Source organism: Athene noctua, chromosome 2 (genome assembly GCF_965140245.1).
Source record: "Athene noctua chromosome 2, bAthNoc1.hap1.1, whole genome shotgun sequence".
In the NCBI taxonomy this organism is placed as follows: domain Eukaryota; kingdom Metazoa; phylum Chordata; class Aves; order Strigiformes; family Strigidae; genus Athene; species Athene noctua.
In genome coordinates this window covers 107,263,853-107,335,941 of record NC_134038.1, presented here as the reverse complement: position 1 = coordinate 107,335,941, position 72,089 = coordinate 107,263,853, and the positions used below count along the sequence as shown (strand labels likewise).

Genomic DNA, 72,089 nt, shown 5'->3' with positions numbered 1-72,089 from the left:
TTTCCAGCACAGTCCCTAATTGTTTTTTGGTCTTGGATGAGCAGCTCCTTCCCAGAACGGGGCTGGATATGCTTTGGGTGAGTAACACAGACCACAGGTTCACAATGGGTGTTATGGATAAAGGCACCTGGGGAGCAGAAGGATAATGAGACTTTTAGTTGGGTGGCTTAAGAGTTTGACCACATCTTGTCCTGAGAATTGTGTCTAACCTCACTGTTATTCACTAGTGAGGATGTGGTTAATGAAGACTTGCAGGATACTGTGATCCAGTTAAATTCGTGGACTGAGTCCCTATTTGCAGATTAGAGAGAGGCATTCTGAAAAAGGTTTAAAATAATGTGAATGATTCAAATAAGTTCCCAACTCGGTTTTTTTTAAAACATCTTTAAGTGATATGGTACCCCAAAGCCCTGCATAGCCTACAGATTTGATAAACAATGGACTCTTATGAATCTCTTATTAATATTCATAATTTCTCCAGCTTGCTTCTAGTAAGTCACCACTGCCTCATGGCTACAGTAATAATCAGGTCTGGGAAGACCTAATTTCAGATTCTTGCTCTGCCAAATTATTTCCATCTGACTATTCATCTTTAGTTCTCTTCATTCCTTGTCAGTGCAAATGTTTTGGACATTTTCTTTTCCCTAGCTGTCTCAGCTTTATCAAGATTGAATGCCACAGTTATTTTCCTGTCTCTTTTCTTGTCCCTGTTTGGAGTAGGTCCTTCCTGAATTTACTATTTTTGTTTGTAGCCTTTCTCAGATTAGTCTTCTCCATATATACAACTGCATGTAAAGGTTCCTATCTGCTTTTGTCTCTGAGTTTATGTACTGAAGCTTTTTCTCAGCAAATACTGATAGTTCTGGCCAACAAGTGCTCCTCTAGAGGGGAGCAAAACTTTCTTGTCTTTATTTGTAACATGCTTTTGGTACAGGAAATATCCTACTCCCTTACTCCTGATCTGATTCATCCAGTGGTTTCAAAGAAAATAACAACAGATTAATTTAAAGGAATTATGTCAATTTCTGCCGACGTACTTGAGAAATTTTGCAGTACCTTTCCATTGCTTCTGATGAAAACGCTGAAGGTTTCTGTGTGGGGAGAGATTGGCAGGTTATTTTTGTTAAAATGAGATAGCAATGTGTGGGTGGAATAAGGTTTTATTTGATTCAGTGATGGGAGGTGGGGGAGACTTAATCTTGACTCCAGTATCCTTCTCAGCTCAGTGGAAAACACTTCCTCCAAGTGAACAGCTAAAAGTCTCTGAGAGCAGCAACATGCTTGACAGTCTTAGTCATCATCCAAGGACAATGCCCAGAGCATATCTAAAAATTATATTCTACATCTGAAAACCAAGGAGAAAAAAGGTCTGAAAGCTGTAGCTACAGAAGTAAGATTTGCATATCCATTATTAAACTATCTAAACTACAAGTAAATGGGGATATTTTAACCAGGGGAACATTAATGGATAATCACCTTCCACTTTACCCTGCCCAGTATGCCTAGACTGTGCAGGTCCCAAATTCAGCAGCTGGCTCAAACCAGCCAGGGGGAATCTGCTCCTAAATCCCCCTGTATCATTCATATTAGACACAGGGAAGTATATAAAATTATTAATCTCAAAAAGCAGTACAAGGTTAGGCCTGATACAAGCCACCTAATTTTCTTAGTTTAGGGTCAGAAAAGACATTAGTGATAATTTAGTTCAGCTGCCTAAACCCAAGAGAAATATGTCTTTAATCTGCTAGCAAAGGGGGGTTTGGCTGGACACCCTTGCCCCCTAATATAACCAGGAGTATGGTCAGCAGAAGGAAAAAAAGAAGAAAATGCTTCCTGGTAAGCCTGTTAGCCAAGGAAATGTATTTTTTTTCCCCCAAGCATAATTTTATTTCATATGAAATGTATCCAAACTGCATAAACACATCATCAGGCTCTTTACATGACTCCAAAGGATGCTCTGTATGGAAGCAATCTATATTAGCCTGAGAAACCAGGTGGCTGCTTAAATTGAGAGCTGTAGTACTAGATAACCAAGGACTTCTAGAAATTCTGGACAATTCGAATGGATATGTGAGCAGACAGGATGAATTTTAATAGAAATACAATTTAATCTGAGTCAAAACTGACCTTTATAAAATTTTAAAATCTTGCGAATTTAGAAGAATCCTCTCTAGAATGTTTCTAGTGACTGATTTAAATTGGTCAACTTGGCTTCAGAGCAGAGAGTCTAAGAACCTGGCTAAAAGCAATGTCTGAGAAAGGTTTTTGATGTTCTTTGCAATTACTTTGAGGGAAGATGAAGAAGAGAAAAGAAGAATTGTTTAAGGTAAAGCAAGGCACAGGAATGGTAGGGATAATCTGAAAACTAATATGTATATATTTTGAAATTAGACATTCCTAGCCATGCTTCCAATGAAGACTGTGAACAGCATTGTAAAGGGAGAAACAAAGGAAGGAGAGAAAGAGGTAACTGCTTGTAAGATGGAGCTTTATGTATTTACTGAAGCAAGAATATGGTATGGATTCTTTTTAACAGAAGTAGATTTAATATGAGGATGGAAGAGGTCATGCAGCTCACTTCACTTTCAAGAAACAGATGTTGACAAAACCATGTCTTCTTTCCACATGGGCTAGCTAAGATATTGTGAACGCCATTCACATCCAAGCAGAGGAAGCACATGGAATGAAATATATCTCCCTGTTTTCCTCTAATATTTGCGCTCCAGGGTTGAGATGTTTTAGGAGATTAGGGACAGGATATGGAAGATTTCAACAGAGGACAGTTTTTGAAATCAGGCTGCAGTTCTCAGCAAATGAAGAGGCTGTTTTATGCTCAATAAAATGATGTAGTTATCTCAGTCTAATTTATTGGGATGCATACCTAAGACTATGCTTTCATGGCCCAATTTATTGCATTCAACAATATCAGAGCCTTTTCAATCAGATTATGAATTTGAAATAGAGGAGTCAAAACTGGAAGCAGGTTATAATTTATCCCATTGGAAAATCACAGTACTCATCTCTGTACTAGAGACTACTACCCAGTGCCAAGGATGGTGGCTTTTAAGTCCAATTTAACACAGCTTTTCCTCTTAGGGTCTTTGTTCTGTGTGCCTGAGGGATTTAAAGATGCATTAGACTTCATTGGCTTTCAGGGTCAGAAAAGACTCTAAGATCATTTATTCCTATCCTCTCCTGTTCTGTACAGACCCTTTGCTGTCATCATGGGAATTATTCTAGTGCTTTCTGATTATGTTTCTACTCCTTACTAGTAGGCCACTAGGAGTATACTACTACTGCTATATTAATCCAGTATTTAAGAAAAGTCAAAAACTTTGTCTGCATTTTTCAGTGTGGAGAGACTCTGATGTTTGTTGCTTTTGAACACTGGACAGAGTAGGAAGATAAAGAATCTGAAATAATATCTCATGCCCATCCCACCCCCTCTCTATCTATCTCCCTCTAATGTTCCACACTGACTATCTTTGTTAATAAACCTAGAGTGATGAATCAACCAGGCATCAAGACTCTTGATCTTAATGCCTGATATTCTTGTTACATAAAAGTAAACAAAAAAATGCAGACGCCCTGTGGCCAAGCCAACTAACGGAAATGGAAAAACACAACAGTCTACTAGGAAAGATGAGAGATTATTACAGTGTGGTACAGCATAGCTTCTTCCCTAGAGTAGTTAGGAGGAAGTCTTTTGGGCAAGAACCATATAATCTACCCTCAACTGCACAAGTAACAAGAATCCTCCGAATCAAATGTCTGCCCTGAAGATGTTCATCCACCATTTCTTTTGCTGATGATGCCATCTTGGTCTTCTTACTGTGGCACAAATAGTTCATGTTATCCTAATGCCTGCCAAGTGAACTAAAGCAAAACATCCTCAGAGGAGTTTCAGCTACAGATCACACCACCTCATCTCCTGTAACAGTACCTTGTGGATCCAAGTGACTGAAGTTGCCTGTGTTTGTACTGGAAAATTGAAGGGGTCCAGGATCTAGGATATGTCTCCAGCAGACAACCATTTATACCATTAAGTTGCACCCATCATCTCTAGCACGATGTGGCTTGTTCCCCAGAATTTCTGCTGGGAGAAGTAGGCTAACAACTCTTCAGAAACACCAGAGAAGGATTTCAACCCACCAGACTTGGCTGAAACACTGAAGCTGAGAACCTAATTGTTGCAGACTCTATCCACAGTTGTGAGAATGGGATGCTGTAGTTTACTGGTTTCTTATGTGTATTGATGGAAGTCATCTAGCTAAATTTCTAGTGATATCTTGGTCTTGATTTTCCCAAGGACTTGGTATAGAGAAGTTGAGCCTAAGTGTTTGTGGTTAACATATTATTCTCTTGAAAAGCACATGTTATTTAAATGCTTAGACCCTTGTATAGGCACTTGATTTTAGTGTGGCCCTATAGTCTCAAAGTTCCTTTTGAATATGGAGGAGAATGCAGAAATATATGGAGCAGAAATTTAAAAATATATTTCTGTCATCACATGGGGTCATGCTCAGTTGAACACTCACTACTACTGATGTATAGTTCAGCCCCAATAATAGATGTTTCCTAGCAGCATTGTATGAAAAGAATAGAAAATAACAATAGATTATCTATCATGCTTTTCTTTTCATTTTGACAATTAGTGTATTTAAAGCTGATCTGTATAATTATTAGTATGCATCAGTACATGCCATCTGTCCCTTGGCATTGATAACCAGGATTGATATCTGCATCATTTACCTTCATGTCCTCTTTCTTTTCTTTTAAATTGCTGTGATTTTCTTTTTAAGAACAATTTTCAGACTTTAATTCTCTATACTGAATAAATGTATTTATAAATCCTAGAAAACAGGGTTTGAATTCCTGTTCGTTTGAGCATGTTTGTCTTGTGCATTTGTTACTTAACATGCTAAAAATGTAAACAGAATTTCTGAATGCTTGTACAGAAAAAGTGGGTGTGCAGAGCAATGAACACTGAGGCCCTCATTTTTGCATGACCCAGGAAATGCTGAGAGCTCTGTGGTTCCTACCTCCTTTACATACCCAGATATATTTTTACAAGAAATTCTTGACACAAGACAAGGACTGGTGCATTCTAACATCCCATCCAGATGAGAGTTAGGAATGTGCCTCTGCCTGCTCCCACCTTCTTTTCCCTGGCTACACAAATTCCCAGTGGTGTGTCAAGACATTTGTATTTTATTTTAAAGCACAAGTCTCAGTCAGTCAGTGGCCACTGGAAGTCTTCCAAATACCAGTTAAACCCCAGCCTGAAGTATGCTATTTTTCCTTCTTTGAAACCTTCAGAACAATGCAAGAAATCTGTTTTCACTTTGTATCCTCAACAGGGCCATATATCACTGATTAATTTCTGTTTCTCATCTTCCAGGACTCTTTTTTGCCTCTTTTCTCATAGTCTGTTTCCAGGCATTTTTGCCCAGAGAAGCTGTGGCTGCCCCGTCCCTGGCAGTGTTCAGGGCCAGGTTGGACGGGGCTTTGAGCAACCTGGGCTAGTGGAAGGTGTCCCTGCCCATGGCAGGGGGGTTGGGACTAGTGATCTTTAAGGTCCCTTTCCTACCCAAACCAGTCTATGATTCTATGATTTTGATTGTCATCATAGAAATTGCTATTGAGACTATTTTGTTGTAATTTAATGGGTACTTTGTAAGAAGTGCAGCAAAATCACAGGGTGTTTTTCAACCTGTGTCAGCTGTTATAGTAATATTTTTTAAAAATGGTGTGGTCCCTGAAAATCAAAGATCATCTCCCTAAGCCCATTTGGTTGTGACCCTACACAAGAGGAGTTCCGCTATGCTAAGAGGTATAATGCAGAGGGTGGGCTTGCCACATAGCAAGGAAGGCCTTAGTATATTATTTGTATGGTGTGGTGTTGTTCTAAATAAGGCCTATATGTTACTTAATCTGTCTGAATATAGGCTTTGCTGTAGACATGGCCTGCTGTGGTCAGTGGCAGAATAACTAACCATGAATCTGCAATTTGTAGTGTATGGGAGAACTGCACTGGGAAGGAGCATCTTTGAAGAGTACTTTTAGACTTGAATCAAAGGCCCAGGGCCAACATATTTGCACTGCAGGCAGGGTGAAGCTGACAATCACTTGGAAAAGGACCAGACCTTGGAGTAAGTTGCTGTATAATAGCTCATTCATTAATGCTCTGGTTTTTAGAAAATTGATTGCAGCATCACAAATACATTGCAAGAAGGGTAGCCTTATATCTCCAGCTGCTTTCTCCAACAACAATGCTTTTTTTCTATTATTCTTTCACACTACCCCACCATAGATAGATAGCTTCATTGTTTTCTTCTCTTGGATAATTTCCGTTTATTGTACTGGGAAAATCTGTGCTGGAAAAAAATATCACCTAGGGGTCCCAACTTACTATTCTTACATTCTATATGTTCTCAATTTCAACAGAGTTATTTCTTATTTACATTTGGGTAAACAGGTTCAGAACTGGACCCAGGGTATTCAGCTTCACATTTTCAGGTGGTAAAGGAAAAATGCAGCTGGAAACTGTAAGTTTACTGAGTTTATATCTAGCTGATTATTTTATTCTAATTTTAACCTGTGGTAAGAAAAAAAAAAAAAAACCAAACAAACTAGACTGGATATTTTGAGTTCACTGTGTTTTTGTTCATATGAATAACTGGCATATTACTTTGCCAAATGGCACTGTAAATCCATGATGGAAAATGTTATGCAGAACCTCTCATTTTTCTTCAGAATAGATACAGCTCCTTATGGATGAGAACACTTGATTTAAAATTGATGCAACACAGAACTCAGGCACTTAGACTTATCATGTTTGTCAAATAATGAAGGATGCTATGTGTGCAGGAAATAGCAACATCATAATCCTAAAATACAGATGGACAATCCACAAAAAGACTTTTGAAAATATTTAATACTCACATATGACATATTGTGGCTGGGAAGACTGTTGTGAACTACATTATTCTAAATGTAAAACATCTAGATGGAGAGAGACTGAAATTAATTCAGAGAAACAGCAAAGGCTGTGAAAGGGCTAAGATTTATGAAAAAAAAAAAAAAGTTTTTATAAATAACCAAATCCAACAATGGTTGAGGGGCCTAAGAGCAATCTTAAAGTAGTGAGAGATATGTGCAACAGAGAAAAAGGGACTCAGCACTATTAATGCAGTAGAATATAAACAGGAGTATGGAATAAAATGGAAGAAAAAAATAATTTAAATGTAATGCAATAAACAACTTTATAATAGTGAGATGTGTCAGGTCCTGGAACAGTTTTCCAAGGGTAGTAAATAACTCTTTGCAATTAAGAGATCCAAATTCAGGTTGGATAGAGTATAAAAATACCGTCGTAAGCAAGCATACAATTGATATATTAACATTACAATTAAAAGAGACTCATAATGGCCTGAAGTGAATGTACTGACTTTCTCAGTGTTTGCGTCCAGGTATAATTTTTGAGAAATTTCTTGGAACAAGAAATAAACTGATCCTTTCAATATGACTCTTTCAGTTTCATATATAATTGGAATTGTCTGTAACATTTGGCTGTTGAGCAAAATCTAATAAACTTGCACTTTTCCTGGAAGTGCAAATCTTAAAATCCAAACTTTAAGCTTAAAAAAAAAAAAAAAAAAAAAATCCAAATGACCTCCGAAATAATGTGACAAATATTTTGTATTTTTCTTCTACATGTGTTTTTTCCAGCTTTTGATTAAAACTGTGCCTTCTCAAGAAATATAATGGGATGCAGACAGCATACTATGAAGCACAATGTCTAGGAATATGTGCTGGGTTTTACCTCAGAGATTAAGACACTTATATTTAGATGTTTACATCTAGATGTCTACATGGAACCGTGTCCCATCTCCCAGTGCAATCTGTGAATGTCCAATGAATATAATTGGTGGAGTCTAGAGAATAAATCAACTGGTCAAATATATATGCATGTTCTACAACATAAACTTTGAAAGGCCCTAGGCCCTGTTTGTTTTACTAACTGATTCTGTGTCCTAAAGATAGTGTCTAGTGCCATTTGGGGTGAATCTACATGGAAATGGTGGCCATTACAGAAGATCTACAAATTTATGGACTAGCAACTGGTTATCTAATGGGAGAAGGAATCTCTGATGCCCTTGATGCAAAAATATGCCACCTTGATGGCTTTATAAAGGTAACTGAATTAAGTCCCAGATCTCAACTAAATATAAGGGGATCAGAGGCACCTAGTTTACATGTAGAGATGAACACTGGGGTTTCTATTTTTTTGAGCTGAATGCCACCAGAAACTGCCATTAATAAAAAAATAAAGATAAAAATCATGGTGTTCCTACCAAGTGCTTAGATTTTTACATAGGTAATAAGTTTTTCAACATATAGGTTTGTTTCTTTTGGTAGACTTTTGGGGTGTTCATTTTAAGATATAAACATTGCATGATTTCTTAGCTAGTCTTGGAAGAGAGATAGGGTCAGTGATAACAGAACTATGTCCTCCTAGAGGAAGAAAAGACAATTCATGGAGATATATTTCATTCACAATAGTTCACTGTTAGGTCTTTCCCCCAAATCCTAGCTTGTGTGATATCTGACGGGTATATAACATGAAATGAGATTGTGAGAGATCATATTACCTGGGCTTCTGGCAGTTCCTGACTCTTTGAAATGTGTAGCCAAATAAAATACTGAGACGCGTGTTGTTTATGTTACTATCACAGAGATTTAAACCATCCCTCAAAGATTAGAACCATCATAATTCATGGAGCAGGTTATAGCTGTGGAAATAAGATGGCTTCTCTCTTACAGAATTACACTGGATGGCTGTCTCACAGCTCAGCACAAGCTATCCTCATGTGCTTTGCAGGCTTCACATGAAAGCTTGTTTCAAAGAGAGAGGTTGTGGAGCCTCCAGCCTTAGAGATATTCAAAAGCCCTCTGGATATGGTACTGAGCAACCAGCTGTAGATGGCCCTGCTTGAGCAGAGGGTTGGACCAGATGATATCCAGACTTCCCTTCCAACCTCAATCATTCCAATATTTTGTGAAGAGGTGAGTAAGGAACAAAGATATTTTGAACATATATAGAAATAATTTTTTGGTGTGTTAAATATAACCTGGGAAAAAAGTCTAAGATGAGATCACTTGAAAATAAAACAAAGTTTGTCCTCACTGCCTGCTTAGAGGTTTGCATCATCAGAATGAAAAGAAGATAAATATCCTCCATGAAAGTCTCCAAGATTGAAAACAAGCAGTTTGCTTCATATCCTAGAAAAGGAATGAGGCAAGGGATCAGAGGAGGAAGATGACATATGAATAATTCCCAGTTAAGAAATGTGGAGGAATATTCAGGATTTGTAGTACCAAGGTAAGGTTGAGTAGGTTAAGCACTGAGATAAAAGCCAAAATGAGATCTGCCCTTCTGTGGATGGACAGAAAAAGTAATTTCCAGTAATATATTAGTTGGAGTAAGGTGGGATGGCTAGTGACGTCTTTCCCAATAACATGGAATCTTTGAAAACTATGAAAATTTGCATCTTATCTCTAGTTCCTCAAAGGAAGATGAAGAGAAGAAACCCTGAGCAGGGTAAGAATTCGGAGTGTACAGGTCTTGTGCCCCCTGCACAGAGGTGGCAGCTGGAAAATGAGACTATGCAGAGTAAAGATGTAGAAGGGGAAATATAAGGTAAGTGGTGATGTGAGTCATTCTGACACATCATTAATTATGTTTCCAACCCTGGCATGAGATTGTGTCAGTCCTGTATGTTTGTCAAGGTGAAGAGTTCTAACACAAGTCTGCATGTGTGTCAGAGAGGCTTCCAAAGGGAATTAGACTGAAGTGATTCATTATGGCTGAGTTACATTTCATTCTCTCCTAGTAAAAGAAAGAGTATTGGACAAATGTTCACTGAGCGTGTTGTAAAGCTTGGGATCCACCTCACCTTTAGCCATCTGAAAATGAATGGAGCAGGTTCCTCTCTAGGGAGAAGCTGGTACTTCCAGGGAATGGTTTGCATCACCGCTTTTGGAGAGAGTATTGGGACAGGGTACATTGCCATCTGACCATGTTGATCTGTAACTATTGTCAATAAAGGGGGCCCACAGAGCTTTCATACACCTGAGCATTGATTTTCAATTCCCATACATCATTAGTTAGCTATTTAAGCTAGGAAACTCTTTACCATTGGGTAACTGAGATATCTACATAGGGCTAGCAGATATGAAAAAGAGACAGCACAAAGAGACCTCTTTTTCTTGGTGTGGCTGCTGGAGGCCAGGCAAGAGACTATAATTAATAAAATGGTGCCAGATACTTATGTTTATGCAGAAGAATTACACCATGTACTGGCCTGCTGACTGACCTCCCAGAGTCTACTGACTGTGCTATCTTAATTCATTGAGTAATATGAAGTTTCTATGCAGTACATTCCTGATATAAAACTGCTAAACCACCAGCATTTTTCTACCGCCATGTGCACTTAAACTGGGATTACCTCAGAGTGACTGATGCAGAGGGTTTTTTTTGATGTGTTTTATAATAATATTGCAATGAATATTATGTTTAATATTTTACTTCACTCCTAACCTACAGAATTATCTAATTCTCAGAGACCACAAGTGTGGGAAGTGGTCCTAAAGCACCAAAAGTTGCACAGGCTCCACTTACATGACTGTAAAGAAGCATGAGGCAGATCAGAAAGTTTTCAAACGAGAATCAAAGATAGTATTAGAAAGCTTTTGATTTTCTCCTTTTCACCTCTGTAAACTGGATATACAAGTGCTCTTGGGTAAGACTTCTGCATCTGTTCCTGATGGGAAACATGTGCAGAAAATAGACGGGAGAAAGAGTTCAAGAACATGTTATTCTAAGAGAAACATTATTTATGTTATCCTGCCAAAAATATTAAGTCTTTAGGTAACTGGCAGTGTATGTGCTCTCTGGGCAATTCAGTATCCACCACTGTACAAAGAAAAGTTTCTATAAGTATAAAAGATCTTTATCATTTAGGACTCTGCATTATGTGTTAGTCTCCACTTCTTTCATCAATTTTATGGTTAGAGTGAGCCACTCTGAGCATTTATCCTGGAAAAATCAATGTAAATGAACGTTGAGAAGATTTCAGCTGAACAATTTCAGCTGGGCCTCAACTACATGATGAGACCCTGAACCCCCACCTCTCAGGTTCCTGTCTTTAGCATGAGTAAACCCCGTAACACTGGAATTGCTGGAGAGTTTTGGAATATTGCTGAGCACATGGCAGGACAGGAATGTGAGCCTTGAACTGCAGCCATTCCTGACCCACTCTTCAGACCAAGTGGACACAGTGCAGTGAGCCAGATAAGTAATTTAATCAGTTGCTTGTTCTGCGAATCTGATTTGTAACTACAGCTTTTGATGTAAAGATAATTTAAAAAATTTTGGAAACTTCTGTGTGAGTCAAAGTGTTTCTTTTCATGTTGATAATCCTGAAGGAACCAAAAAGACCAGGTGTCCATGAACTGCTGGCCACCTTGCAAAGAGTATGAATGGATGATGTGAAGTTTTTTTGATTTTTCCAATAGTGCTGCAGGTTGCACATGAATGCAAAAGAGTCAAGATATAAGGAGAGACTATAGAGCATAAAAACATTAGGAACCTGAGAGCTGGAAAACCCAGTATATCTTCAAAACTCAAAGCAATAAATAAAACATTAGAAGAGAACAGTCTGCAAGAACCTTCAGGAAAAGTTACAGACATGGATACAAAGGAGACAGCTGTGAAACTGTTTAGCTTAAACACAATAAACATCAAACAGAACTAAGAAGGCCTTCTGAATGGAAAGACTAGACAGAATGTTGCTCAATGAGCTAACAGCAGGACAGTTATCTGTTCCCTTTATAAGAAAATTAAGGACTCTGCATAACAATAAACAAGATCATGTGGTCAGCAGAAAAGACCTTTTGAGAAGTGATTTATTATGTCAGTTTTACAGAGATCTTTCAGGTTCTTAGGGCTTCAGGAAAGCACCTAAGAGAGAAAAAGATAAGGATAATCTTTGTCCAATGCTATCCAATGTTTAGGAACTACTCCACAAGAATATGGTATCTTTGTGTGTTCAGTTCTCTGGTATCACAACAAAGGTATAGATTAGTAAGTAATTAATAAGGCAGGAATGACTAAATATTCATAGTTCAATCAAATTTGTTTTAATAATGTCCAGCTGAAACTAAAATGTGTGGGAGACAAGACTGCAGGCTGTATGTGTGGAAGGGGAGAAATTTAACTGTCAAGGGGGGGAAAATGAAGCATCAATAACTGCCTCGACATGAATTTTTATGAAAAAAAAAAGAAAGGTCAGTGCAACTTTTGGATGTATGTGAAGAACATTCAGTAGAAGACAGGAAGTGGCCTTGCCTCTATGAACTACTCCGTTTAAAACATTTCTTAAATGATGTATCCAGCTCTGGAGTACACATTTCAGAAGAGACATCTAAACAATAGAAAGATTTCAAAGGAGAACTGCAAATACAATCCAGGGCAGGAAAACAGATCTTTCACTATGAACCCAAAGTTTTTTTTTTTTCAGTTTGTAGCAAGGAAGGCTAAGGCACAATGTCATCTGATGAAAACAACTCCTGGTTCACAACCTTAAGCAGTCCCAATGACTCTATCTGGAATTATTGTCTACATCTCTTTGAGAAGTCTGGAGAAATCTTGAAGCAGGCTTTATATGTGTCTCTCCAGTAGATGAAAACAGAAAATGAAAATAAACACTAGCACGTTAACACCTTGAAGTATTTGAGTTCCACTCTGTTTTGGGATAGGATCAGGCACCAGAAATTTCTATCAAAATTCACTCAAAAGCAGCTCATTTAATCCACTATCCCTATTAACAGTTATTTAGATTTTAAATTTATACACTGTTGACTTAATTTTACTGTGGTTTTGCCTTACAAGCCTTGTTTCTTGGAATTTCTTCATTCCTTTAAAGCAATCTTGTGGCATATGGCAATGTTTTGTTTTTCTTTTTAATTCACTTTCTGGGAATTTAACAGATCAATGCAATACTTATGTGGTTATATGCTGTAATTGGCTAAACAGTAATGAGCATACTGAACATACCAAGATAGTGTTTGAAACACTCACGGGTATTCTGATAGTCCCCCAAGAGGAAACAGCTTGGAAAACTGCGATGTAAACATACAGACACACTTTCATAGCAGAATATAAATACTTAGTCTGGAATTACTGAGAGCTCTGCAAACCCTGGTGGGGGTATAATTATCCCAGCCTTCATTCAATGAAGGGAATGAATGCACAAATTAAGGGTGTGGCCCAGCTCTCTTTATGTCACGTTAGCCATAGTGGGTTCCATTCGGTCCATCTTTTACCATCCATTAAAGGAAAGTTTCTACCCAGCCAGCTGACACACACCACCACATGATGTGCATATCTGTAATCTATTTCTGTCTAAGCCAAAGGGTTTATTTTAAGTCACTGCTTTGTGAGCATGTTTGAGTCTCCTCTAAACACAGACCCTGACCCCAGTTTACCTGTGGGATGGGGACTGTCCAATGCAAGGACGACACTCAATACAGGCATGTCTTAAACCATTACAGCAAGCTCCTAGAAAAGCTCATTTTGTGCCCGGATCACTGTTTTATATCCTGATTCAACATCAGTGAATCACTGTGAACTCAGTGTCAGACAGTGAGGTGCTAGCATGCCCTTACAGAGTACAAATCTGTGTGCACTTAACTCTGGAGTATTATTTCCTTATAACATCAGGATAAGATGGAAAAATAGGAGGGAATATGATAGGGACCACTTGTTACTGGTGAGATGAGAACAATATCACACAACCTCAAAACTGAGAGATTAGTTTGGGAAAAACCAAAACTTTTAATGCTTCCTAGATCTCAACTTTGTTTCTCTGAAGGAAAACTGGGACATAATAAAATTTATAGACCCTTTATTTTTTTTTCAGCTGTTCATCTCTGACTACTGCAGCAACTTAACTCATCTGCTTTTTGGCAAATTTTCTAGATAGACTTTATGGTTCTGCACATTTATGTTTTTCTGAAAGAAAGAAAATAGTCATCCCTATAAATATTCATATCATGAATGTGACCTTATTTAGAATTATTACTGCAAGGAATGATTAATCTCTCCTAATCTGCTTTTATCTAATTTTAATTTTTTATATTCGGATGGGATCCCAAATTATAATGATGGTAAGGTGTTTGCAAAGATCATTATCATGTAGGGAGATAATTGGAGATTATTCACAATATTTATTTCAATTAATTGGCTCCAGTGCCGATGTCTTTGCTGGTGTCCTCATGTTCTCATTTAGAGATAAAAAAGTCACAATGAAGGGCAACCCTTGTGTGTGTAGTGCTGGCTTCTAATGAACAGGATTTTCTAACCTGGAAAGAAAGAGACGATCTGTCTGATAAAAATGAGGAAGAAAGAAGAAAAGGACAAAAGGTGAAACAGAAAGGGATATGTGTTCAAACAGTGAAATAACCATATACAGACTCATGTTGCAAGGTGTGGTGATCCCAAGGAAGACAAAGTGCTCAGTGAAAGGCTGAACTATGTTTACAGCAAGTTACAGTGCCCATAGAGGCCCAAGGATGAAACCATGCCTTCAAAGGTGCATAAATGCCCATGGTTATTATTCCTGAGTATTCAGAATACAGGTAGTAGGTACCTTCAATAGAGAGAGAGAAAACAGTTGATAGGAGAGCAGGAGAGCTTTATCACCAAAGATGCTTTAGGAGACTGTTTCAGTGAACACAGAGGAGTAGCATATGTAGTGCTGTCTTTCGGCTATGCTAGAGAGAACCCCAGCTCCACTCACTTGAGTATAAAGAATATAGACATAAAGAATGGAGTTTAAGAATATGGACAGCTCAAGGCTTGGATTAAGTTTCTCTGTCTGAGATTTTCACTGAGAGCAAGGTAATTTCAACTATTTTAAGACATCCAGAAATTAACCACTGAGATTAAACTGATCATCTGAGGTCCCTTTACAGCTATTGGAGGAAGACAGACACCTGAAAGTGATTTGTGTTGTCTTGATGTATGGCAGAGGAAAGGTAGAACTTCGGGGTGAAGGTCATTGCATTTCCTTTAAATCTACCCTCCTGATGAAAAGTAACATTTAGAGTCTTCAATCCTTTCATATGCAGATCACAATGGGATTTTCAGGATGCCAGATATGCGTAAATGCCTGAGCCCTATTTTGCAATGGCTGTGTAAGCCCATACTGAATGCAATCAGTATGAGACCTGGTGTGAGAAATGACAAATCTTAGCTAAAGGCCTTGCAGATATTTTGCCTACCTGTGCCTGTATAGCTGGGCTGCATAAGTCTTCAATCTGTAAAGTAACTGCAGAACAATGTTCCCGAGGTTCAGTAGATTTATTTGTGTGTGTGCTGGTTAATCATGTGGCTAAATATAGTGTTTCCTGATGAAAGACAACCACCAGGAAACTGATTCAGTCAGTAATAGTTCGTGCCCACAAGACCGTAATCCATTCCCAGTTGCAAATTATGTTTTTGTTACAACCAAAGTAGACAACGTTGACAGAACTTCTTTCTGTTTTCTGAGTGCCAACATGCTCTATGCTTATTCCTGGAGAAATATGGTAGGTCTTGCTGATAATTTGTGTCACAAACAAGCACAGTAGTTTTACATATTAAAGTTTACTTTGAAATAAAGATCTGGTCAACATGGTCAATGGTGTCTCTAGCGCCATGCATCCAAAGTGGATGTATAAACAGATTCCATGAGTCAAATGCCAAAACTACCTCTTTCTTTCCACTGACTGTAAGGGAAACAAGTGTAACTAACATAATGGTAGATCTCTGAAGTCAGATAAGATGAATGTCACTATTGCTAAGGATTTTCTTTTGTTTTAAGGGTTATGTGTGGGTGAGTTGCAATAGGCATGTTATCTCCTGACCTTAGAGAAACTTTGAGTTTTCTGTTCCTGAAAGCAAGGGAGGACAACAGCAGCCAGAATTATGAAGCTACAGTAAGTGCATGACTGTTGGAAAACTACACCTGAGAGATAATTAGCAATGGTTGATTATCAAAATTGAGGATGTTACTGAGATAGCGGCTCTTCTAGGATCTTCTTCTGGTGTGTTATTTTAAATTGTTTTATGACATCTGAGTGATGCTGTAGTGAACAGGTGTTAAAACTGCAAATAGTACTGAGTTAGAAGAAGCAGCAGTACTCTGGAGGTGCAAGATTAGAATTTAAAGGGAAACTTGTGAATTGTAAAACTGGTCTGAAGTACAAAGCAGGCTATCCTATGGAGAAAATTCACAGCGATATGATCATACAAACACCAGATAAAGAACTACATTAATAGAGGTCAAGAAGACTAAAAGGAAATTTTATAAGAAGATGAGTTGAATAGTCTAGAAAGAATAGGAGTAGTAATCTTTAAAATTCTCACACATTTCTGAGAGGAAAGGAATAAATTGTTTTCCAAGATGCATATTGTTAGGCTTTAATTGCAACAAAGGAGTTTTCGGGTTTGGATGTTAAGAAACCTTTCTAACAGTAAGCACTGACATTGATCATACAAAGGGGTACAAGAATTACAATCCTTGAGGAAGGTCTTTAAGACGGCCTAGATAAACTGCTGTCAGGAGGATTGTAAATGTAATTGGAGATGCAGGAAAGACTGAGTAACCTGCCAAAATGATCCGTTTACTGTGAAGTTCTGGCACAACATTCTGCAAGGCATACAAGCGCTCTGCCTATGGTTACTTTGTTTTATTGCTTTATTTCTGCAGCCTGTATTAAGATGTTGAGTTCTTTTCTGCTGCAATGTGATCTCATAGATTTGACAAGTCCTGCTGACGCTTCACAGACTGTGGCTGTGTGATAAACCTGACAAAATTCACCTCAAGGCTTTTGCTGCTTGGGAAATAGGTCACAAGTTTCACCTCAAGGTCTCCCTTTTATTTTTCATATCAGCTCAACATCCAATGCCCTATAACACTTGGCAATTAAAAGAAATTCATTATTATAAAGAAGTCTTTGTTGTTGAATCAGCACCTCGGACTGTGCCAAAGACAAACTGTGAGCCTGAGCAGTCAAGCCATGGTGAAACAGAGCATAGAGCATACGGCAGTGATGAAATCTGGGTAGCAAAACTCATGAAAATTACATAAAAAAGCCTCTCTCAAAGCAAACAAATAATCAGCATTGCTCCAGTGGAGCTTTTCAGCTTACGGCAGTAGAAGATTGGACATGATTTCTCCTGCACATTAAAAAAAACAAGCAAACTGTGATCCATACTGAAAGCTTTCCTATAGCAATAACAATGGTTTATTCACCTCCTGTGTTTGTAATGAACTACCAAGGCTTTCATTAGCACAGTCACTGATGTGTCATGCCCAGTATTCCTGGCAGACTTGTTATTTTATGTAACACAATGTGAAGGGCAGAAAAAAAGAGGAAAAAAATAATTGGTCAACCTCCTAGTGATGCACTGGGCACAGGAAACTCAAAAGGACAATTGTTGCTAAACATGTTCACTTTGAAAAAAAAAAAAAAAATTGGAATTTAACCCTCAGTGTGGTGCCATTTTCTAGTATTGCCAGGATGATTTCACAAGCCAACTATGTTTAAATAACACATATATGAGAAGTTTCATTTGGAGAAAGCTGTAAGATTTTCTCCTTTTTTTTTGGTAAGGGATTCATACCCCTTTTCTCACAAAAATGGCTTGCTCCTAAAGTGTGTTGACTTTTGCTTAGTTAACATGCATTTCTACTATAAAAGGGACATTACTTGGTACATTAATGCTGCTGTAAATTGCCTGCTGCTAAGAAGAGCATGTGGTTTCCCTCTCCAGAATAAGCTTGGGGAGAAAAATTGCCTATTTGCAGGACACCTTCAGACAAAAGATGATCCTGAGGGGAGCCAACTTTTCTGTATCCTTTCTCTAGCGCTACATGCTTTGCATCAGGACAGCGGGCAGTGCTAAAGATTTCATTGCCCATAATGTTACCTCCTTTGGAGAGATGATGCTGTCAGCTTAGTGGTACAAGAGAATCAGGGTAAAAGAAAATCTGGTACCTGATGCAATTTAGCAGTTGTCTGGGAAATTCCCTTTTTGTGCCCCAGTTGGGAGACAGTCATCTTTATTATTTCATGTCCCAAAAGCATCAAAAAAGGGGTAATTTATTTCACTGACATGGTTGGCAGCTTTACAGCTCTCATGGGCCATAAAATTGGGATTTCCAGAGAAAGGTTAAGTGCTGACTGGCAGATTTTTGTCCTGTTGTATATTCACTGATAAACTTTTCTCTCCTATTGTCTTATTATGGCCTGAAGGAAAGAGTTAAAGAAAAAGGAAAACGAAGGCAGAAACAGGGAAGTGCTATAGTAAGGAGGCCCACATCTCCATATGTAGTGATTTTTTTTTTTAAAAAAAAGAGAAAATCCCTCAAAAGAGAATTGTGATAACTAGATGAACATGGAGGAATGTACAGGTAATTTTTATTCCTAAGAAAAGAAAAATCTTGATCAGTCTTTAGAACTTGCTTTGATTTCACTGAATCATGACATACCCAAATGAAAAGTAATTATGTGGACTTTATGTCTTTGAATCTTACTCATTAGAGAGTGACACCCCATCTTGGTTCCCGGCAGACCAGGTGATTGATGTTGTTGATAAATAACTTCTGATCCTTCCAGGCAAGTTTCTGAGAATTCAAGTCCAGTTTCACAAAACGATTTAAGTGTCCAGGTATGTAAGAGGTTATTACAGACTTTAAGTTTACCATACAGGGAACAAAGTCACATGAGTAGCAGTAGGCATAAGGAGCAAGTGGGTTCTTAGACTGGCTGACAGCAAATACTAAGGAGGGGGATGTGTCTGAAATCTTCAATTTTTCCCATATTTAGGAGTGTTAAGTCAGGGATTCAGCCTCCCAGTTCTTGGACACCTTAAGCATGATGTCAGGTGTCAGGTGTCAGCTGTGCTCAGGCATCTCTCTTGCAGAGAAATTCCCAAGTGTCTTTACATCGACTCAATTGCTACATCATACTTTTTACTTTAGCAAAATGGGACGGGTTCTCCTTCTAGCAAGAGAGTGAATTGAACCCAGGAAGCAGCTACTGAATATTGGTGTAAATCTGTTTAATACAGTGGCATTACTCTTTTAGGAAACCCCACCTCTGAACTCCAACTTTCTGTATGGACAGCCCTGTACTGAACACATGGGAAAATATATTCATTCCAGCAGTCAATGCTGGGCAAGAATACATGGATCCTCTAGCTCTTCCCTGCTTCATGGCATTGCTTTTATACATGGTAGTGAGAGTCAGTGAAGCCTTGGAGGGGAGGAAGTCTATGGGCAGACAGTAGGATTTGCTGTAGTCTCTGAAACTGTGAGTAATATAGTTTCCTTAGCAATTGCCACTTGCCTGCTAAAAGTCTTGGCTAGCAGCGTCACAGAATAAATAATTCTTCTCAAGAGAAAAATAATTGTAGTTTGCTGAAGTTCTTCTGGTTCTTCCAATCATCTGGCTGCTGGACTGACATATATTCCCTCTGCCCTTCAACTTTGACTGTTCCTTCACCTAAGTTGAAGATTCCAGAGAAGTCGTATTAGTCAGGACCAAGTTTGCAGTCACTGACATTTGTTTCTTGCTCAAATGATAGAGAGATCAGAGCAATTTGAAATATAGAGACACAGAATAAAGCCTACCACTTAAACAGGCACTTTAGTTTTCTGACTAAAATTTTTAAGCGTAGATTGTTCTACAGCCTTTCAAAACCTGGTTTGTTTCAAACAAAAAATGAATTGGTCCTGGGATCTTGGCAATTAAATATCCAGTTCTATGAGCTTGATTTTTCAATCAACTGTTTCTAGTATAACTAAATTAGAGAGTTATGCAGAGTACACTGGTTTAAATAATCTGTGAAGAATCACTCCTCAGCTAAAAAGCGACTTATCCCTCTTGCTCCCATCAAGTATATTCTTCATCGCCTGTCTCAAGCACACATCTATGTCTGGATATTTAATTACAGAAAAAAACAAACCCTACCTTAAAGTGTGATTTGGCAGATAAGTTAAAACCATGTCTAGAAAAGCTGTCTGTACAAAACCCACCTCATCTGATATGCAGGACACTGGATTTTGCCCTTTTTTGGTTCCTGGTGGTTTATGGGGATGGGGTATACAGGCCTCTGATTACCTGGCCAAGTGCTGGGGTCTTTGTTGTCAGCCTGAGTAAGATGGGATTTTGTGGAAAAGTGATGAGTTGGACACCAGTTTGATCTGCATTGTGGTGGGCATTTCTCAAGAGGTCCAACTGATGTCTTGCTGCTCTACTCATGTCTTCTCTCTCCTCTTTCATCATTATGCTTATACTGTTGATATAATTTGTCCACTCCACCAATTCCCTCTACTTCTTGTGTAGCATATTTGTTATTTTGTTGACATCTCCTTCTGTTCCCCTACTTGGTGGTTCTTCTACAAGCAGGACAAGGCTGCCTCGGCTGTCTCTGTTTGCACAGCACTGAAGGCATAAGGGCCCCAGGTATCACCACCATGCAAGCAATTAGTAACAATACAGCAGTGATGATCATGATTTTGTTCACATCAGAGCATAGATGGGTGAGACTGGCTAATAGTTCCACACTTGTCTTTCAGATGTGTATTTTCCCTGTTTATATGTAATGGTTTCTGTCTGTAATTTATTTCACATGATTTTCTTTTTTGTCTGAATGACAATTTTATCGAATTATTGTGGCATCAAGTTACAAATATGAAATGAGATGTGGGTAAAGGTTATGAAGAGACCAACGGAGAGTCCCAGTATGAAAATATACACGTATTAGCTAAGTCTCAATGGAGGTGACCAACCTGCTATTCTCAAGGCACATTTCATTTGTGTGTTGTTCTTATATGCTGCTAGTCAGACTAAAGGTCTTCCTTTCCTGGTACCCTGTCTTTGGCACAGGCCAGTCAGGGATACCTAGAGGAGACTCTATAAATCAGGGAAACATTCTACAATACTTCCCCAACCTATTTCTTTTGAGGGAGTCCTTCTCACCTTATCAATATTGGTAGAGAGGTTGGCCATCCCCATCATAATTGCAGGAAGAAGTGAGTAAAGAGGAAATCTCCTGTGGACACAGCTGAATATTTAGGCAGCTCCATCTCACAGGTGCTAATTTGGGACACCTGGAAACTCTTGTGAGCTGTCCAAATGATTTCCATAGTTCCCTAAGGTATGTAATATATGCCCTAAGTCTTGACCATCTGCTTGGTAGGACCAGAGAAGCTGGTCAGTTAAGATCTTCAAGTCTCAGAGACTTAAAGTTTGCAGTAAATAAAAAGTTTCACTGAACAGAATACAACTAGAATCAATTGTATCTTATAATAAAATTCCATGACATACTATGTTCAGCTAAAATTGATTTTTGCTTTCTCTGACACATGGTTCCTCACTAAAGTCCCACTGTAATAGGAAAGGTAAAACTAATAATTAATTTGTTCCCATTTTTTTGCTTTTTCCTTTTTTTCACTGGTACAGTCCTGTTGTGTAAGTGTATTATAAAAGAGAAGGAAATAAAATTGGTTATATGGATAATCAAGAACATCTGATGTCTAGAAAGAATAAAAACTTGGGAATGACAGGCTACAGACATCTGGATTTTTATTTAAACAGTCTTCAGCTTTGTATCTGAATAATCTTTTGAAAGCTGAATATATTCAGAAAAAACTTATTGACTCTCTAATACTATCCAGGTGTATACTTGATTTTATCTTCATAGTGACATATTGTCCAAGTGAAAAATTCTTGAATTAAGTAGTTTAGAAGTTGACACCAGTGCATTAAAATAAGAGGGAGAAAAAAAGAGGAGGCAGAGAAGTAGGTTTACTTTAAAAACCCATTGTAAAATTACTTTTAAATACCCATTTTTCAAGATATGTCCCTGGTGAGTTAGTTTCTGACTCTGGATCAGATACTGCGTAGTTTGAAGTCAGAGCAAACGCCCTGATTAACAGCCATTCAAACAGGCAGAGATCTGACAACACAGGGGTTAATCTGAGGTATGTATACAAGTCCTGCTGTGATAAAACCAGTGGCAGTTAGACTTTTCCTCCAAAAGACTCTGACACTGTTGAGAGATTCATTTTGTCTGCAAAATCAAGCATGTAATTTCCCTTATCCTTTGCTCTCCCCTTCTGTCTCTGTCTCTGGTCAGTCCTGTGGCTCAGCAGCAGCAGCTAGTCTCCCTGGTGACAAACAGGACAGCTGACCTTCAGCAGAGTGTGTGAGATGTGCGTTCACTGCAGGACAGTCTAGGAAGCCCCCAATTTGGCTTTTTTCCTGCTAGTCAGAAGGAGTATGGGAGAGCAAGCCTAAGGAAACCTTGAGACAGCTCTACGCTTGAGAGAAAAATGGGAAGGAATGGTATGAATTAAAAAACGCAATCCCCCAAATCAACTGCCCCTCATCATCCAAATTGTATCCATAGAAAGCTTCCAGCTTACTTGCAGTGTTATGTCAGATTTACACAGTGGTCATAGAGATCAAAACCGATCCCTATCATTCATCACTTAACACCAGCTTGCGTGAGCCTGTGTAAATACATGTGTCTGTCTGTACAGCTGTCAGGCTTGGCATCAGAAACAAGTCCAAGTCTCCATAGAGCCAGAAGAGACATTTCTAACCATTTTCAAATGAAACAGAGGTACTTAAGTCTCTAGAGTTGGATTTACTTGTCAGTTTTATTTACTACTTTCGGATGCTGCTAGTGAAGCTGAGCATGAATAACTTACCAGCCTGCACAGATAACTTTCCTTTTTGTTTCAGTCCAGCTCAAGACAGAAATCTTGTAAAAGCTTTCATTCCACTCCATGTGCTGAATGATGATACAGGAGTTAAAGAAGTGAGGGTAAAATTCCTGAGGCACTCCTAAAGAGTTTTCCAAGAATTTTAAAAAGCCTCTTAAAAAAGGCAGCAGAGATCGAATGCTGTTAAGGGAGGGGAAAAAAAAAAAAAAAAAAAAAAAAAGAAGAAAAAACTTTGGCAGGCATACAGTGTCTTACATCAATCTAGCAGTCAGCATCTATGTAGATGTTCTTTCCTCCTTTTGTGCAACACCCCTTCCCTCCTACAGACCACCCAAAGCCCTATAAATAATCCAAGGACTGCATTTTTTCTCCAGATTTCTCTTCAGACCTCGAAGGAAAAATATCAGGCAAAGGAAGGGAAAGAGAGAAAAGGGAAAGTGAGGAGGGAGGGAGAGTGAGAGAGAAAGAGAGGAAAGATGGCTAGTGAATTCAAAAAGAAAATATTCTGGAGAGCAGTGGTGGCTGAGTTCCTTGCCATGAGCCTTTTTATTTTTATCAGCATTGGTTCAGCTCTGGGTTTTAACTTCCCAGTGGCGAGCAACAAAACATTGTCTCAGGACAACGTGAAGGTTTCACTGGCTTTTGGGTTATCCATCGCTACCATGGCACAGAGCGTGGGTCACATCAGTGGTGCACACCTGAACCCAGCTGTGACCCTGGGTCTCCTGCTGAGCTGCCAGATCAGCATCTTCAAGGCACTCATGTACATCATTGCCCAGTGCCTGGGGGCAGTGGTGGCCACAGCTATTCTGTCAGGAGTCACCTCTTCTCTCCCAAAAAACCTCCTGGGGCTCAACTCGGTAAGTAGAAACTTTTAATTCCTCCTCAATTTTTTTTTCTGGTAGAAATTTAACAACTTTAATCTACTTAATATGTGTGTGTGTGTGGTGTGTGGTATTGATGGTGGTGTTGACAGTGACCTCAGGCAGCTAATTGCTTATTGTATCAGGGGATCTGGTTCTGAATGATAATAGGATGGATCTATGTTATAGGGATGATCCTTCCCCCCCAACACCATTTTGGAGTTTTAGGACATTATGGTCGTAAGAAGTTTTGCTTATGATCAATTTTGTACATCAAAGTTGCTGAAAGGTGCCTTTTGAGAGCAATTTAACTTTGAAATCACTGGCAGTTGCCTGATCAAGTCCTTTTCATGGTTCTGAAGATCTCAGGTAACATGTTGATTAATATGCATACACCAGTGTTGGTTTTGCTTCTGTGAATGTGGTTCTTTTTCAGTACCTAATTAATAGTGTAACTGTGTAACCTGATGACAACTGTAATAAAAACCTATGCGAACAGCGAGAGAGATGTATAGCAAGAGAAACCTTATCACCAAAGGTGTGAGCATTACCTGTTGCATTAGGCAGAGTGCTCAGATCCTGCCCGACACAGAATCCCAGTTGCACTTTCTCTGTGTTTCTCCTTTTGCTGTGCAAAAATGGGAAACCCCCTGAATTTTCAGGTATAGACTGGAGAAAGATTTGAGACAGCTACATTTAAAAGGAGTGTAGGTTTTAGCTCTCTCCCAGACAGGTGCTCACATCATGCTGCATAAATACTGCCTGGCCACAACTCCTCCTCCAAGTATTGCCATTTTACTATTGTACCATAATGGAGAAAAATTATTTCGAGTTTAAAAGTGTGTCTGTCCTAACTCGAAATAATTCCACTGTGGGAAGCAGTGCTACAGCCACTGCAGTACACAGAGTACTAATGGAAATTGCCTTCTAGTCACTTATTCAACCTGATTCTGTTAAGAACAAGTATTTCACGTATTTTCTATGGCCTCTTTCTTGCAGAATATTCCTGACTGCAGTTTAAGACTTGAGCCAATTTGAAATCTTATGTTCATTTAAACTTAGAGGGATATTTGGGACATAAAGCTGCAAATACAGTCTCTCTTCAGAAATTTAGGCAAAAAGGGAAGAAAGGATCAAAAAAATTAAATTGAAAAATATAGTAATATATTTTTGCATTACAGTTAATTCAGAAAATGAAGCAGTTTTTTAAAACATAATAAAATCTGACACTAAGAAGGTGATTCCAGAGCATCTTGGTATCATCCACCCTCATGTTATTCTGGGGGTTGTATGTTTACCTCCCTAGAGCCTGGTGCCTTCAGGTTGTGTCACTGTGTCACTGTTTTGGAAATTTTGATGGGTATATCCAAAGCATTTTGGGGAAGAAGGGCAAGTCATTTTATTAAATCCAGAAGGCTCTGGCTGTGTGTGCAAATACGTGGTCTTTTCCTCTGAAACCACTGGCAGAGGGAACTGCTCAACTACATGGGACAGGGTATCCACCCAAGTGGTTTCCTTGAGGTGTCCAACTGCCATTAAACAGAGGAGGTCTGGTTTCAATAGCACTCATGTTTCGTCTTTCCCTTTTGCTTGCCACAAAATGCTGATGACTGGCTTCTTCCTCTATTCAAAAGCCCTGAAACTGTTCATTTGTAAAGGGGGTTGTAGATGATCACCCCAAACTCATCTTGCTTCTCAGTCAGTATGTCTGAAAGCTACAAGGATATAATTCAGAGCTCTGCACAGGAAAATCTCAGAAGAGAAGGACCTATGGGGACAGCTAGAAAGATTAACAAAGATCAGGAAAGATCAGTGCAGTCACTGATTTTAGTAAGCTCAGGAGACTAGGAATCTCAAAAATTTCATGTTAGGGTGGAAGCCTTGTTCCCTACTGAGGAACACCTCTGGAATACAATCCAATACATGGTTTTCAAGGCCATAAAATACACTATAGGTAAAACCAGGTAAGAGCAAATCTCCATCATACCAATTTTGCAAATCTGACAACTGCTGCTGTGTGTGAATTAACGGATAAAATAGTTCCTAAAAGCCCCGGTCTCAGTGCTTGTCATTGTCAAATACTCAGAGTTTTGATTTTTTTTTTCCTTTCACATCCCTGGGGATGGGGAGGGCGGCAGCAGCTGTTCTTCTCCCTTACAAGAAAGAACTAGAGAGGAAAGCAAATCCATTCATTTCCCACTGACAAGCTTGGACTGTCTGGGGAGGGGAGGTGAGGGTCGAGGGGGGGAGTTGAGTCAGAGCCCAAGGCAGGGTAGAACAGCAGAATGGCTGCCCTTGTGCAGAGCTGATCACAACAGGGCATATCCTGAAATTACAACCCAGCACCAAGAGCATGCTGCGTCCTTCAGCAAATAGACCATAAGGAGAAACCACAGTGATTTGCTTTTATATCATGCTTTTTAACCTGTGGACAAGGAGGGGAGGGACAGAGCTGTCATCCCTGCCAACTGCTTTGTCTTCCTGCCCTTCCTGTGGAAAATGAGGTGTCGATTCACTATTGAGAAAAGGAATAGAAAGAAAGGGAGTGCTGTTTGTTTAACAAGGCTGGGAAGAGGGCTTGGATGTGCATGACTGTGTCCTCTGTTCTGATCCTGCCGTGCTGTTATAGGGGTGTTTTTTACAGAAAAACTGTGGGATCAGTTTAATGGAGTCAGTGGATATTCAGTGTCCCCAGGGGATGCTGGGTAATTTAGGATTTCATACCTAAACTTAGATTTATCCTGCCCAACTGTAGGTCCTTCACTGAGGGCCACGTGAGCAGCCCTTTTCCATAGGCTTTTCTCTAGTTCACAGAGAAAGAGAGACAAAGGCTTTAGATCTGTTGTCTTCCAGAGACAGACAACTCTTTGTCATGATGAGGTTCCAGGTTTGGAAGCCTCTGTTAAATATCCAAAATGAAGTAGGATGAATCCATGTCTTTGTCATTGCTCAAAGGAAAAAAGGAAAATGCAAGGAAATGAAGCACAAAAAACCATGGAAGGTGCAAAGTTAAAGAGAAGGAAGGGGGAATGAAAAAGCAGGATGCTCCTTTAACATGTTCAATATTAAGGTCTGTTTTATACTAAGACAAGCTAAACAGTCATGTATGAAGAGTTTGAAGTCAATAAATATTTTTAGTTACTTTGGCTTGTTCCAAATAAGACATTTTGGACAATAGTCAGAGGTATTCAGATTACTGAATCCTTTTAAGACACTTAGCTTCCTGTATATTTTAGTAGCCATGTGGGTGCCAAAGTGAAAAGTTTGAGAACTGAAAAAGCTGAAAGAGGAGTATGCAGTGGTTTAGTTGTTCTAAAAATTTAAATAGTTTTCCTTACATCATCTTTTATCTTTTTTTTTTTTTTTTTTGGCAATTAGATTAGTACATGTTACAAATTCCCATTAGGTAAAAAAGTAAGAATAGAGAATACATAACCCAAAGTGCACTCATCTGCCAGCATTTGTCTATTTTTTATAATTTGGTTATTGTCTAGTGAGGACAGATCTGTAGTTTGGATAATGGAAGAAACTATTCATCACAGGCAGTTAATGACCAACAAAGAGCTCAAGCAGGAAAGGGGGGTGAGAGGAGACTTCTGTGCAGTAAGGTAACACAATATTTGCAGTTCAGCAATGATTATCTTGAGGATTTTAACAATAAGTTTAGAAAATTTCTTTAGCTCAGGCTTTTTGGTTTTGTTTTGTTTTGTTTTATTTTCCATGAAAATAATCTGAGTTTGGAAAAATGCAGACACTGCTTTACAATATAATAATTTCTGTTCTTTGGCACACTGATTAGAATGCCAGTAAATGTATCCCCTAAGTCTTCGGGCTACAATTGGGAAACTATTTGAAAGCTCTGCCTGAAGTTTCTGATGAAATATATTATTTTTAAAGTTGTAAGTATGTGCATCAAAAATTGTAGACAAGGAAAACAGACCTGAAGGTAGCATTGCTCAGGGTAGATAAAGAGAAAAGAAAAACAACCAAGAATAACAAATAGAAGGACTTGGTTTTAAAAAACACTCAGTGGACTGATAAATGTTGTTTGTGTAACTGAAGAACTTCCTGGAAAAGCCAGAAGAGATCTGTGGTTGAAAATGTGGAGCATTTTCTTAAAACAGGTGAATGATCATATAGATACCATTCCTGGGCTGTGGAAAGACACTTGTTGCGGGAACACCCTCTGGATTTCCAGTGTGATTGGCTGTGTTTCTGCCCCTACTGCTCAGCAGTGTCCCCAGAGTTAGAACAGCTGTGGCAGGAGAATAGGTGTACATAAGGGTGTGCTGCCCTTTGGTGATAAACACACAGAGGCCCACTCCAAATCCTTTCTCAAAGACAGGGAGAAAGGCACCCTTTGCTGCCCTTGATTCTTCATACCAGGGCAGTATCTGCTACTTCGAGACACATTCCACCCTCACCAAAGTAACACTACAGAATGAGTCTCCTTTCTATAAGTAACTCCATTTAGCTGGATTGTGATCCAGTAGCAGCAGAGAAGCTTTGAACCCCTATGATGGAGATTTTTTTCTCTGATGTCTATGTGTTCTTATTCTGCTACTTGGGAAAGCCGAAAGCTGGACAATCTCTTGTCTCCAGGAGACTGGAACATAGGATGGGACATACAATGTGTGTGTCCTTAACTTCTGTAGATGTATTGTTCTATCATCAGTGTTGGTGATTTTTCACCCAACAAATTCCAAAGGCACAGAGACCTCTGGTGCAAACATAAAATTTCCCCTGCACTGGGAGTTCCCTTTCACAAAGTTGAGACCTGCCACACCTTTTAATGGTGTGTGTGGGTAAGCACTGATATTTTTATCCTGATATTCCTCACCAAATCTTTCCCATCCTTTAGAAAGTTGCCTCAGAGGGGATAACAAACAAGAATCACCAGACTCCCCACATTTGGTCCAAACCAGTGCACCAATGGTGGCCCTCTCACCATGGGGAGTGGGACTTGCATGGTTGGCCCTGATGACTCAGTGTTTAGCTTGTGATTTCCCTCTTTTTGTGCTCACGCCCTATGAGTCTGTTCTCCTCCAACCTCAAATTAAACAAAGTCGGGTTGAGTTGGAAGAACTTCCAAAATAAACTGAGAGCTTGACAGTGTGAGTGGACAATTGATTAAGTGATGCCGCTTTTCCTCTGAGTCAGTATGGAAAATCGCATTTCCAGTGGTGCCACTGGATGGACAAGACATGCAGCTGAGTTCCTGACCTCTAGCACTTAATAAAAATCCTTGGATGCCTTTTCTCAGTGCAGATTATATATTGTGCTTTTCTCAAGTTTCACTACAGTGAGTTTCATTCTCCTTGTCACTGCTCTCTGCATTCCGTGTTTTCAATCCAATGTAGGCACCTCCTGCCAACCTTGCTTATGTGCTGTGACATCTGCACGCTTAAGCACTTGAGCTCCTACAAGGGACAAGAAGTTGCATTTTTAGAGTGAGCAAAATGGTTCCTGTACATGAGATTAGTCTGAGATTTTTATTTCTTAACAAAGAGTACCACAACAATAGCTCATTATTCAATTTCAATTTTGCAGCAGCAGTCTTTTATGGCATGCCAGCATTGTATTGAATCAGCCCAGGCCAGGCAGGTGGAGCACAGGAAAGGCACCTGCTCAAAACTGGCCATAGTCTTGGCTGCTTTCTAATGTGTTCACACAGTGACAACAGAAACATCTGGACTGAGATGTAAACCTGATGGTTATCATCCATCCTCTGGAGCATTTGGGATAACAGGGATTACAGCTCTAATCCTTATCTCAGATCTTAGAATTTATTTCGTATTTCCATTTCTACGAAGATTTACTTAGTGCTTCTATAATAATATAGCCTTATCCTGAGCTTTTGGCAGAGAGCATGCAGGGACTCAGAAGCATGGCCATTTCTGGCACAAGGCCTTAGTGATCATCCACCTGCAGGCCAGTCTTTTGGTGCTAGAACAGAGTGATTCAAAGTGGATTTTGTAGCATGAACTGGGTCCACATCCAGAAGATCCTAGGATGACTGGTGCATTGTTTGAAAAACACTCTACAAGCCTCAGGTTAAAGGTCATATTAGTTTATTTCTACTTAGAAATGATAGAAAATGATGAAAGGGGTGCACAGAGGGTTGTAAAATAGTGAGTTGCAAGAGATCTAAAAGAATTATTAATTTGGTAAATTAGTTAATATTACAATTCAGATGTATTGGGATTGCTGGGATTTTTGGAGAATGATTATTTTCTGTTTGACCAGGTGTCAAACTAATCACGATTAAGTACGAAATATAAGGAAATTTATTTTGCTACCACTCTTTCTTGGTGAATAAAGAGTTAAAATTGTTTTCCTTTCCTTAGCATACTATGCATTATGCCATATGTATTTGAATATATTGTGTGTATGAGTATACACACCTCCACACATATGTGCACATCAAAGAATGCTTCAGATGAGGTAAAGCCAAATTTAATTTCCTAATTTAAATTAACTAGAAAATTTTTTTAAAAATCTATTAGTAGGTGTCTATTCTAAATCAAGATTTGACATGGCAAGAACCACAGCCTGAGAGCAAATGGAAATTTCCACAGTAAATGTGAGAATGAATATTATGGATCTCCTCTGGTTAAATTGATGCAATGTTAAAACCAATATATAAGTCATTGTACCAGGGCTTATGTACCTCATCAGATTATGTGAACCTTCAGGTGAGTCAGGAATAGCATTTCTTTTACCAGAGAATCCTAAAAAATGTCACTATCTGGGCTGTATATAGCTCCCTTTAAGAGAAGGATTTTTAAAGCAAGGATACTAAAACACATCACAAATACTAAAGGAAGAAAAAAATAACTCTCGAAAAATTTCCTGTTTTCTCAAGAGGAAATTGCCTCTTTTCTTTAGAGCGGTAGTACATTTTTGCTTATTTGTCCATGCTCTAGCTTAATGAGAGAATTCAATAACAGAGAGATCTTTACCTGGTATCACAATTAAAAATGTCAAAGAAACCTTCATTCTTAGAAAAATCTCCATTCCAGAGTTAGGGAAATCAGTCCAAACTATTGTGCCTGTGCTCAAATTCATAGATAGCAAACTATGAGTTTGTTATGTGTCTGCATTTCTCAGTTTCTGTATTTCCCTGTCTTTAAGCTGTTGTCTCTTTATTGCAAATATGCAGAAGCAGAGGCACACTTTTCACTGTAGGCTGATACAGTACCTGGCACAATGAGACATTATGGTTTGTGGCTGTGCTCCTCAGTACCTCCAGGATAATAATATCAAGGTAATGGAACAAGTGAATGTTTCCTGGAGGTTTTTCTGGCCTGGCTGGGAGCAGCATGTAGTTCTGTGTATTTATTAATGTGCAACCTGTTGGGAAAGTACTGATCTTTCTGGCATCCAGAGCCAAAGCTAGTGCCCGTGTTTAACTGCTGCAACTCCACTGAAGTCAATGAGATCTGAGGCTAAGGCATGACATTAACCTGTTATATATCAAATATATGCCTGACTGGCATATTGGAGGAAACATATTTCAGGAGGGCAAAAATATGTCCTGAAATCTCTGCAAGGGGTTTCTCTTTTTGGCATTTGTGACAGGATAGGAACAAAAAAATACTCTGTGTACTTTCCTGGTAAAGCCCCATGCTTCCCCTCTCCAGGAACCACTGAGAGGTGCCACAGAAAACCAAAGGATCTTGCACTAATTCTGTGCCAAGTGAAGTCAATGAATGTTTTCAAGACAGAACTGTGGCAACATGTTTCCTTACACATACGCACACTACTTCTCCTAAGTTAATGATGACTGTATTTGGGCTGAGGAATGAATAAAGTAAGGTTTGGCCCCTTTTCCTTCCTTTGATATGACTTACTGCTTGATGAACAGGGTGGAGAAATGAAGGAGCTGGAATTGTTCCCCTAAGTCCTGAAATCCGTTGCACGTATTCAGAGCTGTTTTTTAAATCCATGAAAATGCCAAATCTTCAATGTTCTGCACAAGACTGACCATATGAACGTCCTCAGACTTGGAAAGTTTGAAGACTTCACAGGTTTGCCGGAGTGTTTATCTAGAAGTATAAAATAAATATTGCTTTGGTGCAATTGTCAACAATCATACTGTGAGTTTTGTGGAAATCCACATAGAGAGGAATATTCTATTAGGTTCAAAATTCAGATATGCCCAAAATTCCCCATCTCCTTCTGGGCTGACAATACAAGAGATCATAAATATCTCCATGGTATAAATGTGCTTCAAAAGTGTTATGGAAAATGAACTATTTGGTTATTTTTTGCTGGATAAAGAAAAAAATCCACCACAACTCAACATTCCTCATCCCCTGAATAGAAGTTGTTTATTTCTCAGCAGCAAGATTTTTTAAAAAATGCTTCCCCAAATCAGCTTTCCCAGAGGCACATCAAAAAGTAAAAGTATAAATGAGACAAACGTTCTACCTCTAACTAGTTGTGCTAAATGGAAATCCTATAGAGGAAATGAATCTTACTGTATGTTGCTGGTCTCACATGTAAACTTTATGTGCTCTGGTTTAATATAAATGAAACCATCACTCTTCTCTTTATACCATACCAGGCTGCTGCAACACAAAGCTCTGGCTAGTTTCTCATCAGCCTAAAGGTGGGGTGGGAGGAGGGAGGTTAATCTTGTTCCTGGAGGGTGTCTGCTGTCTAAAGAATGGAAAATATAATTTCTGCTTTGGGAATTGAATGAGTCCCCTTTAGAGCTCTTAAGGCTGTATTTATAGGAAGGATAATCTAACAGAGGACAATATGTTTTGTCCCTAGGTTCTGCTTCTATTGTTGATCTAGGATACGATCCAGTGCTAATTCTTTGCCTCATAACCAGCTTCTTCTGAGTGCTCCTGTCATATAGTTTTAAGTGAAAGTATTTAGATCTCTAGTCACTAAAGCATGAGACTTTTGTACTCTCTGAATCCCTAACACTCAAATAATGGGTATAGACACATCCATTTCAGAGTGATACTCTTAAGTAGCAAGGAAAGAGAATAAGTGTAGTTAAATAGCTGGGAATAAAGTCTCTGAATACATTTTGACTATGAGTTAAAGGAAGATTTATAGCTATTGAGAACTGGGACAGACTTCCAGCAGAATAAAGGTATGTAACTAAAATGGAAATTATCAAGATATTTTCATGACGTAGCTGGAGCTGAAAGAATGAGAACAGTCAGACAAAATAAGAGGCAAGATAGTGGAAGGGGTTTCTGAGGGACGGTGATTTATTCTGAGATTAGATTTGAAGAACATTCCATTAAACAACTTTGCCCAACAAAACACTTAAATGAGTTAGTTGGTATAAAGCAGCATAATTAATACCGCATGGGGATGAAAAAGAGAGCATGAACTATTTCAACTAATGTGGAGAGTTTTCCTTAATAAGAAAAATAAGGAAATTCAAAGAAGGGAAAGTTTAAACTACAGAAAAAAAATGCAGTAAGACAGAGAGAATTTTCTTGAATAAAATGCTGAAAAACCTAATTTAAGAAAAAAGTCTGCCATGGCAGAGATAAGCTAATAATTTGGAATTCTGAAAGCAGCAGGCCTGGTGCAAGTTGTTAGCTCTGTTTTTGAATTCCACACACACAGAAGGAAGTCTGTCTGATATAAAGATATTATTTATTGCAGCACAGCTCCTTAAAATGCTAGATTTTGTGTTAACAGAAGAACATAGTTCTCCTAACATAAATATTAAAACCACTTTAATATAAGGTAATACATTTATAGTCAGACCACAACATGCTTCTTATTTGTGCAAACCATGCTGTTGCTGGTGTTCTGCAGTCTGTCTTAGCTAGGAGATGGCTATGATATGCAAAGAAGTTCCAGCCATCAGTGATGTTATTTCTGTGGCTTAACTTTCTCTCTCTAAAAGCCATCATGGGGCACAGCTTGCAGTGAAGTGTTTCATAAGAATGGAGAAAGTTGGCATTCCCCTACTGAAAAATAGAATTCTACATTTCCAGACGTCTATCATTTTTCAGGAACAATGAGAGACTAATCCCTGTTATATGAAAGTAAACTGTATCCTAGAAAATACAATCCACAGCTAAGGATTTGTTGGATGAGATGCAGCATAGCACCACGTGATGAAACCACCTTGCGTAACAAACTGTCTCATCCATATAACAGGGAACAGGTTTGAACTTGATATACTTTTACTCTTAATGAGAAAAATATGAAGCCACTAGAGAAGTACACAGTTGGGTTTACCTTGGGCCAGTTTAATTTCCTGTCCCCATTTCTCTTCTGAAGGCAGACAACTAATAAATATCCTGTTCTTAAAAAAAAAAAAAAAAAAAAAAAAAAAAAAGGAAAGAAAACATACCATTAATTTGCCCAAATTACTGCTCAAAGCTGTGGAAGTCAGTCAGCTAAACATGGTAGTTAATGGCACTTCTGAGAAACAAGCTTCCATAGATCCCGTATCCTATTTGATGTGGAGAAATGGAAACAATGTGACCACTACCCATTTCCTAAAAACAAAAAAACAGGTATTTGTCTCATTTAGTTACTCTCACGGTAATGATTTTCCACTAATCTTGCCCTCAGGTTTAATGGTCCTCATCTGATTATATTACATGTCTCTTGAGTCACTCACCAATATGGATTATACCTACACAGATCTGTCACAGTGACTGATCCACCAACTGTGGCTCCACTATATGCATATGTCACCAGCTGGTTTTAGACATTAACTTGGCCAAACCAGAGCAACATTAAGGCAATTCTGTCCTAGACCTTCCCACAGGAAGAACCTTTCCAAAAAAACAAGGTCTCTTATACGATAATTCAGCTTGGAAGGGACCTCAGGAGGTCTCTAGTCCAATCTCTTGCTCAGAGTCTGCACTGAATTCAAACCAGGAGTTGTTCAGTAGCAGCAGTAGCATTACCAGATAAAGCTAATCTTTGAATGGGGAACAGGTGTTGTACCTAATCCCATGTTCAGTAATACAAAGCTGAGAACTTCAGCATGCCCTAAGTGCTTCCTTAAGTTCCAATCAGTTGCACCTCAGGAGCTTTCTGAATGAGATATATTTCTACAAATTTACTGAATTCCAGTGGGGTTTTCTTCCACAAACTTGTTCAGATTCACAGTGAACTCAGGTGAAAATAATCATAGAATTCGTCTTACAGAAGGATACACCTCACCTGGGATGTCTCCATGTAGGCTTCTGCTTATTGTCTGGGTGCTAGCTCAGCATAAGCTAATGCTGTCAGGATTGATTTGGGTGATCAAATGTATGTGTCTACATATAACTCTCAGATCTTGCCAATGATGTAACCCATTTCTTGGATGTGTTTCTGGTGCTTCTCCTGTCAAAACAGAGACTTAGAAATAAAGTTTAGAGGAACAATTTATGTGGAAAAAAAAAAAATAGGAGGAGAAGTCTAGATTGAAACCTGTGGTGTAGGAAACCGTGTTGGAGATGAATGTGGGCTTGTGTGCTCATTTTGATCCCTTAGAGCATATTTGGTTCCTTAAAGCACTGAATCCACTCTTTAAGCCTCAGAAGTCATGAAAAGCTTATGGAGTTACTGTGCTGTTATCTCTGACATTTTTTCTGCTGCCTTAATGAGCATGACGTAAAATGCAGAGCATATAGGAGTTATTGGACTGAGATGAGATCAGAGATTTCCCAGCAGATAAATCAAGGACAAATGCAGCGTTAGTCCACATACCTTGTTGTGACTGCTGGTAAACAGCCTACCAATGAAGGGAAGAAAGTCATTGCAGTGTGGGTATGGGTCACTGGAAAGGGACACCCCAACACTACAGTAGAGGCGACTGTGTCTTATGTTTCAAGGCATTGTTCTATCTATTTAAGAACCAGAGATATGGTTACTTTATAGTCTGAATATTCTCAGTAGCAGAATGTTAGATGTTAAGACCAGCAGTTGATTTTTGCCTTTGTTTTACTGACAGCCTCAAGTAGTCAGGTCTCTGTAATGCATCGTACCACTTCTTACTAGATTGGGATTAAGCTTTACACAGCCCTGAAGTTTCAGGAGTCAGTTATTCTACAAAAATTCAAGCTTTCCTTAAAAAACCGATATAACTAATGGAAAATACAATGAAAGTGTAATGAATTCACGTTGGTTACACCTATCTAGTTGTGTCAAGAGCTTAAAACAGGAGATTCAAAAGGTGCAAAATGTTTCATATTTCATTGTTATCTGGATAATGCTTGCAAAACCACTGTGACCAAGGATTATATAAATAGGATTATATAAATATATGTATACATAAGTACATATATATATGTACATACGTACATATATATGTACATTTTAACTTGATACAAGGAAATGCACCTTCCAACTACCCATGTAATGCTTTGGCTGGGATGTGGTTAGGGTGGCGAAGACTCATGCTGTTCCATGTGTTGCTGTGCCATGAATGGTCCAGGCTGCTGCTGTAGTGACACTAGCTCTGACAAGTACGTAAATAATGAACGACTGTGATACTACACTTACACTGCAGATCTACAGACCACAACAAAGCAGAACATCCAAGGTTTGCCTTGGTTTGCCTCATTTTGGAACATGGCCCAGAGTCCTTGTTCTCACAGTGGAATCTTACGTCCCTGGCAGGCTGGGTAAAATCACATGTTAGAGGAAAGCAAAAGGTTTCCTATGATATTTCCAGGTTTTCTTTGATTCCACACAGCCCATCAATAAGTGTTGATTAGCAGGGAGAATGACCTCAAGTCAGGTCATCTGTAAGATGTGTTTTCCTGGAGAGAAAGGAAGAATATGATTTCCTCCTCTCAAGGATAAGAATTATCACAGGTTTTAAAGGCATAATTTTGCTCTTACTGTCTTTTTTCTTTTATAGAAGTCCTTCAAATGAATTGTTCAATTGTTTGAAGTGCCAAGGCCTTTTCAAATACTAACATGGATATGTCAGACCTCAGATCTAGATTCTCTGGGGTGTAACAGTTGCATGATGATAGAATTTAGTTTCTTATCCACATTTGGGCATTTGCATATCACTCACTTATTTGCCAATACACCTGCATTTTAAGTTTGATGATTTGACCTTCCAAGTGTGAGATAGGATTTTCCAGAGAGTCTATAGTCCAGATTTTTAAAAGGATACTATTACTTTTGATATCAACAGAATATATTTGAAGCATAATTTTTTGAAAACCACAAATCCCACTGTCTCTGCAGCTAAAAAAGTGTTAGTTTTGTTTGTTTGTTTGTTTGTTGGTTGGTTGTTTTAAATAAGGGGATGACAAAAGTAATAGAATATTAATTTAGTGATATATAAGGCATTCATCATGAATTTCTGGATCATGACATTTTTACTGCCAGCTCATCTGTATATATTTATGTCAGACTTGTATTTCTCACATGTAAGCCCTATTAATGCTGAAGGTTTCATTAACTGATTTCAGTTTCTACTGTATGGATTTTGAAGGAATCAAAATGCCCACAATCTCAACCAGAATTCTCTTCTATCTGTGAATAAGTCTTCTAACTCAACAGATATCAGCTCTGAATATTAAAGAACAAGATATATATTATTAATGCTTCAGATTGGCAGGTCTTAGAAAACAGTATATTTTCACTACTTTTAATGTAGCTAATCAGATTTATGCTGGTTAAAGTCTCAGATTTTTTTTTCATTGTTTAGGAATTTGATATTATGCTGCTTTGTTATAGATAAGTAACAAGAAACATGAATAGCAAAGGTGGAAAGTGAGAGAGCTCAACTAAACATCTTTGAGTTTTAAGGCTATTCAAATATTAGTTTTGGGAAAATTAGAGCATAAAACCACAAAAATAGATTTAAAGCATGATTTCCCATAGTTTCATTGTTCTGTACAGGTCACAATAACATTTAGTTATGTTTTTGCCATGTGTGACCTAACAATTTTTAATGCAGAGGCTGTGACAGATGAGATAACCTGCTGATAACACTATTCCTGAGCACAAGTTTGCTTCCTACTCTGAGTCGATCACATTCTCAGTTTCTCTGGCGTGAGTCCAAGCTCATGTTTTGTCCTATCCATGCAATATAGTTATTTCTGCTTAACTGCAAGTTATTCAGCTCAGATATAGGTTTGGCTTGTCTTAACGAAGATACCACTGAATATAGAAAATAGAAGCATATTTCAAAATTTGTTATAATATTGAATTGTTTAGGTCCATGGTTTCTTGTTAAGCAAAAGTTTCTAACAGTACTCCTGAAATATGACAGCATTTCCACTGTATAATGTTCATTTATGTAAATTACTGTGGTTTCAATGTATTATACAGCATTTACATTAATAAGGAACTATGCTGTTTTCATGATTAATAATACAGTTGGAATATCTACGTCTGCCAGTGTGAGTTTTTCTAGAAAATCTGCTTTACTTCAGTGGGAAACTGAAATATTACCCTATCAGGCCCTTAGGATTCCTGAATTGGGGATGGTTTTTCATGGCTCCTAAAGAAGTTGAGTAAGATTCACTTTGAGTCTAAGACACCTAAAATTAATCTACATGTGAGTTAAGTGTCTAAGCTCTTGTAGTCAAATGAGATCTAGCGAACACAAAATAAAAGACAGAGCTGTTCAGTTGACTCTCAAATGATCACCTACATTTCATCAGATGAGTGGATCTTATCTCCAATGACTAATTATCTGTCCAAGTTAAAGATATGCTGCCTAAACATTGCCATCTAGAACATTTTAGATACCTTTGGTCTTCTGTAGAACTTGTGTCACATCTACCAGACCTACATGAACACTGTGGATATCTCAGGGTATTCCAAGTGGCATTAGATGCATATTTTCAGGCAATTGAATCACAGTAATATGTCTTAATATTAATGCAGAAATCTGCCCATGGGGCCAGCATTTTGCAGGACATTGTCCACATTAAGTCCTTGTTTTGAAGAGTTCATACTGAATTACAAAATATAAGTAGTGGTGGGAGAAGAAAAGATTAATGTGACTTGTTAATAGCGAACATAAATACTTTCAAGCTACCTAAAACTATGCACTTTTCTTATTATTTGCTCCTTTCTCCTCCTGCCCCTGTTTGCTTAGCAATTGTTGCTGAAGGCAAGTTGAGTAATGTTTAATATGATCCCAGGATTCTCATTTGCAGAAGCAATGAATAAATGCCTCAAGGCACAAGAGAACACTTCTATGGGTAAACTCTACTGAAGGCAAATCTCTGGCTCATCTGTTTAGCACACGTAGATCAGTTACGTTCTCATTGTGTCTAGTAGTTGAGCATTCACTTTGGCTGGATGCAGCAACCATGCAACCATATTGAACCACAAACAAAAGCTGGTTATGCCAAGACTTGAGTACAGAAGCGAGTGTTTCAAAACTAATTTCTGTTCACTTTTTTTTTTTTTTCTTTTTTTTTTTTTTTTTTTTTTTCCCCTCTGTTAAGCAAAAGTAACCTGAGAAGACAAATTACAAATTTCTGTGCAGGTCTCTGATTCCCAACTGAGAAAGTAGATCCTGCAAAATTCCATCATACTGGTTGAAGTCATGGAGAAATATCAAATAACATTTTCTCTTTTGTCACCATGCAGCTTTCAGAAGGAATCAATGCGGGCCAAGGACTAGGTATCGAAATCATTGCTACCTTCCAGCTGGTGTTGTGTGTCCTCGCCACCACAGACCGGAGAAGGACTGATGTCTCAGGATCAGCACCTTTGGCCATCGGTCTCTCTGTTGCCTTGGGACATCTTCTTGCTGTAAGTTTTAGCTCTCTTGATATCTTCAATGTCCCACCTCAGGATGGGCCAGTGAAGGCAGAAAAATGATAGTTTCTTCCTTGTTCTTCCACTTCAGAGTCTGACCTTGTTTCTGCATCATGCATGGCCCTTCTTTCTTGAGCCATGTGGCTGTGGCAACAAGTGATGAGGTTGCACATCTGGGAGGAGTCACTGAAGTAGGAGCTTTTTCCCTGGTGGGACAGGACAGGCACATGGCAGTCTTTCCTTTTCCTGAGGAACAGTGGTTGGGATGAATGAAGCTGTTATAAGCATCCAAACCATGCTACAGGCTGCCACTTGCCCTCCTGTGTAATGAAGATGCCACATGTGTATCAGTGCCTCACCGCTACTTCTCTTTCCACCTCCTAGATCGATTACACTGGTTGTGGAATTAACCCAGCCAGATCTTTTGGCTCAGCGCTGATTGCCAACAACTTTGAAAATCACTGGGTAAGTTGAATATTTTTTTTAAACTTAAAAGAGTCTCTGAATATGCATAATCTACAAGATAAGAAACATTTAAACACTTATTAGCACCAAGTCAGTGAGTTCTGACTCATACCATTTCATTTAACTAAGGATAATCTCCTTCTGCTCCTTTCCAGTCCTCAATCTGAGTGATACGTTCAAAGTAATACAGTAGATTTTTTTTTGTTATTTCCCTTATGTTTCTTTATTCCAAATATTTTAAATGTTAAATACTCATTACATAGAATCTTGTATCAAGTATTTATTGCTTAAACTGACTTTGTAAATTGTTACTGATTAATCTGGTAAAACCTAATTTAGGAAGGTTCTTAATCAGGTCTATAAACTGAAATGAATCATCCAATATTTGGATGTTAATACAATGTTCATCTTAAAGTTAACTGTCTGTTTATGTGCTTTCATGGATAAGTTCTCTGGAAACACTATAAATTTTACATTATTCCCTGTGGTTAAATGCAGTTAAAGTGAGGAACTTTATAAACATTTACTTATTTCACTAAAGAACAATAAAGAAGGCTGATATAAAAGCCCTAAATGAGTATGTGTTCTTGAATATTTAATATGTAGCTTGTTCCAGCTCTCCTACTCATGATTTTGGTAGCCAGTTGCATAAATATTCATGGAAATTTAGTGGCAATACAATGGGTTGTGAAAATTTTGGATATGGATGCCGCTTTAATGCAAAGAGTAAGAGGAGGACACTGGGGAAATTTTGCCATTATCTCCCACTTAAACATTTCTTTTGCAGTACTAAGATAATGTAACTAAGCTAGTAGGTACTTCATAGAAGTACTTTTTGGTACTTCATAGAAAAATATTTTTTAGAGAGAAGGAGATAGAGGTAATAATTCATACTAAACCACTGATATTGCTGAATAAAAGAAAACATGTTTTCAGACTCAGGAAGTCTTTGGATATACAAATCCCTCAAAATGATTTGTTATTTCTAATAAAATCAACCTGTCTACTACAATACTTTTATTACCTCTCCTTTCAAACTTATCTTGCCTTAAGGGATTAGACCAAGACAAATACAGCAATATCACTAGCTAAATAGCAACTATTAAAAAAATAAGCCCTTAATTATGTTGTCAATAAGTATTACTTTCTAATTCATCTGTCATTGAAAGTTAGTGGGAGAATGGAATCTAATGCCCTCGATGCTTTTAGAAATTGTGCCCCCCTGCTAAATCTATCTGGAGTAACTGAGATGTTTTATTGGTAGATATCTAATTTTGAATACCAGAACTTTAAATCATAATTACAGTTATTAATCTCTTGGTCTATTGCCAGTTCATGGTGAGAAATTCCTATTTTCTTGCCAGTGGTTAAGTAAATGTTCAGATGATAGGATGTAATTTTAATATTTTTGCTGTAAATCTCATAGTGAAAATCCTCAGAGGAGATTTTCAGAACATCTTCAAATGAAGTATTACCTGATACATTTTTTAACTGGGCTGGGAACTGTGTTTCAGATCTTCTGGGTTGGCCCAATCATTGGAGGAGCAAGTGCTGCCCTGATTTATGACTTCATCCTGGCTCCCAGAAGCAGCGACCTGACTGACCGCATGAAGGTGTGGACCAGCGGCCAAGTGGAAGAGTATGATCTGGAGGGAGATGATATGAACTCCCGGGTTGAAATGAAGCCAAAATAAAGACAGACAAAGAAAAAAAAAGAACATTGGTTTCCGAAGATTTTATCAGTGTTACAGACTCTTTGTAAACCAGCAAGCAGTACTTTTTTTCTTTTTCTTTTTTTTTTTTTTTTTTTTAAATTCCACATGGTTTTCCTTTTTGCCCCTAATCTTAATAACATTTTTATATTTGGGGTTTTTCAATTACAAAGACTTCAAGCCAAGAAGTCATTAGACACTGTTTTGTGAGCTAAATAAATTGGGCTGAAGTATAACCTCTTCCTTGCCACCACCAAATTTTGTGGTGCATTTAGCATGAGTTGTTCTCCCAGCACATCACTCAGTAATGATAAGTAGTTCATATGATGTGTCTGTTTGCTGAAAGAATAGATACCGAGGACAGAGGGCTATCTGTACCAATAATGGGGGCCTTATACATGAAAAAAGTATTTATACAAATATGCAAGGCTGGTATCTAACGCTAACAGTGTATGTGAAAAGCTATCTCAAATCATTACCAAAAAGCATATTTGGAAGGAAAGGCCACTAAAAATTACTTGTTATATAGAATTAACCATAATTTTCTAAATGATTGATAATCTCTGAGAGAGAGGGCAAGAAAAGTTAAGCAAGACAAGAATCTCCAGAGCCTCAGGATCCATTTGGATTTCCCAGTTTTTCATTCTCCCTGAACCTGTGTCCAGGTCATTGTGAGGGGAGAGAATATATAACAAAGAAAAAGTATAGATATATTAATTCCTGGAAAGTAATAGCTAGAAGTCAAATTAGAGAGTAGTAATAACGGCAACAAGAACCACATGGTGTCAATATGTAAACAAGATCTTATTGTTCCTGTGACTACTCTGCTTTTGTTCACCTTATGTAACTTAACTGTACATTTAAAAACAAACCAGGAAAATAAAGAGGCCCCTTTCTTCCTTATCCCATTCTAATAGTCAGTGTTTGACATTCAGGGACAACAAATAGATACAGTATATTTTCTAACGAGGGACAAATGTATACCTGTGTGTAAGTCCATTTTGGGGGTCTTTGCTTTGTTTTTATATATATATATATATAAATGTTTATATATATGTTTTATACAGAAAGCCTAGTATACTGTTTTGTAAGAAAATAAGAGCATAAGACAAGTGGAAAGAATTGCAGCAGTGCTTAGCAAAATAAATGACACTGGAAATGTAAAGAAAATTAACACTCTAAATGATGTGGAAAACTATTTTCTGGTTTTGTTTTTGTGTGTGTGCTACTTATGATTGCCCGAGTAACCCGAAGTAATAGCTGGTCTTACCTACTAACTATAGAATATAGTTAAAGCAGATACATGCTGGTATACTTGTTCTGCACGAAACAGATCTACATAAAAAATGAGCCCCAGAGGAACCTACATAAGAAGCTACACACTTTATCATTTGGACAAATACCCCAGAGGTAATACGATGGAAGTTTCCTCTTAGAGATACAGTGTGGACATGGAAGTTGAGGATGGTTGACAGGGGGATCCATATAGTTTGGATCATTGCATCAAGTTGAGCAGATGTACAATGAAAATAAATAAAAAGGAAAATCACCAGCAAAATAAAACAGAATACATTCTATTTTTCTTGTCTACATTTGGTGTGCTATCCTGTGTATTGTCTATGTACATACAGCATGATTGGATTTTAGGGTGGTTTCAAAATAAACAAAATCAGTTGTGCTAACACACAAAATGTTCATGATTCTTGATTTTAATTTGCCTTGCAACACAGCATGAATTAATTTTCTATACCATTCTTCAGGTGTCATCCTGTAAGACTGAGACAATTTCTGCTTTTCCATTCCTGAGTGTTCTTTGATTTGATGCTAGCCTTTGGGTAAAGGAAGCTTTCTCTGTACAGCAGGCCCTCACCTGGATGTAACCTCTATCTAAATTATACTTAGAAATTAATCAGGATACCATGACCTTGTGCCAACCTTCCAGAATCTTTTCTCACCTTTATTTGCTGGTACCCTCATGCATCTACTGACCCAAAATTAAGCATTTTTTTCCTTGCAGAATCTATGAGCTGGAACAGTTTCAGAGTCACCCACAGTAAATATTTTGTTTTGACAAGCTTGAGGTAACTTAACACATATAGTGATGGAGAAAAAGTGAGATGCACAATTTGTTCCTTAACCTACACCCACAAAGAGCAATAATTTGGCCTATTTTCTACACTTCAAAGACCAAACTTTGAAGACAAGCAATATTGTCTTTCTATTTGATGTATAAAAGGACTATGCCATGTTAGCTGCTTTAGCTGCTGCTTATGATCACCACAATAATAAACAAAATGGATAAAAGATGTACAATAACACTTTCACTAGTGAAGAAACAAAAACCAGGTCAAAGTAAATGAAGTGTGATTTGTTGGTGTATTTATTCACAGTGATAACGCTTAAACAATTTACAGTAAAGTGTTGGAAATTAAGTGAAACCATATTTCAACAGAGTTCCAGGCTTAAACCTTTCCCTTCTTCTTAAAGAAGGAAAATCTTAATGGTACATTTAAAGTGCTTTTGTGGTCCTTAGATCGTGAACTGAGAACAGTAGTTTCTAAGAAATGCAGGACCATAGCTGACAATGGTCTTCCCACTCCTGGCATAAATGGTTTTGTTTTCTGTGAGACAAGCACACTTAAAATTTATCATCAACTCATTAAAATATTTGGAAGATACTCAGCAAAGGAATTAAAAGCTTGAAGCAGCAAGCATCAAACCACACTAACAAATGTCAAGTGGGCAAATGTATTCTATTCACATGTGATCACCCAGAAACACAAAAAAAATCTCCCTGATATCAAGAGGAAGTGTTAAAACAGCTCCCACGATGTATGCACTATTAGTTCCTGACCTACTGACAAATAGACCATGTCTGTGCCCTGGTGAATCCCAGGGACAAACCTCTGTATTTATCACACATTCTAATAGGAAAAGATGATAAAGAGTAGATGCTTTCATAGATTAGTTAGGGACTACCTGCCATGGTCTCAGTAGCCATCCTGTCAAGTAGCCCTTAGCATACCAAATAGCCACAGAGAGTGGCTACACAGATGCTACTACATTAAAAAGTACAAGGAAATATTCCCAAGTATGGGAACACAATTGTCAGTGCCTGTATGGACCATACCAACTATCATTGTCCCCAACTTTTCCTGAGCAAAGTTCAGCATGCAAAGATGATCCACTTTGTTTTGTCTGAGGGCCAGTTGTCATCCCAGGGGTAGACAGCACCAGCGCTGAAGATGTACTCACTTTGTGGTTTAGACAGCTGACAAAGTACCACCTGATTTTTGCATGCACCAACACAAGAAAACTTAGAAGAAGACTGAGCAAGGTGCTTTGAATTTGTCCCTGGAGAAACCACTGCTGATCCATTGATTCTATGGACAATCTAAGGAGATATGGTTCCTAACTTTAGTGATCTATCTTTAGAAGTAAATACTTGCTCTGCCTCTCTATTGTAACTGTGGCAATTTAATTTTAGATTTCATGTTGCTTGACTACATAGACTTTTAACACGTGCAAGGAAAGAAAGGCGATTGAAACATAACATAATAACAGCCAATAAGCCAGGAAACTTCCATTGTCCTTCCATATCCACCAGCTGCACTGGTCACAATTCACAGCTTAATGTTTTGAAAAATTAAAATAACACTAATAGAGTTTCTCTTAGTATTTCAGTGTTTTCCCTCCTTTTCCCCAGCTGAAGTTTGGACATGCCAAGAGTCACACAATAAAACTATATTAAGAATATGGCTGTTATGATTTAGTTGAAGCCTGGGCTCTAGTAAACATCTGTTGCAAGAATGGTTCTGGGTTTTATTTTACTCAAGACTGATCTCCTTGAAAGGACCATATTTTTTGTATATAAATTGATATTACAGAAATTACTTGCACAGAATTTGTTCTGGAGACAACTGCATATTTTATAGACTTTATAAAGCTGAATTGTGAAATCAAACTTCTGTTTAAATAGGTTCATTGATAATTAGACATAAGCAATCTATGAGATCACATCGCTTTAGGTTCTTGAAATCCTATGCCACACAGGGCTATGAATGATGTTCCTGAGAAGGCACAATTCCCGTTGACTTCAAGATTCCCTTCTGCTGTTGGATAAATCTAATGTGTTCAGATCTACAAAGGGAGTTAACAGACTAAATTCTGATTTGACAGCAGTGCGACTTCGCTTAAACCCTCTCAGTGAAATCCTATTCTTGATGAAGCCACAGTCATTGTCTGTTAGTTATTTTGGGAAAGTAAAATTTGACTCCAACCATTTATCACCAGATAAAAACCTAATTTACCACCAGATCAGTTATTTGCTGCTGTATGTCTTTGCTTCTGCGTAGAACTTTCTTGGGACTTGTGGTCCTGGCTGCTTCCATGTAACAATGAATGCCAGGCCACAGCCATTCCTGTTCTATACCTTGTCTAATCCTGCACAGAGACATGAGCAGGTAATAGCGAATGGCAGAGCTAGATAGCTACCTCACTTATAATCGTTTTCAGATATGAACGTAAGCCCTATTGCCTGTAATAATGTGATAAATTACTGTATATGTCAGAATTTGATAAAGACGCTGAGCACTAAATAGAATGAATGAATGAATGAATGAATGAATAGGAATGAAGAGTAGATAGAGGGAAGTGACACACCACATGAAAGGCAAGTGGTTTGGAGATTTTATTAACATTTAAAAGGATTAATTCTCTTCTCACCTTGGTTGAACTATATAACCTATTGCCCTTGAATCATGCCTGTTTGAAAGAAAGTTCTTCAACTTTTTTAATCATTGTGTTATGAGATTTATAGATTTTGATAAAAAAGAACCCCAGAAACTCAGTACACTCCCCTTTTCATGATCTCCTGAACTTCCTGTTCTGTCATGCTCTAAAATTTGCCATGAATTGCCCTCATTGTGCCATTTCCTCTGTTTTGTTTCTATTCTCGTCTTAGAGCAGGAATTAAGAAGCTTGTAGAAAATTATCAATGTAGTGATACTACTTGCCCATTTTTGTACCATGTCTAGAATTTTTTTTCCCCTTCCTCTTCTTTTCTTCTGTGCTTAATTTTCAAGGTCCTGAGAAGGACTACTAACACTTAAAGATGATCCCTCCATTTAATGTCTTCTCCCTTCAGCTTGTGGTCAGTTCTGTTTTCTAAAGGGCGTATCCTTACTCCTAGATAAAAATCTGGAGGGACCTTCTATTAATTCTTTTTTTTTTTTTTTTTTTTTTTTTCTGCCATTGAAAACAAACAAAACCGTGTTCCCTGGAAGCATGAGAGCCAAACAGCAAGTCCTGGCAAAAAGTGGCTCTTGAATGCAATTGCTGGAAACAGTCATACTTATTCTTTTTTTTTTTTTTTCTTTTTTTTTTTTCCTGAAAAGTAAATGGAGCACTTGCAGGTAGCAATCCTTCCAAAAGACAGATGTGACTATAAAAATGACAAGCTGCAACACACACTTAGTTTACCTTGGAGATTGCTGACTTTTTCTTGTTTCACCATTTCACATTTTTAATCAAGAAGAACCTGGCATGAATTAAAGGGAAGAGGGGGAAATGATGGGCCTGCAGATTTTATATCCTATCACTGCTGTGTGGGAAGAGAAGTCACTTGTACTGTGACTGTATTTTCTGTTTTGGACCAAGATCTGATTTACTCCAAAATATTTTAGCATTGTTCAAGGAGTGAAAGAAGAGCTAAATTACATTCCTATATGGCTTTACAGTGTTTTGCATTGTTATAGTAGTGTAAAATGCTTTTTGTGATACTAGGGAGCAGACACTAGCACTTTCAAGTCTGCTGTAAGATATCTGATCTCAATTCTGGCTTCTCATTAGCCAGGCATGGGAGTGAATCTCGAACACTTATTTCAATCTGTGAGAGCCAGAAAGATCTATGATGTGCCAGTTTGACACACTACCTTTGTGACCAAGCAGCACTAACATGTTTGCTGCTGGTGGAGAAGCCTGGACAGTCCTGCCTGAAGTCTGTATTATTCAGTGAGACTTTGTTTTTTATAGATCTTATTCCTTGCTAATCCATGTTAGTCCATTTCTGTTAAATTTCAAAGTGTACTTCAATGAGACTTTCTTTGTATAGGTTGTTGATGAAGGAGAAATGAACTGACAGAGACTTATTTGCCACAGGTGGGTATTTTGATTCTAGGGTAAATTTTGTTTTCATTCTTGACATTGTTGAAGCTGACAGCTGACAGCATTTAGCCTTTGTCTATTGAATGCAGAGAAAATGTTTTATGAAACTAGGTTCACATTTTCATTTCATTCACATTTACATGGCTTGTAGGTAAACGACAAAGGAATGTGAAAGTTGTACATTGTTACTGAAAAAAAAAAAAAATTAAGAAAACCCTTGCTCTTATTATTGTCAAGAAAACTCTTGCCATTTGCTGTTGTGAGTTCTAGCCAAAGATGAACATAGTGCATTGTACTTGGAAGAAAAACTTTTTATCTAAGCTGTTCCTTAAAGCAAAACAAAACAAAACCAAACCTAAAACATAGTACTCCAGAAGTGGCACTCAGAGCCCTGAATTAGGTCCTTCTCTTCTCCTTCACCAGCCTGACAGGATGTGTCAGAATTTGGGCTGGAACCACCTGCATCACAAGCAGCTTTCTAGACCCAGATGGCCCTAGAAACACTGTCCATGCCCAGTGCGTTGTTTCAAAATCAAGACTTCCCCAAGATGCTCCTTCCTCCTAGAGGTCTACACCTGTTCTTTCAGACATCTACAGTAACAAAACAAGACCAATGCATACTTTCTAGTGTTGTCCTGCTACTGGCCAAATTCTAATTGCTAGCAGGCTCAACATGGCTCAGCTCTGTACAGTGCAGGTCAGAAGGTAGGATGTGGCTAAGTTTGGGTGAAACCATCTTGGACTAGGAGGAGGAGAATTTAGCTGTATTTTTGCAAATCATATCATACTACTTGCTCTTGGGCCTAGCAGACAGGCACTGGATAATTTTATTTACTAGTACGAACATATCTTGAAATAACTGAATATGTCTCAGTGACATTTTCAGGATAAAATTACTTACTTTCAGTTGTCACCTAGTTCTGTTCGGTGGGTACACAGAAATGAGCTTTTAGAAAACTAGAATGAGCTTTTAGAAAATTAAAATCAAACAAGGTGAATGACACCTTTGGTAAGAGTCTTGGTCCCCTTGATATGGATCAAGCGCAATCTGGGAATGCCTCCTGTTTTCAGAGAACTTAGAGAAATTACTGATTTCTGACTCCTGAATGAGCTGTGGCAGGTGAAGCTGTGGATCTAATTGGAACTTAAACTGTAGGTTTTGAGGGACCTTAAAGACAATCTAGGCTTTGTGTAGACATTTAAGTGATTTAGGCACTTCAGATTTACACGTCTGAGTTCTCTTTATGTCCTCTTTCAAGTACTTTGGCTTGTCATATGAGGACTGTTCACATGACTTTTCAAGCACCTTACATTTCTATTGCATTTGGCCTTTTGTCAAAACATTCAGAGCGGTTAATTATTATGCTATGGTTTTCACTGTATGAACAATAACCTCTTTCTTTCCATAAAGGATTGTTTGTCCAATTATTCAGTTTTGTACAATATTGTTAAGAAGCCTTGACTCTGGCTTCTTGATAAATAATAGCTGTTTCCTGAGACCATTCAAACGTTGGAATCATTGTTAAATTTTAATAATGGACTCAGAAAAATTGTGCGGTTTCACCAGTACATATTTATTCCAAATATAAATCAGAATAAGTGGTTTAAATTGTGCCTAGTACTATGAACTTAGCTTAGTAAATTCACAGGAATATTTTGCATGCATAAAGAAAATGGGATAGAAATGGAAGAGCTGCGAAGTCTTCAGGCTGAATTAGTTGGCAATATAGGGAATTCAGTGATAACTGAGTTATGGAAAACAGTGGAATCACACACTCTGTTGTGGTAGGCACACTGTGCCAAGCTAGATTCTCAGAGTAGTGTATGACTTTCATGTGACTCAGTAAGAAGTGTGTATGTGTAGGTGTATAAACTTTTGTGCATGTAGTTTTACATATGGAAAAGCATGTATGTGGGCCAAAGTTATATAAAATTACCAATGAGCCTGTGTGGAACACACTTTTCCAACTCCTGTTATACCAGCGAAGATGTATCACAGTTCTTGGTTGAGTTTTGATGAAACTCAGATTACAGCTGATATTATATTCATAGGCATGATTTGGACAGATCTGTTCTACTGTTTTGTATTGGTTTTTGTTTTTAATTCGGGGGAGGGGGGGATGACAATATCTTTTCAAACTGTATTCTGCAAATATTTTGAATCAGATTATTCAAGGCAAATTTAGGCCATTCTCTGGGAATGCTTGGAGCCAAAACCTGCTCTAACGGAGAATGAAGTACGAAGGGCATCCTATGGGCTGCTAAGCTATAGGAGTAACCTTGAACTTGAGTTTTTAAAGTAATGTTTCTAACAGGAAGGCAAGTGAACTTTCTGAATAGACAACTTTGTCCATGTCTATGGTCTTCAACACTCACCTAAAGCCAAGAAATATTTCACTGAATGTGACACAAAAGTTCAATTTTTTCCACATCTTCCTTACCCAAATTCAGCGGATAGTTCACTCAATTGGCGTAACTGCTGCCAGGTGGCTACATATTGAAGCATGAAGACTCCGAGCCCCTCCAAAGTTGATATTTTGTAGGAATGGATCTTCCATTAACGATTCTTATTTACACAAGATCAGGCCTGCCTCTTTGCTGCTGCATTTCAATCCCTCAGGATCCCAGGGATGCTAACAGGGGGCCTTGCTGATTTGTGCAGTTCTGTTTAAAGCAATCCCCAGAGAACTTGTAGCTAAAGAAAACTGTTTGCAACCTGGAGTTTTAAAAATAGAAGCAGATGGCTGGAATGCTGCAACCAGCTGGGCTACAGTTAGCAAAAGCTCATGAAAGATTTTAAGGTCAGCCCTGCACTGTGGGAACAAACAGGCTGTGGTATGTTTGAACTGGAGACTGAAAAATGATCCACAGCGGGAACTTTTCTCTGATTCTTTTCAGACACTATTAAAAAGGTTGTTCTGCTTGGTTGCCTTCAACGAAGCAGCCTGGAGATGAGACTGCATTTGTTGCACTATGAAGAACATCTCTTGTCAAAATGCTGCATCTTTTTTGCATCTTTTTCCCACACCTCATAATATTTCCATCCTTTTTTATTTCATATTATCTTCTTTGTTAACAATTACTCCAATACGATTTGCCTCTCCTCTTGCTTCATACTGGAATATGTCACTGGACCAGTCCCATTTTGTCTTAGTACCCCTCCTGATGATGATGTATTTCATACCTTTGTCACTGCCTTAATAGGAATTTGTTCTCCCAGCTCTGCAGTATCTGTCCACATTAACTTTTGGAGCAGATGTTCTTCATCCATCAGCACTCCATACAAACAGGAACTGGGCAGCTCTGCTTCCACCCTTCTCACAGAGCTTCCAGCACCTCCTGTATTTCAGGACATAGTATCCCCCTTGCACACTCTATGCTCTGGGCTTACTCTATCCAGTATCAAACAGCTTTCTGAAACTGAAGTTTCTTCTCCCTCTTGCTCCTTTTTTGACCCCAATCAAAATCAAAAATGAAATCTCAGATCATCACTGAGACTGGTAATTCGAGCATTGGCAAAATTGCTGGGCATAGAGTTGGATTTAAACCTGGACTGCTGAAAGGAGACATTTGGGAGTAAGGAAAACTAGGAAGCAAACACTGGAGTAGAAACCAAAAGGAAGGATAAGCATGATTAACACTTCAAGAGTCTTGACCTGAAATGCAGCCAGCCTCCATGGAGCATCCTGGTTAACATAATTTCCAGGCAGCTGGTGAACAACCTGACTTTGAGAGACATATAATTTTTTTTTTACCCTTCTCCCAAGCTCTTTCTTCTAATGTTTCTTCATTTGCTGGATATAATGCACCTCCAGGTTCCCAACCCCAAGTTCTCACCAATCACCTCCACAAGTGATACAAGAAGTAATATCAAGGCTTGAGGCATCACGAGGAATGAAATATTGGACTCAACAGAGCAGACAAGCAGCAGATGGAAAAGGCAGAGTCTAACTGTGGATTCTGTGGAGGTGTGGAAGAGCAGCACCTGGGACTAACTGGGGTGTAAGGCAATGCAAATAGTTGTCTTGAATCCAAACCGGTCCTGATAGGCTAATTTATGCTTTGATACAAATAACTTATGCTGTCCTTTGAGGTACACCAGTTATTACCATATAAATGGAAAGTGCTTTCACCTTATATTTTCCCTTGATGATTTCTTGGGACCATGGTGTAACCATGTGATACAATATGGATATTTCAGTAAGAAAAATTTTCCCTACTCCCTTGCTTCTAAAAAAAAAAAAAAAAAAAAAGTGTTAACTAATTACTAAAGGTACAAGATGCAGGGGAGTCAGGGTGAAGAGAAGACTGAAAGGAGGAAAGTGGACAGACAAACCATTTCAGAGTCAGGAGACAAGTAACCAAAAGCTTAAATTATCAAGTTCATCTCTTGTTTCCTAAAGTATTCCAGTGAACACACAAAATATGTGAATATATGTATCTGCTGTCTGGTGTCTGCTTTGATGTATACATTTTTTGATGTGCTATGTATTTATTTATCTTGAATCAGCCTCTTCTTTTCCCTGTTAAAAAATCCAGTAGCATTCCCAGATGTAAAACTTTGACTGGGACCGCAAATGATAGAGCCTTTCTTTTGTTCTATCATGTTCTTTTTTCTTTTTTTTTTTTTTATATTTTCTTTTGCCACAGAAGAAAACAATTTTCCTTAAATATATCAGGTTTGAAAAAAATACCCTAAAGCATTTTATATACCTGGGTTTCCTTCTTAATTTTTAAGAAGGGCATTTCTATAGCACACTGTAGAAGTTACTAGCTGCTCCACAGCTGGTTTAAAATATCTAGATATCCTGTTTCATGTTTTGTTTTTACCCAGACATCTCATTAGAAATTGAAGTACCTATGAAAATTAGTGTGATAAACAAATGGGGACATAGCACAATCTTATCTACCTGAAGGCAAAGCTCACATCTTGTCCAGTGAGTGACAAATGTTCAGTGAAATTGCGGTGGTGAAGGACATGCAAGTGATGATTTTGATGATGGAGGTCTGCAGAACATTTGTGTTGAACAAGCACAAAGAGAAAACCACATCCTCGATTTTTCAGGGCAGGACTTGAATCCTGTGAGCCTTTTGCAGATTATTACAAATGCAATCTGTGAGCAGCAGAAAGGCACACCGTATGGTAGATATACTACTCAGGCTGTTCCTTGCTGGCATTATGTCACTGGGAAACACACCCCTTGTCTGACCTAAAAGAGGGGTAGGAAATCTAAAACCAATATTTAATCCAGCAAATGTAAACTCCTTGGATTAAGTCATTTCAAGGCCTTGTGAAGCTGGTACAGCTTTGTCAGATATCTTAAAAACAGTATTTGTCTGAAATGGGGCCAAAAAGAATGACGACTGCTAGACTAGGTTGCAGTTGTGACTGAAAGGTTAACAATGGTTGCAGTGGGAGAGAGAGCTGGAAGAATGAGACCAACAGGGAAGTATTGCTGCCCACACAGATAAGTGATTTGATGGAAAAAGTTTGCCAAGCAAGGACTTACTGTAGTGGAAAGTGCATTGTATTCAGACTTCACAGCTGCTGTGTGTCAGAGCCCTGTGAGACAATTGCTCTCCCGCATCATGGGGATTTAGTACATTTAGTTCCTTTAGGTACCTCTTGCAAAGCATCCTTTTTACTGTCTAGGAAAGAGGGATGAGCAAAACAAACTGTGATTCAGCAGATGTGCCCTTTACAGACAATCAAGAAGCAGCCTGAAGATACTGGGATAAGGTCAGTAGGTCTTGCCAGTGTAAAATGCCATGATGTCAGCCTAAGTGTGTTGGACACAGTGAGGTTTCTCCCAGGAGTCATTCCTCCTCTCCCTGACTTTTATCAAAGGCAAAGGCTAATTCTTAATCTCCCAGTGTGACAGAGACGGTCTTGAGATGGAGAGTTCCCTCCTCCCTCTCCAAGGCCATCTCCCACAAGGTGCAGAGATCCTTTGATAACCGGACGGCTTTCAATGCCATCCAAGTGCATTTCTCAGGCCCTTCTCCCTCTGAGCAGGGAGGACAGCCAATCTGCTTCTTCACAAAGTAGCTTTGTGTTGTCCCTTTGGCATCCAGAGACACAGCGTATTACTATCCAGTTTCAAGGGCTCTGTTCTTTAAAAAAAATATCAAATCCTGCAAACAAGCAGAATAAGGAGACAGTGAGACCCAAGTGACTTGTCAGGATATTCAGATGGGTGGGTTGTCCAGTGTGTTTTCTCCACCCGTATTTTCAAAAAGTTGGAAAGTGGGGCTGCCTGCCTTTAATAAATATAGCCATCAAAGAAAGGAGCTGTGGAAGGAGAGGCTACCACCAGGGCTGTGGTCAAATTAAAGGAAAAATAATGGGGTTTTTTAATTTTATTTAACGATTTGGAGCAATTCTCTTACATGGACTTCCTTAATGCTCGTCTCTGAAAGGCTTCATTTGCCTCACAGCCAGAGAGTGGAGACTGGTGTTTCAGACTGGATCAAGATGTTTTTTACATCTCAAGTAAATTTGCAGCTTCCATATATCTTCCAGATAGTGTCCTCTGTCACTGTCATATCTTAGTGATTGAAATAGTGTGCAGATGTGTGTGTGTGAGGGTGTGTGTGCATGTGTGTATAGGAGTGTTTGCATGTGTACATATCTACAGATAGAATTTCCTAGCCAAGGTCTAGGGCGCATGGTGCCAGCTTGGTGTTAAGCCAATATTGTTGTGTTCTGGGAAAACACACAAGAACTTGTATTTAGGTTATGATAAGAGTTAAATTTAATCACAACAGAAGCCAAGTCATCTCAAATTAAAGCTTAATGCAGACTGTGATAGCAATGAAGTTGCAGCATGTAGTTTTCAAAGAATATGAGCTAATGTCTAGAAAATGAGAGCAGAGGAAAGGCCCTGGGTTTTGTTTCTGGCATTGCCACCAATTCCACTTCTGCTCTCAGACAAATCATTTTAGGCAATATTTACTATCCTGAAGGAAAAAGAAGCAATGTCCAAGTATGAGCTGGAAAAAAAAAAAAAAAAAAAAAAAGAGGATCTTTGCAGAACTCTAGTGTCAAACCATAACATGCATCTAAATAGGGATGTAGAAGACCAACACCCAAGTTTGATTTTTCTTCCCCTGAGGTGAGATTTTCAAAGACATTGGACAGAATTAGGAACTGAAACCTCAGCATTAATTTCTGAGGACTTCTGCTTCTAATTCGCTCATATTTCTGAAAACTTTGACTGTGATATGTCATTACCTCAATTTCCTTCTCTCTCACTTGGAGAGAACTTCTATGTCAAAGCAGAGGGATGCATATGGAAATTAATTGCTGGTATTTATACAGTAATTGTGTCACTAGCAACAACTTCTCAGAATATTTTCATATTAAAACTGCAAAAGTAACTTTTTATTACCTCACAAAGGTGTTGTGAAGTTTGATTATTCACTGACTTGCAAATACTCTGAGGTACAGTTTTCAGATCATGTTTATTACTGTTACTTTATTGATATAATTACACAGGATGAAGTTATAGCCAGCATTTCTAGGTTAATATCAATCTCTTTCGCTTTGAGAGTTTAAACATCATCGTAGTTGCACTGTAGTTCTGAAGGTGGTTTTAATATTATAAAAAGGTATGTCAAAGATCAGAGCAATGTCTTGGCAAGATCTACATCATACAATATAATGTGTTACTCATTAAAAGGATACTCTATTGTCCCACTTGATCTATTTCTTCTTTCCTCTCCACAGTCTTCCTTTTTTTTTTTTTTTTTAAATTCAAACATCCTATCTATAATTTTTCTTTTTCATTACTCAAAATGTGTTCTTTGTAGTGGCTGCAGACAAAAGACCCCAACATATTACTTGCTGAATGGTGTATCAACTCTTTGCTTGAGAGCTGTTACCAAGGAAGAAAAAAGAAGAAATTATAAAACATTTTTTTGAAGAAGTATGTGGCTGAGTTACTCTAATTTCCTTGTCCAAGCTGGAAGGCTAGAAAAAAACCCCACATCAATAAACATTATATATTTGACTATTTAAGATGACTGATTTTCCCTGATAACACTGAGATCAGGTACTTCAGCCCTCTGAGACTTCTGAAGATATTTTAATAACTCTTTCACTTTCACAAGTGCTTCAGAGAAGATGAATATACTACTTGTTTTGTTCCTTTTAAATACAGTTTTCAAATCATTTGTGCCCTCCTACAACTGTGCTGGCACTGTTCTGATCTCACTGATGGTTTACAATAAACCATGTTGTATAAACAGCACTCTCTATTCCTTCACAGCTGTTCCGCTTCACCCTTTTGAGAATTATCGGTCAAACTCTCAGCTTTGATCACAAGTCTGCTTTTTTGACTGAGTCAAGTGGAATGAACTTCTCACTTTTTCAAAATCCTATAGATAGATCCAGTAGTAAGGGACTTACACGCAAACAGACATGTTCTTGTGAAACTGGCAGGGCTGTAAATTTGTCACCCAACAACTAGTAATGGCCCATGTATGTACTGTTAGGGAGAATAAAATTAATACATTGAGGGGTGAGTTACCTCCCTCTCATAGCTGGTGAGAATATATCTACCAGATTAGATCTTGCACAAGTCAGTGATCACAAGAATGTTTTCCCCCATGAAATAGAGCTTGTATAACAACTGAAGTTTGAGAAACTTTTCTGCTTGAAGACCACTGGACTCCAGTTGATTAGTAAGAATTCACAAAACATTGACTGGGGTATCCTGAGATAGTCTCCCTCAATAAGTAAGTAATGCCTTATCATAGAACTGAGGGTCAATGATGTGGCCTAAGAGAAAATTTCCACCCTTTTCTATCAATGATGTGAAAGCAAGAGGTGCAGTTTACCAGGGCAGCAGCTGAAAAATCAGTCCTTGCTTTCTTTTTGGGAAAACGAGATTCCAAAAGGAAAAAAAAAAAAAAAAAAGAAAAAAAAAGGCTGTTTATTCTATAGCAAATGGAAAATACACTTGGAAAAAACCAATTATTAGTCACACAGTCTTTGTAAAAAGATTTTAAAGGAGTGTAGCCAATGCATATTATGATATTAGCCAAGGGGGAAAAAAAAAAAATATTTCCTTTAAAAAAACAAAACCTAAAAAACAACCCCACACCCCCCAAGTTAAAATTGATTATATGTGTATTGCAGGGGGGAAGCAACCCAACACCAAAATCAAAACCCAAGCCTTTTATCTAGAATGTTTTCAAAACTTATATTACACATTTTACCATCTGGAGACAACTTCTTTCTCTGCTGATACTCCGAATTTCAGTAATGCCATGTGAACATGTGTGATCAGAGGTAAGCAGCGACCTAATAACCATTGTGAGATGCCTGCTGTCAACACCAAGTCTGAAGACAGTCATTCCAGTTGAGACATTCAAGCATCCTGTGTCACACAAATCAAGCTGTTCCTGACACTTCACCCTCTTACCCTCATCCAGACTTCAGATCATGCAGTCACTTTGGTGTGAAATTTACACATAGTTCTTGTGTAGGGACAAGGTGTCAAGAATGATTTCACTACTTGGGACTTCCCAGGAAATGAGATATGCACAGTGTCATCAACAGAATGGTGAAACAGACTGGAAGGCAGATTTCTGCTTTTTCCTTACTGTTCACATAAGAAGGAAATATGTGTTTCTTTGCACTCATCACGGAAAAATAATACATCTCACTGTAACTGTCAGTCACTTAAAATGCTGTTCATTGTTATTACACAATGAATGCTGAATCTTAAATTACTGTGTATTCATGCTGATTACTGCACCTCATTGCTATGTGTCGTGAAAGACGCAGATAAATAAGGAAATTTTTGAGCCTCCTTGCTCATCCTCCAAGAACATGCCAGAGGAGAATTGCTGCTGCTACAAGTTCTGCCATTGCAATATCCTACATCACCAATTTCCCAGAAGTGGACTAGGTTTATAAATGGTTTCCTGTTTCTGACAGGACTTCTTCGATAAGTTTACAACTCTGCTTTGTTTGCAGTTTATTTCTTCCTGTACAAGTCTCTGCCCCCACCCTGGTATGGATGTGGTGTTTTGTTAGCATGTGGGTATCCTGACATAGCGAGAAGGGAATGAAAGGGAAATTACTACACTTCCCCCTTTCTGATCAGAGAACAAATGGGAAGTTTGATGACTTTTGCTATTTCAGAGGTCAACTGGTCATACTGTCCATTCTCAGTTCTATGGCTCAGTCATTCTCTACATCTCCTTTTGTCCTTACAAGGAACAAAGCTCGGAAAACCACAAAATCAAGATAATGCCCACAGTTTAACTTCCTGCAGGCTTTTGATTAGATAGGAGAAAATAATGGTAGTGGCTTTCTTTAGAATAAAAATGTCTGATCTTTCTAGACAGCTCACTGATCTGGAAATCCTGTAGTTGTACGAAACGTGATCATTTCATTGAGCAGGAGGGACCAGGGAGCTGCAAAAAAGCAGCAGGCTCAAGTCAGCTGACAGCCATGATGCTACAGGTATGGCCAGCTAGGCTGCAAGAGAAGTGTGGCCAGCAGGTTGAAGGAGTTGATTCTCCCCCTCTACTCTGTTCTTGTGGGACCTCACCTGGAGTACTGTACCCAGGTCTGGGGCCCCCAGTATAAGGACATGGACCTGTTTGAGCAAGTCCAGAGGAGGCCACGAAGATGATCAGGGGGCTGGAGCACCTCGCCTGAGAGGACAGGCTGAGAGAGTTGGGGTTGTTCAGCCTGGAGAAGAGAAGGCTCCGGAGAGATCTTGTAGTGGCCTTCCAGTACTTAAAGGGGGCTACAGGAAAGGTGGGGAGGGACATTTTATCGGGGAGGGTAGTGATAGGACAAGGGGTAATGGCTTTAAACAGAAAGAGGACAGATTTAGATTAGATATAAGGAAGGAATTCTATACTGTGAGAGTGGTGAGACACTGGCACAGGTTGCCCAGAGAGGCTGTGGCTGCCCCCTCCCTGGCAGTGTTCAGGCCAGGTTGGACGGGGCTTTGAGCAACCTGGTCTAGTGGAAGGTGTCCCTGCCCATGGCAGGGGGGTTGGGACTAGTGATCTTTAAGGTCCCTTCAACCCAAACCATTCTGTGATTCTATGATATGATACATCCAAAGTCCCTGCTGGCATATCTACTGTGGAGAACATGACATTAAAAGAAATAAAAACCCCAAGGCTGTATCTCACTTTCTCTTTTTCAAGAATGTTTCTCTGTCAGTTTTTGAGATACCTCAGCTACTGCAGATTCAAGTTCAGTGACTTTGCATGAATGAAGGTAATGATGTGCAGTACACCTTGAATGCTTGCATGAACTGCTCTGTGTCTGTTGGGCAGAGCTGTAGCTGCAGTTTGCATGTTGAAATAATGTGCAAAATTCTCCAAGTTGTTTCTTATTCTCTTTAACCCATCTCTGGATGAAGTGTCATGGCTGTTTTGGTCACATTTAGGTCTTAATGGCAGAGAAGCCTTTGACATGACATTGGTTTTACATGGTATTCAACAGAATTTTTAAAATTCTGTTGTATTTTCTTTTTGTCACAATATGCTTACAAACATTGAAAATTTGCTATTAAGTAAGACAGAGGGACCAGAGAGAGCTCAGAGAAAGCTGTTAGACTAAAAAAGCTGGGCAAGTAAGGTCTCAGAGAGAAACCTTAAAGAACTCCCTGTGTGATTCCAGAGAGAAAGGGAGATTGGTCATTAACTGAGGATGGCTAAAAAAGATGTTACATAAGAGGCAATCATTCTCATTATGTCAGAAGAAATGGGTTTATAAGACAGCGGGGAGGAATTAGATCAAATATTAGGAAAAACCTCACAACTACAAGAAAAAATAGCCTGTGGAGTTGGTTGCCAAGGGAGAATGTGAATCACTATCAGTGCAGATCTTTGTAGTTAAACAGCCATCTGTTATAGAATTAAATCCTTATTGCTGTAGTGTTAGATTAGGGTTAAAATACTTAGTTACCTCAGTTATTTTATCTAGAGTGAGTCTTGCATAACAGGTATTTTCAGTTATGGATAATCCAAGAGAAATCTGCTTTTTTTATTTGGTTGATCTTGTTGCTGTTGTTGTTATGCCCTGTGTCTATGAGGAACTATGTAATAAAACAACTGGTAATTTTTTTTTCCCTCTTATTTGTCCATCATTGAAAGTCATAAAAATATGGCAAATATAAAAATAAGGGAGAATATATCTTGTGATCATTTCAGTAATTCTCCAAAAACCTGTTTGTACCCCAGTAAGCTAAGTAAACTGATAAACCCTTGTAAGAAAAAGAGGTGTAGATATGCCTTGTTAGTCTAAATGACAGTGGAAAGAAATGTCACGGTGAAGTGTTTCTTCTCTGTTTATCAGTGGTTACCATCTAGTATTGTCCAAATGGTCACAGTTTGGCACCATCTTAAGAGAGCAGATATACGTGTGAGACTATAAAATATGAAGATCTGTAAGGCTGATATAGCAATGTATTAAAAGATATTTCAAAGAGATTCATCAGGTGTGGGACAAGTTCTTTTTGAGGAGATTCACTTAGAAGCAACAGTTCAATTTTGTGGGAAAGAAACAAAGCTCAAAACTTGTCCATGGGTAAACTTCTTGATCTAGTTTCACAACTATTTGATAGACGTATCTTCCTTTCTTTTCTGTTGCAATGATGAAGGGTTTATTCCTTTTCAGTACTGTAGTCCAGGAAGCTACATAGTTCTGGAAGGTACCGGAAGCTTTGTCGAGTAAGCAAAAAGAACAATGTTGACCAATTCTGATTTTTAAAGACTGTACTAAAGAGTGGGAATATAGAAAATGTGAAGAAAAAAAAAAAAATCTCACAGAGATAATCCTTGTGTGAATTGATGGAGCTAGTCACGGGTCAGACTCAGTATAAGTATTAGATCATAGATATCCTGAATACTCTTAAGAGGCTGGAATGGCTAAAACAGAAGGGGTTTTTTATTGGGTTGATCTCATCTTTGGTCTTTCAGCTGATCCCTGAAGATGGTTGCAGTATTCTAAACATGTAGTTTCAAAATTAAAATAAAACTCTGAGCTTTCTAGAAAGGCAATTCAAACCTGTACATGAAAAGACACTGAATCTGATGGCTAGTGGGAACACAGTCAGAATTTATTCTCCAGAAAAGCTTGAAAATTTATCATAATCATCATATTTTATCTCATTTACACACTCATTTATACTTTAATATGTATACATTTCTTGTTGTTTTCCTTCAAAAGTTGTTATGCCAGTACTTCCCTAAGATCAACAAGCTGTCTGAGTTGAGAACTATTTCTATAGTACTTAGGTTTGTAAGGAGAGATTACCTCCATGTTATTATGTCATTTCCTCAAATAAGGGTCTATGTTGCAAGATAGCCTAGTTAATTATGGTTCCCCTTTCTCTTTAGTCATTCCTGAATTACCACATTGTGTAATTACTCAGTTACTACTGTGTAATCAAAATAATAATATGTTTCTTACTTTTCTCATTACTACTGTATCCAATGCAACCAGAACCCCTACTTTTTGGCCCAGCATTTTAGTGTTAAACCATCTGGAGAATAACCACAGGCACAGGTTTATCTGTGGTCCATGCACCACTAAGAGTGAACACTTGACTTAACTTGTCCTGCTGCTAATGCTGCATAGTCAACACCACGACCACCACATGGGTATCACTGACTTAACTATATGACTGTGCTCAGGGTTAGCTCTTACAGTTCAGGACCCCATTCTACTAGACACTATATAAATATGAGCAATAATTTCTATGTCTCTAGAGATTAAGGTCTCAGCATGTAGAATAGGTCGTTGAACTCACTCAAACTTTGACCTTTCTTGTGGAGACTAATTGCTTTCCATCTGTTATAGAAACACCACATCGTAAGTGGACTTTTAAGTTAGTGTGGTGTGTTGACCCTGACTAGGTGCCAGGTGCCCATGAAACCACTCTATCACTCTCCCTTCTCAGCTGGACAGGGAAGAAAATATAGCCAAAGTCTTGTGGGTCGAGATAAGGACAGGGAGATCACTGAGCAATTACTGTCATGGGCAAAACAAACTCAACTTGGGGAAATTAGTTTAATTTATTACCAATCAAATCAGAGTAGGATAATGAAAAATTAAAACTAAATCTTAAAACAACTTCCCTCCACCCCTCCCTTCTTCCCAGGCTTAACTTTACTCCTAATTTTCTCTACCTCCTTTCCCTGAGCGGCACAGGGGCACAGCGTATGGGGGTTAGAGTCAGTTCATCACGTGTCATCTCTGCTGCTTCTTCCTCCTCAGGGGGAGGATTCCTTGCACACTTCCCCTGCTCCAGAATGGAATCCCTCCCATGGGAGACAGTCCTTCCCAAACTTCTCCAATGTGAGTCCTTCCCATGGGCTGCAGTTCTTCACGAACTGCTCCAGTGTGGTTCCCTCCCACGGGGTACAGTTCTTCAGGAACAGACTGCTCTAGTGTCGGTCCCCCAGGGGGTCACAAGTCCTGTCAGCAAACCTGCTCCGGCATGGGCTCCTCTCTCTGTGGTCCACAAGTTCTGCCAGAAGACTACTCCAGTGAAGGTCTACCATGGGGTCACAGCTTCCTTCAGGCATCTACCTCCTCCCACATGGGTTTCTCCCTGTGCTGCAGGTGGAGATCTGCTCCACCATTAAGCTCTGTATGCTGCAGGGGCACACCATGGTCTTCATCAAAGGCTTTAGGGGAATCTCTGCCCTGGCACCTGGAGCACCTCATCCCCCTCATTCTTCACTGACCTCAGTGTCTGCAGAGTTGTTCCTCACGTATTCTCACTCCTCTCTTCATCTGCAGTTTTGCAGGGATTTTTTCTCCCTTCTTAACTGTTATCACAGAGTCACTACCACTGTCACTGATGGTCTTGGCCTTGCCCAGTGGTTGGTCAGTCTTGAAGCCAGCTGGCACTGGCTGTATTGGACATAGGGGAAGCTTCTAGCAGCTTCTCACAGAAGCTCCCCCACTACCAAAACCTTGCCGTGCAAATCCAATGCATTTCACCTCTTGCTTCTGTGAATCACATATTTAAGAATTATTATTAAAATCCACATTCATCACATGATCTTCACAAACTTCACTCACATCAGTGAAAAATAATTCCCCACACCAATATCAAAATAATAGCATTACAACACTGAAAGAAAGTGGACAATTTACATACAATCCACACCTTGTCTCTTCACCACAAATACAACAACAAAAATTCCTCATGATCATTCCACTTTACACCCTCTAGCTGTGTTTAGTCCATGTGTTGGACACCAGGTGCCTACCAAGCCGCTCTGTTACTTCCCTCCTCAGCAGAACAGAGTAGGGAGAAAATAAAATGAAAAAAAAACCTCAGGGGGCAAGGTAAACATAGTTTAATAAAATACAAACAAAGGCCACATGTGGAAGCCAAGGAAGACAAATGATTTATACTTTGCTTCCCATCAGCAGGTGATGTCCAGCCACTTCCTGGGAATCAGGGCTTCAGTATGCATAGCAGTTGCTCCAGAAGACAAATGTCATAATAACAAACACCCCCACTCTTCCTCCTTTCTCTTAGCTTTTATTACTAAGCAGACATCAACTGGATGGAAAATGCCTTTGGTCAGCTGGGGCTATGTCCTCTCCCAAGCTCTTGCCCACCCCCAGCCTGATGGTGAGGGGTTGATATTGTAGACACAGCCTTGATGCTGTGCGAGGGCTGCTCAGCAGTAGCCAAAACACTGTTGTGTTATCAACACCTTTATAGCTATCAGTACAAAACACAACACTATGAGGGCTGCTGTGGGGAAAATTAACTCCACCTCAGCCAGACACAATACAGTTAGAGACAAGATCCCGACTGATATCTGGGCACCTTATTTTCAGCATCTAAATATATGTATGCAGGGGAATAAATTTCTGGCCTAGCTGCTTACTTTACTTGTTGTAACATGATGCCTATTGACATCTGAGAAACCCCAGGGTACTGAAGACAACCACACTGATGGATCTAGGGAACACCTGTACTATTCCTATCCAGCTGGAAGTTAAGAACATCTCAGATATCAATAGCTACATATGTTCAGGTAACTGAATCTTCTTCCAGATGTCTGAACTCACATTAAAGTCCACGAAGACCTTTTCAATGTATGACGAGACAATTTTCCATTAGGAAGGGGAAAAAAAAAAAAAAAAAGTCACTGTCAAAAAAAAGTTATTCAGCCATCCCTAATAGGCAAGAGTCCAATTACACTGCTGTTCACTCCAGGTCATGAGACATCAGTACTCTGTGTCCTAAAAATAAAAAGAATAAGATTTAATGGGAAGTACAGAGAGTAAATCAGAACCAGGGAGTCCTGCCTTTCCCAGCAACCATGGTTAACTCAATCCCTTTTTATGTATAGCACTCAGGTTCTGTTTTTTGTCAGGGGAAAAAATAAAAAGACCAAAAAAAAAAGCCCTCACAGGTGTTGGTTATTAGTACACTTTTTCTCAACTTCTCCAATGATTAGGATGATCAGGGATTTACTTATTATCTTAACCTTTGGCCAATGATACAATCAAAAGAAAAGACAGTGACCTTCCCAAGGTAAAAATATGTTGTGCAATGGCTCAGAAGAAATAAGGGTAATTTTGTAACAGAATGGGCTATACTTTATATTACATTTTTCAATGTAGCTTTAATTGCCAAAACTTCTTCCTGGTCAAGAGTAATAACAATCTTTAATAGGATTAAAGTCTGGTAATGAAATAATTATCCACCTGCTTAACTGAAGAACTTCATCAGTGATTTTTGCTTAACGCCTGGTCAGGACAGCAGGAGTTAATTAGAGCCTAGTTAGGAAAATAATATCTCACTACTAGCATATTCTCTGAAATTATAAAGGCAACTAATAACTGTTTCTATGGGGTTTTTTAGTTTATTATTAATGTCCTACTGCTTGCTATACATGATTCTCTGTATTGTGTGTGACTGTACTAATAATTGTCCTTTAATTTATCAGGCTTTAGTACTGAATACTTAGGACATCTTTTGTTGTACACTTTATTGCCATTATTTGGTATTAACATTAGTCCAAAAAGCCTAACGTAATTACATTTTTCCTAAATCTGTCTTAAATCTGTGGAAAATGGTCTTATTTTCTACATTTCCTATTAATAATGTATATACAGATTCAATAAGTCACTTTAGCACAGAAATTTCTTCATCATAATGTGATATTGTATCTCCTCTACACTTTTCATGTTCACTGTTATTCTCACCATTAGAAGGAAGAACAGAGGCACAGATATTTTTGATAGCTGCCTGAATCCACTGTGTAAGGTTTAGGAGCAAGTTCAGTCAGTATGTTGACCTGAGCGTTCACAAGATTTCTTAGAATCTTATCATGGCCAAAAAAACCAGAATTCGCTCAAGAACAGCACCGTCTTCTGTGTTAACAATATTGAACCTTTCCAGCCAAGGTCCCCTTATAAACATTCATTACACCAAAGAGATTAGATGAATTCATATATAGGATAACAACTCTGAAAGGGCAAAAAACTAAGGACAGGTTGCTACTCTTCAAATTATTGCACATGAAGTACACAGGGGCTTGCTCTTTACTAAGAGCATGACTGATATTCTTGTTTACCCTGACTAGCACTTTTTTTCACCAGGAACAGTTCCATTAATTTAGAAGAGTAGTATCATGTTTATACTTTACTCTTTTTCCTGTCTTCATTGAAGAATTTTGTGATTCGCAAGGTTTGTAACATTTGCACAATGAAATTCATACTGAAGTTCATTTCAAAGGCATGGAAGTTAGTGACAGATTTTAGTCTGTTTTCTAGAAAAAAATAGGAAGAAAATTTGAGTTCTCCCATTAGCTTCTGAACATCTTAAAAAAAAAAAAAAAAAAAAAAAAAAGAAATGAAAGTAGAAGAATTAAATCCATTGTTGTTACCAGTTTGAGCATGAAATGGATTACTGGTATGGAAAATAAAATATTACACTTTTATAAACTGTTTGTTTTCTCCTCTCAAATTCTCATTTGTTTCAAAGGCCATTTACTTTGCCCATCCCTGAACACAACTCTGTTGGCAGTGCACTTCAGGGATCAATGTCCTGTGACTGCTGAAAGTCCATCAAAGTACAGAGGAACAGGACTTGAAGAGACCACTGTCCAGCCCCAAGGCAGTCTCAGTCATCACTACTCCCATGGATGTTTGTCTGATCTTTTTCAAAAACCCTTCAAAGATGGAGGCTCCATGTTTTCTTCATTTGATTTATCAAAGGCTTTAACAATTTTAGTGCCAGAAAGATTTTTCCTGACATTTCATCCACAACCTTCCTTTAGCAGATTTAGCTAGTGTCTTTTTGTCCTGACATGTGCAAAATTATTACTGTCTCCTTTCCAAAGGTCTTTTCATAATACAAGATGTGTCATATATCTCCTTCATCTTCTCTTCTGGCAAAACCATTGCTTTGCTTCTGACCTTTCCCCCTATGCTGCAGTTCCCTGGCCTCTCCTCAAATCCTCTGCTTGCCTCTAGATTATTTCCAGCAGATCCAAAACTTTCTTGAAAAACACTTCAAAAGTAGTCCTCATCATAGATCAGTCAAATTTCTTACCAGCATGATATACTGCTTCATGTAAGAAGTAAATAATACCCTCATTTATATACCAAATATTTTTGCCTTTCTCCAGTACTATAGCCTCACTGACATAATTTACTCACCTTGTTAGCCATCTTGACCCTCAGATGATTTCCTGGAGGCCTCCTCTGTAAACAACAGCTTCATAGATTGTGTTTGTGTGCTTGATTTTTTCCAGCCCTGTATTGTTTTTTTGCAGCTGTTTCAGTTATACTATATCCCAAAATTATTAATGTAAAAAGTGGATTGCTTTCCTTCTCTGATGTAAGGCACTCGTGGAGTATGACCAGCAGATAATGACAGATAATGAATGTAAGGACCATTTTCAGATCTTGTAAGGTCTTAATTAGCAACATATTAAATGAGAAGCAAAAGAGACAGCCATCTTGGACCACACAGGAACCATGTTTCTGTATAGCTGGGAAAAGTAGTCAATATATTTTGTGTTAGAAATGAATGTTGTGTTTGGCTGAGACAGCCTTTCACTTAAAAAGGGAAAAAAATTTCTTCAACTGAAAATTTTCAGAGCCTTTTATATTGATTCCAGATGACAACTAGCTTTGGAAATAAGTGTTTATTGCATTCATCTACTGACATCAAGCCCAAAGAACAGAAATCAAGGGAAACCAGAAAAGAATTCAAGACAGAAGACATTTCGTGGACTATAACAGAGATTCAAAAATTATGTTCTGTAGAACTTATAAGATACATAGAAATGCTTCAGAGAATATTTTTATTGACCTTTTGATTAAAAAAAATATTTTTATTAAAATTTAAATTAAGCTTTTTGGTCATTTTTGTGGCATGATGGACAACCCATGGTGAACATTAGACAATAATTAATCAATGGACAAGTCAATGAAATGACCATTCAAAACTGTTTCAGAGGATAATGGTCTTCCCACTTCAGTATTGAAAATAAGCCTATTAAAGGTGAACATTGTGTTAATTTTTCTCACTTACCATTACAAGAAAACCTGAAGTTTTGTTCTATGTTTATATTCAGGGATTTTTTTTATTTTAAAAAAGCATTTTCATTTTATGTTCAACTTGAGTTATGTTTGGTGGGGTTTTTTCTGTTTTGTGTTGTGTTTGTTTTTTTTTTCTGTTTTGCTTTTTCTGAGAAATAGAAAACAACTATGCTCCAAAATTTATGTTGGCCCTATTAAAAAATATAGAAAACTTTGTCCAGCTCCGAGTAATTGTAGAATGTCTGATATATAAAATTTATGAAATGTACTTGTATCGATGGGGATTTTTGTAGACTACCTGGCAGAATAAAAAAGTTTTTGTCATGTTACTATATGTATACTAACAGTTCTACCATTGAATTGCAGCCTCAACTTTTTGTAACAAGCAGATGCAAGGGAAACCTTTTTACCTGTAAATAGAGAAATCAAGTCAAATATCACTGATTAAACATTTAATGATACCAAAGATGAAGGCAATAAGTGTGGATGAGAATCTGTTTCAATCTATAGTTTTTCAATAACAAGCTGCCATTTAAAAAAGATAAGCAGCCTCTTTTGATCATTCATACAGATCATGTGCATGAGTTTATGTTTTCCTATTTCTGCATGCAAAAACTTTTGGGTTTTTTTCCCCCTTAAGAGCAGTTTTAAATACAGCATTCAAATGACAAGACGTGTGTCTGAAAACATCACCTGATGTTCTCTAGGTAGCCGCAAGACATGGTTTCAGGTTTGTTTCAGTGGCGCCTGCCCTCTCCTAAAACTGGCCCCAGCTCCTCTACCAGGGGCTGCTTTCTCCATTACAGTGACAGCATTTACGAGACATGGTGAGGTGGGCTGCGGAACTGATTCTCCTGGGGGGAAGAAATGTTTATTGCTAGTCTGGATCAGCTCCCTGCTCCAGCTCCCTGCTATGCCCACAAATAGCTCTGGCAGGGAGTAAGCATCCCAAAGAACATTGGAAGGGGAAAGGAAAGAAGTGCTGAAGCTAGCACTGTGGTCAAGTAACTGTACCATAGCCCTACTGCCAAGGTAGAAAAATTATCCCAGTGGAAACCAAATCAATCAAGCACACTGGTGCGAACCCCTAGTATACAAATGCTTAAACAAATTAAATCTAATTTAATCCAATCAAGAGTTAATACTCTACATTTTGCATTGTGTTTAAACAGCTTTAAAATCCATCTGCTCATTTCATACCTGGTGTAAGCAAAATTATCACTCTTTTATACTAGGTTGCAATGAAAAATTAATTCCACTGCATAATTATGACTGTATATTTTCGGTCTTCAGTGTTTAAATGATAATTCAAGGCCCCATTTATAAAACTTTTTGAAGCTTTGGATTGTCTAAAGTTACCCTGTTTCAAACATACCCTTTTCCTCAGAAACTAAACATTTATCTGTCATGTCTGCACAGCAAAATTGCCTATTCTTGGAGCTGTGGTTAAATGACTTGGACCCAGTCTTCCTCCCACACCTTTCCTCCCACACCTTTCCTCTAAATTTCAATAGTTTTAAAGAATTGTCATAGCAATAAGAGCCTCTGGGAGACAACAATAAAAACTGAAATTTCTCTTTATTCCAAAGCAGATTTGCCTTCACTATTACAAACTTTATCATGACAGTGTGTGACTGTGGATCTGACCTTTGTAGACCATAGAAACTGTCCTGACTCCATTTTCACTTTTGCCCCTGTTGATTGGATTAACAAGTTCAAGACAAAATACTAACTCTAGTCCTTTTCTCCGTGCTGAATTCTAATACCTTTTTCTGGACATGATCCTTATGAAATATGAAGCTTTAGGAATAACATCTCAGAAGTCTTGACTATTTAACTTCGGTTGTTTACTTTTAACTTTTGAAGTTCCCTGGTTTTTTTAAGCCATTAAAATAAGTTGTTGTTATTATCTTCTTAGATAATAATAACGTAGGTAAATGGTAAGATTGTGAAATATTCCTTTATCATATTAAAGTTTCCTCCAGCTTTCCATCATCATAAGACAACTATATATCATTAACTGCTGTGGAAATGTGCGTCATAAATTTTGGACTATATTGTGCTGGTTAATGTTTCATACCATGGGTGAAATCTAGTCCTACCATCACCCCACAGCAAATTGAGCTCTAGGAATCAGTGTCCAGCCATGCACATTGGTGGAAGACACAATTTACTCTCCTCTGTTCACATGTAACTGCAGTAGCATGGTGGTTAAGGTAAAAGAAGATATGAACCTGAGTCTTGCTCAAGGCAAATCAGATGTATATACACACTGAGTTCTCAAGGTTATGAAGAGAGGACAAGGATAGTCTAAAATAATAACACCCTTGCCATTGTTGCCTGGGGAAATCCAACTGCTCTGTTCAGTGGGGCCATCTAGATTTGGTAGTTTACTTTTATTCTTTCTGCTATTCAGTATATAATAACCTCCAGAAATCAAATCAGATCTGAGTCTAAACAATGCAGATTTCCATAGACATTTTCAAAAATAGTTTAAATAAAATTGCCACATTTTAATGTCCTTGGAGCTACAATAATGGAGGGGGATCTTGCACAGAGACAAAAAGTGTCAGAAAAACCCCAAGTGTTTTAGATAAGTTTTGGGCTGTAGTTCTATGTGTAGGGAGAAGAGTGCTGAAACAGGGGTGGCAGGGCCAGGAGAAAGAAAAAAGCTGTTGTGAAACCAGCCATTATCTTACAAACTACACAAGTTTGTAGCACAAGCTAAAACCATTCTGCAAAGAGCAGCAAGAGAATCTCTGAGAGAGCTGTGAAATTGTCAGACTTTCACCTTTGAAGAGCCCATGGGGAGAAGCACATTTCCTCTGCTGCATATTCAATCTCTCCTCTGCAGCAATGTTGTCCTAAAGGCAAGCCGCCACCACTAGAAACAACTTGGCAGAGGAGCTGCATGCAATAGGGAGTGCATTGATCATGGAGGTGATGAGTGGAGAGAAGACATAGTAATTACTGTTCTATCAAACGCTCGCCTCTGCTCAGTAGTGTGGGAGTGGACTTGCAGGGGTGGTGGTATTCAAGACTGAAAAACTTGGGTAGAACTGGTAGGAAGTGACAACTCTGTGCCTGTGGAATACTAGTCCTTCAGATATGCTTTTATGGTAAAACTAAGAAGTTTAAAGTTCTGTAAGGTAGTGAGGAAACCTTTCCATTTAAATGAAAAAATAGTCATTTTTTAAGGGGGAAAAAAAAAAAAAAGAAAAAAAAGACCCGTAAGCCCATTACTTTCTTTTAGACATGTCCTTCTCCTTAACCACAAACAGCTGGAAATTTGCACAGAACAGCGACAGTAGGAAGGAACTCATTTTAATGGAATGTCTGTGCTCCAGATTGGCAGAATAAGGCAGAAAATACAGAAAAACCAGGTTTCCCAAAATGACCCATGGTGATCAGAGTTCCTATGTGGTGGATTTCAGCATGTGACCCCTCTATACCAATGCTCACTCTCCCTGAAAAATGAAAGACTTTTGAAATGTCTTATGTAGCGCTTTGTGTGTGCTCTGGTACATTAGAAAGTGGTAAGCAATGCGTTCTGTGGTTTTCCTAGGCATGACTTCAACAGCACTGAATAAACACATATAATGGTTTAGATGTGGTGGCTTAAGTGGAAAATTCTAATATGTACACCAAAAACTGACTCATAGGCAACATATTTTTCTAATATGTGGAACAAAAAAATGCATCCCCATAAAATGTGAGGTGTTACTCATTTGAAACAGGACTGCTTATGATTCTTTTTCAAACACTAGTTGAAAGGGCTGTAGGGTGCATGATTTTTAGGCCATTTGTGGGATAGCCTAAAGACTATTAGCCTCAGCAGCACTGATACATTACAGAAAACCTGATGGATGCTCAGCCAAAGGTTGGTTTTTTTTTTTAATCTGGAACCTCTTTGGGAAGGAAAAAAGAGGGAATGTGTCTGAGTGCTGTAACACAGCCTCTGCTGGCATAAGCTTGTGATGGCAGCACTAGTCACTATGGTTTTATAAGGTTTTCAAGGTATGTAACAATATTAAATATTTGCAATACAGTTAAAACTCCCTGTTGTAGTCTTACTACCGAAAGCACTTTGAGTAGTGTAAATATTCAGGTTGTCTACCTCCTCAAATGAGAATATGGGGCAATCAACAAAACACTAGTAAGAATTGAATACTGTTGCCAGACATTATTTGGAAGGCTTGTGGCATAGTGAATTAAGATTCTGTAGGTTTGTCTTACCAGCTTTTTTCATAACTTTACGGGATGAAAAAGTAAATTTAACACAATGGGCTGAAATTTTTCAATGCTACACCTCTGCAGGAAAATCTGAGTTCTTGAGATTCTGTAGCTTCTGAAATGATGTTAGGAAAAATATGAGAACTTGCCCACGGTAACTACACTTATAAGTGTTCATTTACAAGGTCTATATCTTCATCCTCTGGAACTAGGTGATGAAAATTGGCAGCATCACAGCTCTAATTTTTAGACAGCCCTGTGAAAGTTTGCCTAATTTAGGCAAGGTATAAGGCTTTGGGGATAAATGAAGTAAACCCTTATACACACACTGAAAGGAAAGCTTGCCAAATTCAGCTCTCAGAAGACACCATCTTGTACTGCACATACTCAGTTCCCTCGCAGATCCAACCTACAACAAAGTCCTGAGGACTTCATCCCCACAGATGTTTCCAACTATAGTTACACCCTGTATAAGTACAACTTTAGTTCCTCATAGCAGTGGTGATTCTAG

At 38.4% G+C, this 72,089-nt stretch overlaps 1 protein-coding gene across 1 annotated transcript; it reads left to right on the top strand.

Moving 5' to 3' along the window:
• Positions 1–23,116: 23,116 nt before the first annotated feature.
• AQP1 (aquaporin 1 (Colton blood group)) lies at positions 23,117–43,297 on the top strand. The gene is made up of 4 exons (XM_074899829.1): positions 23,117–23,707; positions 39,266–39,430; positions 39,821–39,901; positions 41,416–43,297. Exons 1-4 carry the CDS (start codon positions 23,324–23,326, stop codon positions 41,593–41,595), a joined length of 810 nt encoding a protein of 269 aa, XP_074755930.1. The 5' UTR covers positions 23,117–23,323; the 3' UTR covers positions 41,596–43,297.
• Positions 43,298–72,089: the final 28,792 nt, after the last annotated feature.

What these genes read in the sequence shown, in the direction of transcription:
- AQP1 (XM_074899829.1), top strand. Translation starts at nt 23,324, where the DNA reads ATGGCTAGTGAATTCAAAAAGAAAATATTCTGGAGAGCAGTGGTGGCT. An exon ending in ACCTCCTGGGGCTCAACTCG is followed by an intron (nt 23,708 to 39,265) that starts GTAAGTAGAAAC and finishes GTCACCATGCAG; the next exon opens with CTTTCAGAAGGAATCAATGC. An exon ending in CCTTGGGACATCTTCTTGCT is followed by an intron (nt 39,431 to 39,820) that starts GTAAGTTTTAGC and finishes TCCACCTCCTAG; the next exon opens with ATCGATTACACTGGTTGTGG.